Source organism: Coenobita brevimanus, chromosome 100 (assembly GCF_032717465.1).
Source record: "Coenobita brevimanus isolate Jiangsu-jjx chromosome 100, ASM3271746v2, whole genome shotgun sequence".
NCBI classification, from domain to species: Eukaryota; Metazoa; Arthropoda; class Malacostraca; order Decapoda; family Coenobitidae; genus Coenobita; species Coenobita brevimanus.
Genome location: NC_137053.1, coordinates 62,265,280 through 62,322,847, shown reverse-complemented (window position 1 = coordinate 62,322,847; position 57,568 = coordinate 62,265,280). Strand labels below are relative to the sequence as shown.

Below are 57,568 nucleotides of genomic sequence, written 5' to 3'. Positions count from 1 at the left end.
TTGCCCTTCAGTCTGGTGAAATCTTTTATGCTTACTACCTACAGGTGATTTATTTTTAACAAATGATAATACAGGTGTTTATCCTTCAGTGTGGTAACATCTTTTATGCTATGCTACCATTTAAATTCAAAAAGGTGTTTTGTATCAAAGGGTTACAGAAGGTAATTTCTGGCCCTTCCATTTCAAGTGTCCTGAGATAAATAAAACTGTGCAGATACTCCTGAGATAAATAAAACTGTGCAGATACTAAGTACATAATATACAACAACCCCTCTTAATGATTTATAATTGGGACAAGCAGTGCATTGGTACAATAAAAAGTTTGAAGTCTGATGTTTGAATATCTTAAACATATGTTCATTATATATATCTGTGTGTGTACATTAGGTACACCTGCAGCTGAAAGTCCCTGAATTATGAGGTGAAGTAAAACTATGACTGCTTCATTGGAGGGGAGGGAATCCATCACTGTGCATCAGTGTTGAGTCAAATGGTGAATCAACCCATCCAAGGGTTGTTTCACTGGGGGGAAGGAATCCATCACTGTGCATCAGTGTTGGGCCAAATGGTGGATCAACCCAGCCAAGGGTTGTTTCACTGGGGGGAGGGAATCCATCACTGTGCATCAGTGTTCAGTCAAATGGTGGATCAACCTAGCCAAGGGTTGTTTCACTTGGGGGTGGGGAAGGAATCCATCACTGTACATCAGTGTTGGGCCAAATGGAGGCTCAACCCATCCAAGGGTATACAGTACAAATCTTGTCACGATGGCTGTGGATTTGGATCTTCCTTACTCAAGACCTTTAAGCTACAAATGTACATTTCCATTACAACTTACTATTGCAAACATATGCAAGTGTACATTTCCATTACAACTTACTATTGCAAACATATACAGGTGGGCACTGATGTTACAAGTAATAATTATGCTTATGGAAATCTGCTTGTTGAATGTAAACTTGTAAAAAAAAAGTACATAGCTTATGGGAAAAAGGTTAGGTTAACTGACCACCACCAGCTGACATCCATTATAGTATGTAAAGGAACTATAAACAAGTTACCTTCAAAACACACATACAAATTCACGTATGACCTACAGTTGTTCTATTTTATGAAGGCAGTTTGGGTGGGGCGATCTGGGACCTCACGTTGTTAGCTCTGTTGCCACATCGCGCCCACACACGTGTAATTATTTGTGCTTACCTCTCTCTCTCTCTCTCACTCTCCTATTTTAAGCTAGTAACTACTTATAAATGAATTTTAAACACTCTGTATAGATGTAATTCAATAAAAAAGCTATAGTATAGTATAAATCTCATAAGACTTGTCAGTGTTGCTTTTGCGACGTCAGGTGGTGACACGAGGGACAGCCCTGCGTGAGCGGGTCAAACTCGGTCAGTCTCCCGCCATGGAAGCTATAAAAAAAAAAAATGCACCTATAGACTTTTACCTCAGGGGTGGTGTGGAAAAAAGTCGAAAACAAGAGAAAAAATAAAGAAAATAAAATTAGTAGTAGTTAAAATGCACCGATAGACTTTTACCTCAGGGGTGGTGTGGAAAAAAGTCGAAAACAAGAGAAAAAATAAAGAAAATAAAATTAGTTGTAGTTAATAAAAATATGAGAGAGAGAGAGAGAGAGAGAGAACACGTGTGTGGCGACAATGTGGCACCAGAGCTAACAGAGTGAGGTCCCAGAGCGCCCCACCCAAACTGCCTTCATAAAATAGGACTATATACTAATGCTCATCTGTTGTAATAGAAACATAAATATCCCAAGAAATGTCACTGATATTGCATCTAGTCCACAAACTTTTAAATCTGATTAGTGATTGCAAACAACTTGTAGGGCAATATGAATGAAGCATCCATCATCCAATCCTACATTGCCCCATAAGCAGCGTAGGAGCCCGGAGCTAGGCAGGTTGGTCCTGACATTTAAGATGAGAGTGTAGCAACCCTGAATAATAAACATGTCAACAAACAGTAAAATTTGTATCAAGACACTGTATCCATCCATCATCCAATCCTACGTTGCCCCATGAGCAGCGTAGGAGCCCAGGGCTAGGTAAGTTGGTCCTGACACTTTAGATGAGAGTGTAGCAACCCTAAATAATAAACATGTCAACAAGCAGTATAATTGTATCAAAACACTGTAAGAGGCAAATTTTCCTCTCATCTCCAAGCTTTCACTGATAACAGCAGATTGGCAAAGCTTGGAACCTTGGATGACCGAGAATGGATCTAAACTGCCCAGGCTTGTGTAACAGGACCTACCTGTATATTTTGAATGATTTTGTTATTAATAAATTACATTAATGAAGGATGACATTATCAAGGGCAAGAGGCAAAGCAGCAGGGTAAGTGTATATACTCAGGACAAAGCAGCAGTATGCTGGTAAGTCTGCCACATCTGACATACAGTAAACCCTCAATTTAGTGGATCACTGATGGCAAAACCCCGTACTTTGTAAAATATGGCCCCATACCTATGACATCAATTACAAAACTTCATACTGTACAGACATATTTCGCTAACATATAAATATACTGTATATGCATTCATAATAATCATGAAAGCTAAAGAAAAACAAAGAAATTAAGCATTACAATAATTAATAGTGCATAAAAGAATGCATAAATCTCTCCCACACATCCAGCTTTATCACAAACACAAAAAATGACATCATCCGATATTCTGGTCTTTTATTATCCAAATTTTTTTCTTTTTTAAATAATGAACAAAGACAATAAAAGATATTATAAAAAAGGAATGAGTGAATTTAGAAGAAAGAAACTTAGAATGTCATGGAAAGGGATTTACAAACCCAATTTTGGCAGTGTGGAGAGGTGAACAATGTAGTCCTGCTGTTGGTTGGATATCATCATCATTATCCAAACCTCCTTTCCCACCCAAAGGCAGGGTGAGGAGCAGCAATGTCCAGACAGCCCAAATTTGCCCAATCCGATAGGTCACGCTTCCATTCACTCATCATTCAGGCTCCCGGAATCCTGGCTCTATCTGATACGCCAAAAACATTCACGTTCTGTAGCTTTACACAAATGTTCCCAACAGGGTCAATACGGACACTGTCACATTAAAAAGGGGTGCCAAATCCCTGATCATGTGCTTCTCCTCACAACATTCATTCAGGCAGTTCGATCTCGTCAGTTCCCTAGCCTCACCAACTTCCAAGCCTCTCTTCCTCACACACTCATCCACCATATCCCTTCACCTTCTCCTTAGCCTACCTCGCCTCCCCCCTCCTTCAAATTCACTCAGATATACCATTTTCACCACTCTATTGTTATTCATTCTTTCCACATGACCAAACCATCTCAGTACACTCTTCGATTCTGGTGTCCCTAGACTTCCTCACGCCACATCTTTCACGAATCACATTATTTTGTATCCAATCCACTCTCTGTACTCCACATACATTCCTCATCAGTCCCACCTCCACTGCTCTTACTCCTGACTTTTCATTTCCATGCCACACCATAGTCTCACATCCATATGTTAAAGTTGGCACTAACACTCCTTCATGTAAGCCTCGTGCAGCCGCAACACTCAAGCCTCGTTTCTTATCAAGGCCCTCATTACACCAGCTACTTTTCTTCCTTGTGTCACTCGACTTTCAACTTCTTTTGCACATTTTCCTCCCTTTTTTATCACTGTACCCAGGTATCTGAACTCTCTCACCAACTCCAGTCTCTCTTCATTCACTGTTACATTGCACTTGGAGTCACCTTCTCTCTCAATAACCATCACTTTACTGTTTCATACATTTACTCTCAAGACATGACGCTCACAGACATCAGCAAAACTGCAATAGCCTACCAAGTTCTTGTCTGGTATTTGCAAGCAGTACTGCATCATCAGCATACAACAAATTTGAGATATTCCATCCATCACCATTCATTACGAACGCCATCCCTCTCTCCATTACTCGTGTTTTTACTTTTCTCATCACCCCATCCATGTATATATTGAACAACCATGGAGACATCACACAACCTTGTCGAACCCCACACCAATTGTGAACCATTCACTTAGATGCCCATTAACCCTTACACATGCATCACTACCATCATAAAAACTCTTGATGGCACCTAGCAGCTTACCATGTACACCATACATGCACAAAACGTTCCACAATCCTTCTCTTGTCTACTTTGTCATATGTTTTTTCCAGATCCATGAATGCCATAAATTCCTTATAGTCATTCTCACAAGCCTTCTCCACTATCTGTCACACTGCAAATATCTGATCCTCACATCCTCTGCCACTCCTAAAGCCACCCTGTTCATCACTCACTAGGACTTCTGATATCTCTCGTACTTTTTCTATAAAATTCTTCCATATACCTTCCCTACCACACTCAGTTTGAGGGGAAGAGCGGGGGAAGTCGTTGAGGCATTCAGTAGGAGGTGGGTGGATGTGGCGTGTTTGCAGGAAGTCCGGTACAGGGGTGGATCAGCCAGAAAGATTGTTGGGAAGGACTGTTGCTATAAGTTGTTTTGGCAGGAGGGAATGACGGATATGGAGGTGCTGGTGTGATGGTTGCAGAGAAATGGATGGAATATGTTATGAATGTTTTGAGAGTAAGCGATAGGATATTGGTAGTGAAAATTCTGTTGGGTAGAAAGATAGCTGCGATTATATTGGCATATGCTCCGCAGGCAGGATTGGATGAAGCAGAGAAAAATAGATTTTGGGATGATTTAATACGTGCAGTGGGTGGTATGCGGGATGATGAGATAGTGATTTTGGGAGGGGACTTAAATGGTCATGTAGGTGAAGCAGCACAAGGTTATGAAGGAGTGCATGGGGGATGTGCGTATGGTCTAAGGAATGCAGAAGGGGAAAGGATACTCAAGTTTGGGGAGGCAACGGACATGATTGTGTGCAACACATATTTTAGGAAAAAGAGACAGTAGGTTAATTACGTATAAGTCTGGGGGAAATAGCAGTCAGATAGATTATTTTCTGGTTTAGGAGGGCCGATAGGAGGTTAGTGAGGGATGTTAAAGTTATAGGAAGTGAGGAGTGTGTGCAGCAGCACAAACTATTGATTTGTGATATGGTGCTTAAAGAACAAGTGATGAAAAAGAGGACTTATGTACCTAGGAGGAAAATATGGAAGCTGAAAAATCAAGTAGTAAGGGATGCCTTCTATGGCGAGTTGAGGAGAGTGGTGGCTGGACAGGGAGCTGTAGGCAGAGGCGTTAATGAACAGTACAGAGCCCTCAAGAAGAATTTCTTCAGAGTTACTGATCTAACATGCAGTTGGACAAGAGGACCACCAAGACATAAAGTAACTTGGTGGTGGGATGAGGGTGTAGAAGCTGCAGTTAAGGAGAAAAGAAGGCTTTTTCGGGAATGGAAGAAGGGTGGTAGCAAAGAGGGATATTTGGCTGCCAAGCGTAGGGCTAGAAGAGAGGTATACAGGGCAAAGTCTGAGTCACAGAGACTATTACTTGATAACCTAAATCATGGGGAAAGGAAAAATATGATATTTACGGTGGCAGTTCAAGTGAAGAGGGATAATCGGGATATTATAGGTGAGCAGTGTGTGAAGAATGATGAAGGAAGGGTAGTGGTGAACAGTGAGGATATTAAAGATGCATGGAGAGAGCAATATAACCGGTTGTTGAATGAGGAGTTTGACTGGAAGGTTTGGAGCCAGCAGACCCAGTGTCTGGCCCTTGGCCTTTGATTGATACTGCTACTGTGGGTGAGGCAATAGGCAGGATGAAGGTGGGGAAGGCAGCAGGTGTGTCTGGGTTGACTGCCGAAATGTTGAAGGCCTCAGGCGATATAGGGGTGAGTTTAGTCACTGACCTGATAAATAGGATTATTTATGAGTGTGTTGTCCCAGATGATTGGCTGAAGAGTGTAATTGTAAATGTGTATAAAGGTAAGGGTGATGCCCTGGAAACAGAAAATTATAGAGGTATAAAGCTTTTAGATCAGATAATGAAGGTAATGGAGAGAGTTTTAGAAGATATGATTAGAGAAAGAGTGAATATTGATGAGATGCAGTTTGGGTTTATGCCAGGTAGGGGGACCACTGATAATATATTCATTGTTCGACAGCTTCAGGAAAAATATATTGGTAGGAGAAGGGATCTTTATTTTGTTTTTGTTGATTTGGAAAAGGCCTTTGACAGAGTCCCTAGAGAGGTGGTGAAGTGGGCAATGAGAAAGCTTGGCTTGGAGTGGCTGGTTAGGGTGGTTATGGCTATGTATGTGGGTGCTCACACCCAGGTAAGAGAGAATGGAGAATTGAGTGATGAGTTTTCCATGAATGCTGGTGTGCATCAGGGGTCAGTCTTGAGTCCCATGTTGTTTATCATGGTACTTGAAGCCCTTTCACGTGACTTTAGAAACGGACTCCTGTGGGAGTTATTTATGTTGATGATTTGGTGTTGATTGCAGAGAACGAAAGGGAGGTGGAGGAAAGGTTTAGGAAGTGGAGAGATGGTATGGGGCACAAGGGTTTAAGGGTAAATGCAGATAAAACAAAAGTGATGATATCTAGGGTTGGTGGTGGTACTGTCAAAAGACGAGGGAGAGTGGCCATGTGCAGTTTGCCACAAGGGCGTGGGAAGTAATTCCATCTTGTGCGGTGTGTGATAAATGGGTGCATAAGAGATGTAGTGGTATCAGAGGTAGACTGCGAGATAATGCTGATTTTATGTGTACGGCGTGTCGGGGTGAGCAAGTGGAGATTGTCAGACAGGAAAGGATTGAACTTGCTGGTGAATCTCTTGAGTGTGTGGAAGAGTTTTGTTATTTGGGAGACATGTTGTGTGCTGGAGGTGGGGCTAAAACTAGCTCTGTGGCTAGGGTAAGAAGTGGTTGGAAGAAGTTCAGGGAGCTCTTGCCTCTCCTGACACTGAGAGGACTCTCCCTACGTGCTAAGGGGTCTTTGTATGCGGCATGTGTTAGAAGTGTAATGCTGTATGGTAGTGAGACCTGGGCAGTGAAGGAGGAAGATATTCGCCTGCTCAGACGTACAGAAATGACAATGATTAGGTGGATGTGCAGTGCATCCCTGCGTCCAAGGCCTGGAGGGGCTGGGTTTACAATGGAAGAGTTGAGAGGTAGAATGAGACTGGAGTGTATTGGTGTTGTGATGAGGAGAGGTAGATTGAGATGGTTTGGACATGTGGAGAGGATGGGGGATGATGATTGGGTGAGGAAGGTGAGAAGTGTTAATATTGGGGGTGGGGTTATGAGGGGTAGACCGAGAAAGACATAGGAGGAGGTCATTAAGTGTGACCTCAGGGTTAAAGGACCGAACAGGGAGGCTGCAGTGGATCGTGCAGCGTGGAGAGCCGCCATTAGGTGACCAAGGCCGACACATGCAAGCGTGTTGGAGCCTTTAAAAAACGACACATAAAAAACGAAATGATTCGTTTTCCGGGAAATAAAACAAGTGCAAGGTATCCTCCTCCATTATATTTTTGTTATGAATCTTTTTCATTATTTCAGTGGCATATGATGGTATCGTGCCACACAGGTTCTCACATCAACAGACAAAAATCACGGTAATTGAACACGTACGCAGAGCAGAGAATCTATTCACAGATCATCATCTCAAGCTTCAGAAGTAACTGTCAAACACTATAAGCTTGTCCACACTTTCACACACTCAGTTTTAATATGACCCTAACACCTATGCTACTCAGGATCACGTTCTAAGTGCCTCTGAAGGTTTCATAAGATCTCTTCCTTAGTTATATATCCTGCATATTGTAAGATCTTTCATCCAAGTGACTGTAAATGAGAGTCAAAATCCAAGCAGTGACTCTCAAATTGTTATTTCAATTTTTTTTTTTTCCCCAACAGCATCCAGCAATTGTTGGGAAGTAATCAGCTGGTTTTGGCTCTTGGTTTAACTTCCAGTAGGCTACATTGAAAATATCAGCTGTACCATGGACAACCACAATACAGGAATTCTTTAGGTGGAAACATGGTGTCATTTTTATATTAGATTAGATTACATCTCAATATCCTCTTTTATGCTCCCATGCCTGGTTAAACAAACATTCCTTAATTTCCTCCATATTCCCAAATGGACAATGGTAGACAGTAGAGGAAGGGTTCATATTCAAATGAGCTTGGGGTTGCAAATACTATGTATACTGATGTTACTGAAGTCAAGGGCATGAATTGTGAGTGTGGCCCATTCAATTGGACAGACTTAGATATTTTCTCCTTATTTTTTATTATTTTTTTCTGACTCTCTACACCCTACCTCACCTCCACCATTCAAGGGTAGCAAAAGAGGTATGGTTGATAACAGTGGTGGGCATTAACGTGTTAATCGTTAATCCGTTATTAATGAAGCTAATGATTCTGTTAATGAGTTAAAGCGTTAAATTGTTTTTTAACTTAACGGATTTGCGATAACATCCGTTAACATTTCCGTTGATCCGTTAATTATGTCTGAAAACATTTCACTTTAGGTCAGAAACACTTCAAATCGACATTTATATCATCAAATTAATAGTCTCAAAGTTAGTGGTGAGTGACACCGTGACTCAGAAATCGATACGAATTTTCTGTGTGTGTGTGTGTGTGTGTGTGTGTGTGTGTGTGTGTGAGATCTAAGTTCATATAAGGTATATGAACTTAGATCTGAAGTTGTGAACCATCTGTTATATCATATAACAAATGGTTCACAACTTCACACAGGTTTCATAACAGCATACTTTGATCATGTTGATGGAGGAAAAAAAAAAAAAAAAAATAGAAGCTCATAAAACAGTGAAAAATCAAATAAATTCCCATAATGAATATTTCTACTACTAGTACAGCACTCATTATCAGAAAATTCCATACATACCATGCATGCACTGACACTGTACTCATTTATACTCGATACCCGAACATGGTATCGATACTGCGGGGTTTAAGCACAGTGTTAGTAGTATCAACTCTAAGCCAACAGAATTTTGGAGTTTGGACTATGGAGGGATCATACTCATAGACTCAGTTTCATAGTGGTGGGGTCTCAGTCCAGTATGTCTCAGTAGTATGTAGTCGGCCAGGAAAGAATGAATGGGCAGAAAAGTGAGGAAACTGTTGTGGCTGGTGATGGTTTCATGTGTAAAACTAGCGGATTAACGGTTAACTTCCGTTAATTTTTGACAGATTTAAGCCAGATTAACTGATTAACTTTAATGAAGCTACTTATTTGATTAACGGTTAACAAAGCTAACGTTTTTCATTAACTTGCCCACCACTGGTTGATAATGATGATTATGATAGTGATGCAGACTATGCTGATACAGTGTAATGGTGGTATAAACAGCATACATGAAAAATGTTATCATGCGGTATGCAAACAGTAAATCACTAAAGAAGAGATGCTACAAAAACTCCTGTGCCACCAAGAAAAATGATCTTAATTCTAATATCTATAGAAATACTAGACATGTGGGATTATATGCAGCTTTGCTAAACCTGTGAAGAATCTTATGCCTGAAAATACTTAGGGTGATAAACTGACATAGCTAACATATGGGTTCATGCTAGAGTGACATCTACTGTATCTAACCATCCATCAAATGTTGGACGCCTTAATCACAGAAGGGGTGGCCATAAACAAATCGCCTCCATGTCGCCCTGTCCACTGCCATTTCACTGTTCTGCTCCCAGCTCACACCCTCCTCTCATATACTTCTCCACTCCATCCCTCCATCCTATCCACGGCCTCCCCCTCCCTTTCCCCCCCCCTTCACCTCATTCATATACACTCTCCTTGTTAGTCTCTCACTCTCCATCCTCTCCACATGGCCAAACAACCTCAATGTATTTCTCCAAATGCTTTCTATTGCATCCACATCCACACCACAATGCTCCTTCACTTCCTCATTTGTCAGTCTGTCACTCTGTGTAATGCCACATGTTCCTCTCAAATAACTCATTTCCACTGCTTTCACTAATGATCTGTGTCCTTCTAACAAAGTCCAAGCTTCACTTCTATGTGTCAGAGTTGGTATTGCAATACTATCGCACACTGACTTTTTTACTTCCATGCTCACTTCCCTATGTCTTATCACTGCGTATAAAATTCTTGGGGTGTGGCTGACTGACCAGGTTTGCATCTACACAGGCTATGAAAAAGAAATCTAATTTACCTTCAACATCATCGCGAGATGAATAGATGCAGATGGTTGTTGTGCTGATGGATTTCTTGCAATTCCTTCTATCAGCAACAGCAGCCCATGTTAGTCCACTGCAGAATAAAGGATTCTCCTATATCTCCCATCTTTCCTGTCACTCCTTATTGCACTTCTTTCCTTTACAGGTGGCTTTACATTGAGTGACAAGCCAAATGGTTTCCTGTAACCCAAGAAACCATTTACAACGCTGGGTGGTAACCATATAACCAACCCATACGTGCTCCCTACGTGTCAAGTGGGTTGGTGCTGGGTTAGTGTCCCTCCCTGTAAAACCAATAACTCAAAGTCAAGTGGCCACCCCTTATGGGATTATGGTGTCTGGCAATAGATAGATAGATAGATCCTATCTTCTTCCACTCTGATGTACTTGTTAGCATGTTCCATCAAATCCCAGCCAATCTTGAAGTCAGAACAAATTGGCAAGATGAGATTTGGGATCCACTGCTCCATCTGCCAACAAAAATTATTATCAGTATCATCATCATCTTTAATTCTATTCTCACCATATACATGGAGTGGTTATGATCCACAAAAGGGAAAATACAGAAGTAACTATCATCAACATTTTCATTCATCAAGCCTTGCAATTCCACTCACTCACTCAGGGTAAATGCTGTTGGGTGTAAACTTCATTCACCTTCTGACTCCATCCACGAAGGTTCCCTAACATAAATGTCATGGCAACGACTCTTCCCCCATTCAGTATCTCCAGACAAAAATGACTGACACTGTTCTGCCAAGATTTGCAGCCTTCTTCTTAGTGCCATCCTTCCCGGGTTGATGCTTTCAGATATCAGCCTGTGAAAAGGATCAATTTAAGGAAAACGTGCCATGTGTCCATGTATCTAGTGTTACTGTTCACATTGGACTGGGCAAATTTGGGCTGTCTGGACACTGCTACTCCTCACCCCGCCCTTGGGTGGGAAAGGAGGTCCGGATGACGATGATGATGAAAAAAATAAATAAATAAATAAAGTGTAAAACTTTACCATTATGGTACTATTTACTAGGAGAGATTTGGTTAGATGGTGAACTCTCCTAGTCTGCTGGCAAGAATATCATATTTCACTCAGTAACCATTTTGGTGCACACTGTTTCTTGATTTTAATGATAAAATCAATATAACTACACCTTTTCCTAAAACTAATTTAGTTCTACTACCTTCATAAGTGTACAGTATATTCACCTGCTTTTCCACTTGCTAATCTTGTGATGCTTTGTTGGGTACAGCACACCCTCATTTTATAACTGCAACGCATTATTGAAAACCAATCGTTTTAAGAATTTTGTGTTGTAATCATGTAAGCAAGAAAAAGATCACATACTGGTAACGAGGAAACAAGCATCACTGTCACTGTACAAGAAGAAAAAAGTTAAATTCTTAATGATCTCATACCATAAGCAAATGACTATACACAATACTGATTGTATAATAAGGGTGTGAAGTATTTCTTATACTAACTGGCAAACCCAGGGCATACAGTTTTATGTTATCTATGGGTTCCTCCAATCAATAGCAACAATCTTTTCCTTTACCATTTTCTTAGTTTGATGAAGTTAGATTAATGATTTAAACTGCCAAGTTCACTGTCTCATTTTTCTTCTACGCCACCTGATTGGGTCAGATGAGGTTAAATTAACACTTTATGGGGTCTGCAGAGCAAACGCATCCAGTTAGGTTAAGTAATATGTGGTTAGGTTGGGGTACAACATAGGTTTTCTTATATGTTATGCAATTCGATATTAACCAGCATTTTCCAGTGAAAATGCTTCTTTTCTCTGCATGGGTTCCCTCGTTCAACAGAGGGATGGAGGAGGCAGGAAAAACTGGGAAACGAGGCAATTCCGAAAGAAATGAGTCAAAATCAAATGAACCACAAAAAATAATCAGAAAACCCCTCTTTTATTCACAATATTGTGTCTGCCTATGTAAATACTGTGTTTCCTTTATTGCCATTTTTTTTTTTTTTTTTTTCCATAATTATGATAGTTTTTTAGTTCATTTGAGTGTTTTGAGGCCTCATTTGTTGTGCAAATGAAAAATAACCTTAATATGACTATGACAAACTTAGTTACCTCCTAACCCTGTGGGAGCTCTTGACTGCCACCTAACCTAACCTAACAAAAGTAACCTAACCTATCCTAAATGACAGAAAATGAAGGCAAAATCACTCAAATTGCATCAAAAACCACCAGAAAACTATACTGCACAGCTGGTTAACCTAATCTAACCTAACTTAACCTAACCTAATGTAGCCTGCTGCAGCACAATGCTTACCTTAGAGACATGCTGGTCCAGGTTGTGCAGTATATTTTTCTGGTAGTTTTTAATGAGATTTGAGTGATTTTGACCTTCACTTTGGTCAGAAATGCTTCATTTTGCCTCCTTTCCAATCATAAATTTTGACTGCAAGAGGAGCTGAAATGAGGCATTTTCAACAGAAAACGAAGACAAAAATCACTCAAACTGCGTCAAAAACCACCGAGCGGAAAAGCTTAATAACACATAAATTATCAATATCACACCCGTGCACAGATCATGTCCTACTTCGTCAGAAGCCATAGAGAGAAGGATTTGAATTTTCTACCCAGAAATCAAAGAGTGCGTTTCAGACTGATTAGTAGAATACCATCACGTGAACAAAAGTATGCCTATGAGTGGCTGAAACAGACGTAGAAGACGCATGCGAAGTAGACGGAAGGAGAAACACATGTACGAATGCACTCATTTTTTTACACGGACTGGTCGAGTCAAGATTCAAGGTATGGTATTTGGGGAAATTAGAAATATTCATTTGCACACAAAAACACACATACACTATATGATAGCACAAATCCACTGGGTATGGTAAGATTGCCTGCTAAAGAAATGGTAGCCTAATATAGAAAATAAATACCTCTGCCTGAAAGTAAAAAATTTATTCTTTGGGGAATTAAAAATCTACAAAAATGGGGCCACAAGTTATGGCAGGTGACACCACTACAGTATGTAGCTAGCATTCAGATTTAAAAAAAAAAAAGCAGAAAAAGAAACTCCTTACCCATCTGAACAAGAAATGCACAGGCAATGCCATGCATTAAAGAGGTGATGAAAAATCCTTCACTACACTGCATGGCCCCTCTCAGTGAACAGTTTAGATTATCAGCCAGAGGTCTTCATAAGGGCCATTACTGGTTCACTGACTTCTGGCTTCTGAATCCTGCCAAAAAGGAAAAACTGTATTAGTTCTTTGTGAAAGGCTAACAGAATATGCGTATTGTATAGCCTGTTAGTATTCCTAGTTCCCACCAGCCTTTGGCACTCAATGGGTATCTTCCTCTTTTACACCACATTTATCTGATGTTCGATATTACTCATCGAACCGTAACAAGATTCTCTGGTGCAGTGCGCCCAAATAATGCGTTCATCGTACTACCAATAGGGATGGGAGCCTATGGGACCCCGGACAGACTCGGGATTGGGGGATACAGTTACTTCAAGTCATTCCCTGAGTCACACAATCACAATGCATGACGTACCTTAATGTAATGGTGTCTGCGTCTTCCACAATACGAAAAAGCAACCATCCACTGCATATCCACGTGAAATTCAACAGCATGACAGCACATGCCATCCTTGCTGTTTATTTTAATTATCTATACCTCCGCAGAAAAGACGATCACACTTGAGTCAAAGAAAGGATCGGAATCTCTTCTCTAATCCCTCCCTCATGCTAGGAATTTTGTTTTGAATGGAAATTACAGAGCGCTAATACAAAAAAAGAAGTGGTGAGTTTAAAAACTTTCAAAACCAAGGTTGGGATTTGTCTTACAATAAAAGGGCTAAGCCGATTAAGAAATGTTTCCACTTGTTTATCCGCTTTGATCGCCCCCCCAAATGTACACATCTATCTATCTGTCTATTGCCAGACGTACACATATTTCATAATATTCATGGTAAAAGTAAAACAAATAAAAAAAGTTAGTTTACCATGCTTATATCACTCTGCGTTTATCGATCGTTCACTTAAGGTTATATAAATGCTAATGTCTCGCATGTAGCCTAACGTTAAAATATAGTTCTATTTTTCCCGTTAATACCGACCATTTGATTCCACACTTTACATTTATTATAAAAACAATAAGCCACCATCACTTTTATAACCCATTTAACTCAAAAACTAGTATACTTGCTAAAAACAACTAATATGTAAATAAACGACGGGGAATCGTTCAGAAGTTTCCTGTAGTGCCAGACTTTTCCTCCTCCTTCCTCAATTCCAGCCTCTTCCTCCCTTCTCCTCTGCCTTGTCCCTCAGTGCCTCCCTCTTCACTGCCAGTCTCCTCCGCCTCTTCCTCCTCTCTCTGTGCCAGCCTCTTCCTCTTCCCTCAGTACCTCTTCTTACCTCTCCTCCCTGAGTGCCACCCTCTTCCTCCTCCAGAGTCAGTCTCTTCTCCAAGTGCCAGCCTTTTCCTCCTGCTCCCCCAGTACCATCCTTTTCCTCCTCCCTTGGTTCCAGCCTCTTCCCTCTTCTCCCACAGTGCCATCCCAGCCTCTTCCTCCTCCTCCCCAAGTGCCAGCCTCTTACCTACCCCTCCTCCTTCAGTGCCAGCTTCATTATCTTCCTCATACCAGCCTCCCCTAGTGCCAGCTTCTTCCTCTCCCACCTTTTCCCCCTGTGCCAACTGTGTGTGTGTGTGTTTGACTGTACATGTGTGCATTGCATCAATGTGTGTGTTTGTGAATATAGATGTGGAGAAAAAGGGAATAAAAATGCCTGTAAAATCTACAGCTCATCCTCTCCTGTTCCTATAAGATCTTGTATATTAAGTGTTTTCGGTCAAAATCATCTACGAAAACAAAAAACAAATATCTCCTACAATGCTGAGTGTGTTAATACAAAGCTCACTACCCATCAAGAAACTAATCCTACTCTCTGACTGCAGACTGACAAGGATAATATAACAGCACAATTTTCTGATTGCATGTATTCTTGGCACATTATAAAAAAAGAATCACAAAATTACATTATTATTCTTCGCAATGCCTTTGCTATTTATTATTACAACTGAGATAATGTACAAACTCTTTCCTCTGACAGATGGAAATCATATATAAAGACATGATGACAAATATCAAGAGAGTGTTAGTCCTGGTGTTCCATGGAGTGCATTAATAGAAAACCATCCAGAGTGAACTTATTGCTTGCTTGGTGGTGCTCCGCAAACATATGTACACATGAAATCCTAACATCTGCCTCATAAAATCACCCTAGGGTTGCCAATGTTAAAGGTTATAAACTTCGTGAAAGAGAAGAACCAGTGTCTGCTAAACACTTGATTTGCATGGAGTAATCCAAGTACAATATCTTGAAGTGACAGCACGAATGTAATGCTCATAGATCATATTTATGTTTGCTTGAAAAAAGAACAGTTTCCAGCAGCCACATGCACGCACCTGTTATGTGACTTATGATATGAATGGAGTGGGTGGGTAGTATTGTATTCCCCCTTCTTTCTTCTCAAAAATTAAATTCAGTTGTCACAATGTTGTAACAATAAACTGTCACATTGGAGCACCCACACAACCAATTTTATTTACACTTCCCCCCCCCCACAGAGATAAGGTGGGGGACACTTATTAAGAAAAAAAATAAAAATCATCCCTGTTAAACAATAAAGAAAGCTTTTCTCTTGTTTAGCTCAAAATGGCTGGATCTAAAAATGCATCAACCATGTTCTGTAAGGAATAACAGTATATTACTCTCTATCCTTTTCAGATGATGATGATGATGATACTCTCCATAATTTTTAACAGAAAATAAAATAGACTGGAATGAACACAATTTCTACTTTAAATCAGAACCATGCTACTACTATTTTCTCACCTTCAGTTGGTCTCCGCACAAAATTATGCATATGCAACTAATCCATCCACCCATCTACCATCATCCAATCCTTTGTTGCCCTATCAGAAGCACATGGCATAAGAAACATAATAAAAATCAACTTAATTCTTGCACTACTGTATCTGACTGGGCACAATGAATACTGAAAAGAACAAACAGTTCACAGTTCCCTAACTCATATTCACTTCAAACCTGGATAAAACACTGCACACTTGTATTATTAATTTTAACAGTACTGTACTGTAATATTAAAAAATTGTATCAAATTTAAACCAGAACAGCAGACAAACTTACAATTGCATGCACTAAGAATATGCAGGCTAGAGAGCTCACACTGGGAGGTGCACATAGTCCATTTCAAACTACACTTAATCTCAGCCACATATCACACCCTTCAACACCTGCTATACTCCCTCTTTCTAACTCCATTCCAAATCAGAGTTATGATTATGGGTTAGAGTGAGGAAGCTCAAGTAGGTGTAGAAGGGTGTAAGCCATTGTTGAGTGCAAATCTAATTTTAAATGGACTTAGTAAGAATATTTGTTTCTGTGTAGACTGATGAATTAGGCAAACACATGGAAACCTATTAACTGACAAATAAGAACAGTACTGGTAATATAATTACATTATACTATAATGTCCTAAGCTGTATAGATACTTCATTCAAAGCATTTTTACTTAAAAAGGTCTCAGTATTATGTTGATAATGAGTAGCCTACACACTGGTTTATCATCAATATCTACCTGTTTTACTGCTATAAAAATAATGTGTGGCTACAGGTTATCTTACTGGCCACACAGTTATCACTCCTTGGCACCAAATCAGCCATAAGCACCACAGATAATATCAAATCTAACTCTGGAAATTCATACTACAATACTTCAAGATTTATGATCATGTTTTTCCTTCTAACAGTTTCCAGCATCTGTTGGGAAATAATTAACTGGTGATGATGACTGGTTAAGCTTTCCCACTGAAAACCACCAGCTGTACAACGGCCAAACCCAGCATGGTGTAATTTTGAAGGCAAACTGTCTATTACTTACAAATGCTCAGGATTCATCAGTCAGTTGTTACAATGAATTCAGAAATATCTAGTTCTACTGCTTTTAATCATTCAGCCATGAGCAATACCATAGTTAAGTGTTATTTCCCTGATAACAGCAACTTCCCTGCACAAGTCTCAGAATTATAAAGTGAGGAGTGTGTGTACTGATCCTCTTAGAAACATAAACATTACAATCTTTTTGTTGTGTACCATAACAACGGCGGATATCTAATTTTCTCAGTGATTTTAACAGCAGAAAAGGCAATATACACCGTCTAATAATGATAAAATAATGGCTCATGGACCTCTACTTAGTTTACTGGTTTTTCTATGTGATATTCTGAGCCAAGGTAGCCAGTGTTAACTAAAGTGCAGACTGTAGACACTTTGTGGCTGCTAATGTTCCAGCAAGATAACAGCCCAATATCTGTACATAAGCATAACATTTGCCTACCTAGAACAGAGTATCAGAGACTAAATAGCAGATCCATATATGGGTTACTTACTTTCAAACTTGAAATTACTTACAGTTATACAACAATTGGTCTAGCAATAATATAAGATACTTGTACAGTTTCATCTCTAACTTTTGTGCAGTAAGAATCAGTTACAAAAATAAGGACTCACCCAAATACATGCACACACACAGGCATCCACATTTGCACATACTCACACACACTATAATAATCATGAATGATCTTTCCTTAAATTACAAAATGTATGGTAAACATGAAAATCAATGAGGAACATAATGATTTCTTGCCCAAAATGAAGTTCACTCCTCAATTGCCCTAAAAACTAAGAACACATTGGACACTTCATATCAAAGAAAAGACTGCGCTAACAATACATATGTCATAACCTAATAGAAAGCAAATGTATCAACTGTGTTAAATATATCACAGTTTTTGGACTGGAAAAATCTTTATGACTAGTAAAATAAATATAATGTTACAAAAATATAAGTAGCAAGCTAGATACAAAACACTCCTACTGGCATTTCAACTGTCCTGTAATTAGTTTCCATATATTTACAAAAAAAAAAAAAAAAAGTAATAACATTACAAAAAAGATAGAACAGCAAGAGGAGAGCATGGATATAGGTCCCTGCATCTGTAAGTACATACCAAGTGCACTCCTTGTAAATTATAGGAACTAATACTCAAATATTAAAGGAGGAGATGGTAATGAAAAGTGCTATGTAATCTAATTTGTTCCATACTTCTTTTTAGAGAAAGGCTTAGGCACTTGTTATCACATGTGGGGCTTGTGGATTCCCGGTAGAATTTTTTAAAAGTATGACAGATTTCTGAACAGCTCTTCCTTCCAGCTGTGACTGGTTTTACTGACACAGACACAGACTGAAATTCACTGTTCAGAAAGTTCATGGCAATTTGAGCCAAAGATCACAGAAACAAGCTTCAGCAACATAATCTGGGGAGATAATTTGGCTCACTGTACTTCACTGCTTATCACTGCTTGCAACTTCTTTGTGGGACTCCCGTGTGGTCTTCCATTGCACCTGGCTCTCAGTGGCCAGCAATCTGAGGAGACAAATACAATGGCTCATTTAATGAGTACAGTACTACATAACATACATAAAAATTACATAAAGCTTCCTCATAAGGAATCCCCATACTGAGGTTTGCCGTGATACAGCTGTTTTCTATTGACTGCAAGGTAGACCAAGTGCCAAAAACCAGCTGATTACAGCAGCTGTTGGGGAAAAAAAAAAGAGTCAAGATGTGTAATAAGATTTGTAATAGTGTGGGATTCTCAGCTTGGACTCCGACCCTTATGTACAGTCATTTAGAGTACTGTGCCTCTTGAACTGATACAAAAGCAGGAGACATTTGATTGCTGATTGTGCATAACATTTGTAAAATGGTTCAGAGCTCTAAGAAGTCTGTGAGTGGCAAAGTCTGAAAGCAAATGGAGATAAATATATGGTGATGGATGTAGAGAGAGAACTTGGTGTGCTGTGCTGATGAATGGTGAGAAACTGCATGTCATGGAAATATTTTAAGTACAGATGCTAATAAAACACAGGTAAATGTATGAAAGAATTGAAGAGCAGAAAGGCTACGAAAAAGTGGATGCTGCTAAGAAGACTGACATAGAATAAGGGTCTAAGTAGAAATGCTTCTGATTTTTGTTTGTTTTTGTGTGTGTGTGTGGCACAGAAAGTATGAAAACTCAACTGGGAGGATAGTAGATATGAAACTATTAAGGAATGCACATGATCAGTGTAGGGTGGATAGGAAAAGAAGAGATTCAGACTAGTTACAGACTTAAGTAAGGAAATCTGTTTATCAAGGTGCAGAAGAGAGAGTCCTTGGATGGTATGATAATGGAAAATCTATCTGTCTACAGTCTGATGCCTTACCATCATGTTGTGCTGTCCCCTGCTGTTTAGCTGCCCTCCCTCCAATTCACATCCTAAATCTCTCGTATGTCTCTCCACTCCATCCCTCCACATCATCCTTAGTCTTCCCCTCCCCCTCACTCACATACACTCCTAGTCAGTCTCTCATTCTCTATCCTCTCTACATGGCCAAACCATTTCTTATTATTTGTCTTACCACCTGCAACTGCATCCACATCAATACCACACATTGCTTTACTTCCTCCTCCTTTCAAGTATCCCATTTCCACTGCTGTCACTCTTGACTTGTCTTCCAACAGGATCCAAGTTTTGCTTGTGTGTGTTAGAGTGGGGATCATAATACTGTCAAGCAGCAACTTTATTACTTCTGTTCGCCCTTCCCTATTGCTTATCACTGCCTTCAGTGTGCCAGCAGCCTTTCTTCCTTGTTGTACCCTCTCAAGCACTTTCATCCTCTAAACTTCCATACTAGCTAATCACATTGCCTAAGTACGGTACTTGCTTGCACTGATATTTTCCATTTCCTCATCATCCAGCCTCACTGTGCATTCTGTGACTTTATTTCTCTCAAAGACAATAATTTATGTTTCTTACATAACTGAAGAAAGCTAGAAACAGCCAGGCTAGCAGAAAAGAACTGTTATACTGTCCAGGCATCTATACTGTCTTTTGTTAGCACTGCTCCCCTAGCAATTGTTGAACTGAGATAGGAAACAAAGACAGGAAAACACAGAAAAGACCAGAGAAAAATATACAAATACAGAAATAACAGGGAATGACATTCTTCATTTACATGTTTTATGAAAGAGAATAATGGATAAAAAAGGAACATAGGAGACAGAAAAGTTTTAAATGACACGTACCACCTGCAGCTTGCCCTCCTTATTCTTATTGATGGTGGTAACAGAACTGCCAGTGTCGAGCATGATGGTCCCTTGCTTCCCATTCTTCATTGTATGTCCAATGCTGATGAACAAGAAGTAAAATCATAACAGTGAACTGTACAGTACAGTAAAGGGTAAAAGTATTAACATGCACATTACCGAGAATCATTCAATGTAGTGCTGCTTTGAGTGTCTGCCCTTTCCTCTTGTCCTTCTTTCCTCTTCTGTCTTTCTTTCCTTCATTCCTTTCTCTTCCTTCTGCCTACCGGAGACATTACACTCCCTCTTCTGTCTTTCTTTCCTTCATTCCTTCCTCTTTCTTCTGCCTATGGATGATTCTACACTGAGTGACGAGCCAAATGGTTTCCTGTACAGCAGGAAGCCCTTTACCACACTGGGTGGTAACCATTTAACCATACTATGGCACCTGGTGGTACAGTAGGTAATTAACGCTCACCAGTCAGATTGAGCCTGTGTAGGTTTATATCCAAGGAGTGGTTGGGGTTTATTGCCCACGTAATGCCACTCAGGGATGAGCAAGGCTGGTCACTTTCATCGTAAACATCAGGACCAAAACGCACAGCCCTGGGCTCCTACGTTCCACATGGGGCAATATAGGATTGGATGATGGATGGATGAATGGATAAAACACAACCTTAGTTACTGCTATCATAACACAGTGCTGGGTGACATGCACATACACACAAAAAGGGGAAAGGGGGGAGCCCTCAAAGAAAATTCTGTAATAATGAAATTCAGACGACACTAAATGCAGAACAGTACTTAACCTCTCCCCCCAGGGGTCTCTCCTGGCACAATGAAATCACTTGGGATTATCCTGAATAGGGTAAAATACAATGTACATTCCTTGGCTGAACAGACTAAGAAAATCTACAGTAACAGAATGAACCTGAAACACTGGGAGATTAAAAAAAGATGTCTGAAGTAATGGTACTGAGCTATAAAATTCAAATATTAAAAGATGAAGTAACCTAACACAGGGTACAATGCCCCTTGATCTTACCAATCTGACTCAGCAATCTTGAGAATTTCACTGTTGTCACTGACTGATATGATCTTGCTCACAGCCTCAATCACATTTGGGACACTGAGGATCAAGTCCCCCTGCAAGGAACATAAATGCAGTTATAAGCCAGCAAAACAGTGTAAAGTAACATGTACAGTATACAGCATTTTTACAACCTCATCAATATTTGAAATGATAACTGTAACTGTGACACAAATATTTCAGTGCTGGAACATCAGACTTACACAAACACTACTGTGTGCATATGGTGGTTCAGATTACATGTGACAAAATTCACTCAAATTTTCCAGTGCAGAAATGAAGGTACAATCAAGGACAAAATTTTGTTTTATATAATTTTCACCTAATCTACATCTCACTTCCTTCTGTCAACTAATATTTCTAAGCTGAGAGAAGCCTGGTATGTTTCTTCACACTAGATGATTCTCTCTGATATGATGCTTCACAAAGGTAGGTGATGGACATGCCCTAAGTGTGAAGCAGATGCAGTGGAACAGTAAGCCAACTTTGTCCCTGACTGTACACAAGGAACTCTAGCATGCACTGTGCCAAAAAAAACAATTGTTTGCATGAACCAGGAAAAAAAAAAAAATGTATAAAGAAAAATGCTCACACTGGGGGTTCTTACTACTAATACTAAACCAATATTATTAGTAGCATGACATAAAACTAATACTGCAAAAAAGGTCAGTGGCTCCTACTCTGTAAACCACACCTATAATTCTCAAAACCAATTTAAGGATGTACTAGTTTTATTTACTCAATAGCCAAATAAGTGTTGCCAGATGTGTCTGAAGTGAGTAGAGGGGATTTATTAAATGGGTGATACCATCTTTGCTGAGGAAGCTGAAACTAGTTCCACTGCTTGGGACTCAAGTGGATGGAAGAAGTTCAGGGAACTGTTACCTCTCTTGACATCAATAGGACTCTACAAAAATATTTTATGCTGCATGTTTCAAAAGTGTGATACTTTGTGATAGAGAACTCTGGGATTTAACTGGGGATGGACATGTATACATCTGAGCATACAGGGATGAGGATGACCAGATGGATGTGTAGTGGTTTCCCGAATAATGCAGCTGCAAGTGGCAGAATTGTAAACGAGCAAGTGATGGACTGGTTGGAAACTGAAGGCATTAATGATGTGATACATAGAGGGAGACTGAACTGGTTTGGACATGTGGAGAGAACTGATGAAAACTGGGTGTAAAAAATCTGAAGAGTGTGAATGTGGAAGGTAGAGCAACAAAACCCAGACTAACAAGACACGGAAAGAGATCTTACAAAATGACCTCTGGGTTAAGGGACTGACTGATGTTGCCAGAAATCACGTATAATGGACAGCCATCGTTAGATGTGCAAGGCTGACACATGCAAGCATGTACAAAGCCTTTCAGGGTGAAATAAGCTGCATAAATATAGATGAAATGGCTGTGCTGAAAAAAATGAAATCCATCACCAAAATCAGTTACTGGTGTGCTGGAAAGCATGCAATAATATTAACCAGTAATTCTTACCTTAGGATTAGTGTCACAAGCTTCTTCATTCTACAGCATGCAAGAAATTAAAAAAATTATTTTTAGAGGAATACTTAATGGTAACAACCTGTCATAAATTAAGGAAGTAAGAAAGCTAGTGAACAAATTATATTTCCGGAAAATGTAAACATAGACTGGGCAATACAGTAGTTGTAAGCTACCCATACGTATGATTTGCTTCTCTTCACTGGTGGTTATCAATGCTAATTGTTTCATGGGACAATCCATGCAAAAGTCAAGCAGTGACACAGCACTCTATTCCCACCTTACGACTGACTGGTAGATGCAGAGAGAGGCAGATTGAGTTTGACAGATAAGAGGGAGAAATGATGGAATCAGAGGTAGTAAGTATAGACTGACATAACTTACTAAACTTTTTTTTTAATATAATATTGCGATATTTATCATCTTCGCAAGCATATTTAAAACCACATCAATGGAAGGCAACTTAGTTATCTTGAGTGTGTCCTTTGCATCTAATTGGGTCCAGTCAGACTGTCGGAGCCATTTGCATCAATTCAGGTCAGTTATATTCCCTACTTATTCTAGACCATTTCACCCATGTTCAAGATAGGATGGCTTATGGAGAAAAAAAATAAAAAAAAGTACTGCCAATATGCTTTTGAAAAAATCATTTATCATATACCTTGGGAAAAACAGAACATGGATAAATTAGGTACAATACAGTGCTTGGGTACTTCAAACTTGATAGTAATAATATAAAATGGTTAACCCCTTGACTCCCAATGCCACCAACAGTTGTGATTACTTGTGATGGGTTCAGGCTGCTGCTGGCACTGAAAGACAAGGCACTACCAAAGAACTGCATGATAAATTGTGAGGACGTTATTACTGAATACTTTCACCATAATATACAACTCTTTATTCAGACTTTATCTTTTTTCTATATATACCAGTATTTCAGCATACCTGAACAAGTACGAACACATCAAAAGCAATTTTTCAAGACTCTGAAATATCCATGACAACTTAATATAGGGTGCATAAGATTTCAAAAGGAGCCAGGGAGTGAAGGGGTTAGCAAAAAGTGAAGACTGACAAACCCAGATTCAGTTCAAATGAACCTTCTACCATGTACGGTATATATAACTGTGCACAGTACATGGCTCACCTTATCCTTCTTGGCATTCTCCACTGGTATCTGAATCAGCACGAGGTTGTCTGTGTTTGGTGAGACATGGAGTCCCTGCACCTCTTTCAGTGAGAACCGGTGCTTCTGTTTCACCTTCTTCTCTTTCACCTCTAGCAGATACAGCGCACCTGAGGTCAGCATCAGTAACCGCTCCCTGGGCTTGTACCCATGCCGATCATATTTGGTGCAGGGAACAGAGTACTAGGAGGGGGAAAACCAAATCATTACTGTGCCACTACAAAAAGAATTACTCCTTTAAAGTATCCAATTTAACTTCTGATATGATAACTGAGGATGGAGAGTGACAAATGGGAGTGGAGGGCCAGAGATGTGAACGGTGGGGATAGAGTTGCAAGAAGCAGACTGAAAAAGATTTGGGACCTATGAGTTATGGGACTGAACAGAGAGGCTGCTAGAGACTGTGTAGCATGAAGGGCTGCCATTAGGTGAGGAAGGCCAATTCACAAAAGTATATTGGAACCTTTATAATCAATGAACAATGGAACAGACTACTATGAAGGAAAAAATACTGTGCTACATCAAAAAGTTACTGCTGCTTAGTATCAGACATAAGAACCCTATAAAACATTTGCTGCTATAGTAACTGAAACCGTAAGCCATAGGGTTTATACATACGGTGACTGAAGTGCATGTAAAAACTTTGGAACAATAAATCTGTTGAGTGCTTCAAGGGTACAGGAAAGTAGTGATTGAAAAGGTACATTAGATATCAGACTGTCTGATGAATTATGAGAAGGGTGGTTTCTGGAGTGGCAAGGAATAAATGAATCAGATATCAGCATTGGTTCCTTCAATCAAATGATGTATTTTTTAATTTTCTTGTTACCTGACAACTGTAATCTGCTTAAATGCAATTTTTCATAAAGAAAGGGTTAATTAAGGCTTAATCTAACTTCCCCAGTTCGAAAAGTCTCTCTTAAGCTGAATATTACCATCTGGGAGAAACAAGAACAAAATTAAAAATACATCCACACAGTGAAACGGAATTACAGCAGACAGTACAGAAAGCATATAAGAAATAAATGGTATTGGTAACATTCATTTCCAAAAATAAAAGTTTCATATTTCAGAAAATATTCTGAAAGCAGCCTTTGTTAAAACAACCATGGATGTAATATTACCTTGGTTTTCTCACCAGCTGCCTTGATCTGGTTCTCAAAGGCATTCTTGGTGAGGCTCTCAGAGACTGGGTCCAGGCGGGATGCAACAAACCAGTGTGGCAAACTCTGTGGGTAGCTCGCCTTCTTACCTGAGTCACAACAACAAAATTATCTGCATCAATTCGAATAACAAAATACAAACTCAGTATTCATCTAATAGTATCTTAGTAAATGAATTACTAGTATGTAATGTTAAATACTGCAGTCCACATGTAAAACTAACTAAAAAACATTTTAACAGCCATCTGGGTGTAGGGGTCTGTGGCTAGGTTACCATACCCCATGACACTGAAAAGACAGATAGCCAGGCTACTTCCTTTAGTGGCATTACTGTACTGAAACATCTAATATCTCCAGTCGAATCAAACTCACACTGACTGAGACATGCCATAGCTACACAATCAAGTGCCAGGGGGGGGAGGGGGGAATCCAACTTGCCAACCCACCCTTCTATTCTTCTAACACCATAATCTTTCTCGAATTTCACCAACAAGCAAACAGATCAAACTTACGATATTTTGCAACATGGATTAGCACACCTATGAAAGAAAACTTAACCATCATTCCATTGTATATGAGATTCATTGAGCAGTGCTCACCTTTGAAGAGCTGCTCTGCCAAGACCTTCTCCTCAAACATGACACGGCGCTCTGGGGTGAGGGCTCGTACATACCTGCGAGCCATGTAGGTACGGTGCATGGACTGGCAGGATAGAGGGAAGCACCAATGTAAATACTGTATTTTGACCTAGCACTACACTGCTTTTTACCGCAGTATATAAGATAATATTCAGTACTTCCAAGATTCAGTTCCTCCATAGAAACATTTTAAATTATAACTTACAAAACCAGAATATCTAGCCTGATATGGAACGGGACATGATTTACTACCTCTTTACTATAATAGTGCCATAAATTCTTGTTTACTTACAAAAACAATTGTCTACTTGTAAAAATTTGGTGTTATTAACAGCTTTTGAAATGTTTTCTCCACCCTACTGACTTGATCAGTATAGCAGTACCCACAGGTAACCTCAACTGCTTCACTTCTTCCTTGTCAGAGATGATTTCACAGCAAATCATTCTCCCCTATATTGCTTCATTCCAATTTATTTTGTTCCATGCATGGTTTGTGTTAAGAGAACATACATACATAAAGGATAGCAGATGTCTCAGTGCAGGAGGAAGGAGCATTAGGCCAGCGTGTGTCTAGCAAGTTGGAGGGCAGGGAGCGGGACAGCCTTAGTAGGAACTCGCACTTCACCAGCTGCTGGAATCGAGCGTTGGTCTCATTCACTGGCTCATTCCGTGTGATGAAGCCCTTTATGAACCTGGAGAATGTAATACCAACTAAGAATGTAATTCTGTACTATACTCTGTCACCTTTAACACCTTCACTCTGAAAACATAAAAAAATTTGACTCTTGTTACCTGTACAAGGTTTTATTTACCTCTGAAGAGACTTTCTAACTGGAAAGGTCAGATTAACCCCTTCACCACAGGAGATCCGATTTAAGTGATTCATAACATCTGGAGGTAACCAGAATAAAGTTAAATATATGCTGATCAGACAGAAGGGATTAACTTGGCTCAAAATTGTTCTCTCTCTCCATCTTGAACACTAAGCTTTAATGAGGTAAACATTAGGTGATACTGCTGATACTGCTACTCACAAAGAAATGCTATGGAATGGATGCAGAGCTGAGATAATGTCACTGAACAATAATAAATGGGCTGCAAAAGGACAAATATCTGTCAAGTTGAAGTGGACAAATTTTCATACACAACCAATAAATGCTAGCTTCAAGTATCAACTTAACTTCCAAAACTGTTTTACATGGTTATTTAACTATCATATTAGAGCATTTTGACAACTGGACTACTGTATTCAGATCTTTCAATTTTGGCCCAAAAAGAGCCAATATTGTTCTACAGCATCTTCTCAGCAATCAGCTTTTCTAAATGTGAGAATAATTCACCCATTCTAAGAAAACTGCAATGTGCCGTATGCGTGCATGACTCAATGGCCGATTCCAACAGACTATTCTAAGAGGGTAATCCAATATCCTATAGAAAAACAACTGTAATGTGGCTTACATTCGCGTTCTAAGAGGTTAATCCAATATCCTATTGAAAAACAACTGTAATGTGGCTTACGCTCGCACAACACCAACAGCCCATTTCCTGCGGGCATAGACCCGGCGTGCAGCAATCCTCCTCCAGTGCTTGGCAAAGACAATGGCGGCGACTCGCAGTTTTTGGTATCGCTTCTGGTACAGGATCGCCTTCCACTTGGCCTGGATTAGGGTAGCCAACTCTCCCTTGCGGCGCTGGAAGGCATCCTCGGTCTGGAAGAGTGTCCTTGGCAGTCGGATGAACAGCTTCGTCCTGATAAAAAAAAAAAAAAGACATCAGAAGTACCAAATTAATACCTGTAACACAATATGTGAAAGTGTGAAGGATGTAAATGGTAGAGTATTAACCCATGGGGAGGAAGTAAGGACCAGATGGAAAGAATATTTTGAAAGCCTGATGAATGGGAATAGAGAGAGCAGAACTGCTGTAAACATGCTTGGTTTTGGGAGTGTGCAGAGAAGGAATGCAGTGCCAGAAAACATGACACCTGAACAGGTGAAAAACGCTGTGAAGCGGCTGAAAAATGGGAAAGCAGCTGGGGTTGATAATGCGTATGTAGAGGCAGTTATGTGTAGTGGAGAGTGTGGCAGAGATATGTAAGAAGGCATGGATGAGTGAAACTGTGTCAGCAGAGTAGAAGACTGTGATTGTAACCCTGTACAAAAATAAAAGTGAGAGAAGTGAATGCAAGAATTATTGTGGCTTAAGTTTACTGAGTGGGGTAGGGAAGGTATATGGAAGAATTATTATAGAAAAAGTACGAGTGATATCAGAAGTCCTAGTGAGTGATGAACAGGGTGGCTTTAGGAGTGGCAGAGGATGTGTGGATCAAATATTTGCAGTAAGACAGCAAGTGGAGAAGGCTTGTGAGAAGGACTATAAGGTGTTTATGGCATTCATGGATCTGGGAAAGCATATGACAAAGTGGAGAGAGAAGGATTATGAAAGGTTTTGCGCATGTGTGGTGTAGATGGTGAGATGCTAGGTGCCGTCAAGAGTTTTTATGATGGTAGTGAGGCATGTGTATGGGTAAATGGGCATCTAAGTGAATGGTTCATGATCAGTGTGGGCATGTGACAAGGTTGTGTGAAGTCCCCATGGTTGTTCAATATATATATGGATGGGGTGATGAGAGAAGCAAAAACACGAGTAATGGAGAGAGGGATGGCGCTGGTAATGAATGGTGATGGATGGAATATCTCAAACTTGTTGTATGCTGATGATGCAGTACTACTTGCAAATACCGGACAAGAATGTGGTAGTCTAGTGCAGAGTTTTGCTGATGTCTGTGAGCATCATGCCTTAAGGGTAAATGCAGAAAAGAGTAAAGTGATGGTTATCGAAGGTGAAGGTGACTCCCAGTGTCATATTACAGTGAATGGAGAGAGACTGGAATTGGTGAGAGAGTTCAAATACCTGGGTACAATGACAGAAGAGAGAGGAAAATGTGCAAAGGAAGTGGAAAGTGGAGTGACACAAGGAAGGAGAGTAGCTGGTGCTATGAAGGCCTTGATAAGAAACAGGCTTGAGTGTTGTAGTTGCACGAGGCTTATATGAAGGAGTGTTAACATATGGATGTGAGACTATGGCATGGCATGAAAATGAAAAGTCAAGAGTGAGAGCAGTGGAGATGGGACTGCTGAGGAATGTATGTGGAGTACAGAGAGTTGAAAGGATATGAAATAATGTGATTCGTGAAAGATGCGGAGTGAGGAAGTCTGTGGACACCAGAACCGAAGAGAGTATACTGAGATGGTATGGTCATGTGGAGAGAATGGATAACAAGAGAGTGGTGAAAAAGGTATATCTAAGTGAATCTGAAGGAGGGAGGAGGTGAGGTAGGCCAAGGAGAAGGTGGAGAGATGTGGTGGATGAGAGTGTGAGGAAAAGAGGTATGGAGGTCAGTGAGGCTAGGAGAGTGACAAGAGATCGACCTGGCTGGATGAACGTTGTGAGAAGAAGTGCATGACCAAGGATTTGGCACCCCTTTTAATGTGACAGTGCCTGGACTAACTCCATTGGATACGTTTATGTGAAGCTACAGAATGTGGTGAATGTTTTTTGGCATATCAGATACAGCCTGGATTCCGGGGGCTTGAATGATGAGTGAATAGAAGCGTGGCCCATTGGATTGGGCAAACTTAGGCTGTCTAGACGTTGCTATTCCTCACCCTGCCCTAGAGTGGGAAAGGGGGTCCAGATGATGATGATGATGAACACCATATGCATGTCACAATTTACATGTCCAATTTGTTAAAGTATCTTTCCCATTTTGTCTGAAGAGTACAACCAATAGCACCATCTGTATACATCAGATGTGAGATACTCCACCCTTCACCATTTATCACCACCCCATTGCTTCTTTTCATACCTACAGTACTCCACCCTTCACCACTCATCACCACCCCAATACTTGTTTTCGTAACTTGAATTTTAACTAACCCACCTCAAAAGCCCATCCATGTATATATATAATGAACAGTCATGGGGAAATCACACGTCAGTCACTCTTACATATACCGTACTTCACAATAATCACAAAACTCTGAGCACAAAGGAGTTTCTGTCCATACCATACATATGTAAAGCCGTCCATAATCCTTCGCTTCATTTTGTCATGTGATTCTTCCACAATCATAAATGCCCTAAATACCTTGCATTTCTTCTCACATTGATTGCTGATGAAGACATGCAACAAAACTGACTACCCCTTGTACTGATATACCACAGTACTATAACAGACTTACGCTCCCATACGATAGTCATCTGGATGGTACTTGAGATGGTCCACTATGGCCCTAACACCATCTTTGGCTGGCCCTCTGTAGCTAGGCCAGGTGGCAGGACACAGGCTCTTGTAGCGCTCCAGGAAGATCTCATATAAGCGCCGGTATGCAAAGCCAGCACGACGCACTCGTAGATTCTCCATCAAACCCAAGTACTTCACCTGGTGGCCTACACGTTCCACATCAAAGTTGTCTGTGGAGTAAGAGACAGCATTAAACTCTCATATCGTTTATATCGTTCATATCATTCATAGGAGGCGCCAACTCTAATCATATGAATTTAGAAAAGCACTGAAACACAAATCCTGAATAAAAAAAAGTACTGAGTGAACGTACAGTACCATATATTTGATAATTCTCAACATACCTATAACATTTGATCAATATTAATCTCAGGTTCTAACTCACCTGTATCATGACTGGAACAACTCTAGTATTCTTTTTCCACTAATGCCAAACTATTTCATTTAGCTGAGGGTAAGCACAGGAGCCTGAGTGTATTAATACCATCACCATTAACGTTATGGCAGGGCAGCTCTTGTAATCTGTATCAGGTAACTTCAGATTATTTTATTCATCAGTATGTGGGTTATAGATATTTGATACTGCAACACTACAGTTAACCTGGTAAAATGTCTAGTGGGTACAGTACTTACAGGATCGTTTCTCATCATTGGGCTTGATGCAACGGATGTAGGAGGGTTCCTTGCTCATGAGGATGGTCATAAGGCCTCCCAAGCTGTTCTTGAACTGAGTAGCAGCTGTGTCTGGCCTCTTCTTCCTTGTCAGCTCCTCCTGAAACACATACAGCAAGTTATCATTACCTTTTTGCCATAAACTGAACTTTAAAATACAGAAAAATTACTGATTAAAGCTCATTTTCTACCTACAGATCTGATATGACAGTTTCCCCTAATATACACTACCAATCAACACATACAGTTGTGATGTAATAAATGGGAAACTTATGATTATGCTTGCACTCACTCTGGCAGCCTTTACTTCTGTACAAAAGAACAACTACAACCTTCTTCCTCTACACTCACCCCTGCCATCCAGCACATTATCCCACAATAATGTGTGACCTACATTCTCAAAAAAAAAAAAAAAAAAAAAAAAAAAAAAAAAAAATCCAGCAAGTGCTGACCCCAAGTTCATTATAACAGAATCCTTTTCATAAAAAAATAATGAGTGAAAAAAAAAAAGGGCAATAAGAAAATGAACAGAAATGATAATGCATTACCTTCGGAAAGACTGCCATGACAATTAAGTTACTGGACTGCGTCATGGTCTCTTTCAAATCACGGAACAGCAAGTCATTGTTCTTGTCCATGAATCCATCAACTCTGTAGGCCACATCACCAGCATAGTGGCGCAGTCTGAACTCATCCTTCATCAGCGTCTTTTTTACCTGGGGGAGGGGGGGGGGAACAAAAGAATATTGGCATCCCTTGTGCTGTGCAGGAATTTTTCCTTAATGATATGACATATAGGTTCCTAAAAAGGGGGCTTTCTGTCCTAAGCACACATGGATTGGAAGGCTAATTCAATGTTATATGGCATATTTATTCCAGTTTTTCATATAACTAGTACTGTACTGTAAACTGAAGGAACTGGCAAATCAGATTTAAAGTCAGCATATTTCCCATCTCTCTTGACACTTATTGCTTTTCTTTCCTTTACAGGTGGCTTTACATTGAGTGACAAGCCAAATGGTTTCCTGTAAGCCAAGAAACCATTTACAACGCTGGGTGGTAACCATATAACCAACTCATACGTGCTCCCTACGTGTCAGCAAGTGGGTTGGTGGAGGGTTAGTGCCCCTCCCCATAAAACAAATAACTCAAAGTCAAATGGCCATCCCTTACGGGATTATGGCGTCTGGCAATAGGTAGATAGATAGATATTTCTTTGAACTGATATGGATTTATTAGTGTCTTCATGTAAATGTGTGTGTAAATATGCATGAAAAAATAAGTGTAAATATGGGTGTAAAATTGTGAGTGCATAACAATGCCAGACTGTAAAACTGCTAGAGTAAAAAAATTATGGTGCATAAAAATGTGCAGCTGAGGAGCCGACCTTGTTGTTGGAGGCGGTCTCATAGCTGAAGTAGTGATTGTGGCTGGCGAGGTGCTCATTCATCTTGGCCAGGAAGGTGAGGTCGGTGGCCTGGCCAGGACGCAGACACTCTTCGTCCAGCAGTGAAATAATACCTACAGGAACACTGTACTTTAATACAGTCACTCAGAGGGTCTGAACTGATGGGTCTCCTCAGCCAGAGAAACCAGGGTTAGAACAACAGACAACAAAAACAATCATTCATCCAAAAAAATCTGTCAAGCAAGCATGAATGCACGCACACATGCATGCATGCACATGCACGCGCGCACACACACACACACACACACACACACACACACACACACACACACACACACACACACACACACACACACTTGATGAAAGGGTATATCTACCTATCACTCAACACTTTACTCAACTCTGTACATATTAAAAACTGTATAGTAATTAGAAAATGAGGAAAAACATGTCTTACTTAAACTTAGAATTAGAGGATGACAGGATGAAAAAAAGAGCCACTAACAAAGTCAGGATGGAAACGGACAAATAACGTTACAGAAATAAAAGAACTAAAAGCAAAACTGGGCAACTAAGGGAAAAACAAAAAAAAATGGAAAACCAGTGATGAGATCAAGAAAAACAAACCATAATATATCATACCCACCAGTCCTTGAGACAGAAAGCTAGTCAAAACATGCTACAGTATTTCATCAGCAAATTTAATGAAAAAAAGAAGAGTCCGGTATGTGGAAATTAGATAGACAGATAGACAGGTTGGTATACAGAGAGATACATATATAGATAGGTGGAAGATCTACTACAGGATAGGCACAAAGAAAAAGATAACACAAATCTTGCATAAGAAATTAAAAAAGTGACTTGGAAAAGTGTGAACCTACCGAAAAAAGGGTGTTGACTGTGCTTCAAAGTGGCTGGATTTGGTCTATATATGCCCTAGACATTCAGTGGTGAGTGGATGTAGCATTTGTATTTCATCATATAAACAAAGGGTGGTTCATATATAGCACTCCTCTTCTATTTTGCTGTGAAATTTCTCGAGTGTTGCTGGGAAACTCAGTCAACACAACCAATGTCTACCCTGCACTGTTTATATATTTCCAATTCCCCCTGTATTATTTATTTATATATTTCCTACTCCCCTGGATTATTTATTTATCCCCTACTCCCATTGCTACTTCCATGCCCACACCAGCCAACTGAGCCATTTTTGCATATGATAAAATACCATTATGTGAGTTTCTAGTGTAGTGCTATTTACTGATTACCCTATACACAATTGAAGATTTACACTCACCCTTGTGCTTCTCCTCAACAAGGTCACAGATGATCTTATTGTCAAAATACTGAACTGGAGTCCATTCAATTCCCTCCCGCCGATACTCCTCCTGCTCACTCTTCAAGGTCAGCTCAATGAAGACCTGTTGTAGCTTCTCATTGCAGTAGTTAATGCAGAACTGCTCAAACCTGCATGCAAGTTCACATATATTTATATAGAGCTGTTGTTATCATCATCATCACAACCATCATCAATCATCATCATAACCCTAACTGCTCAGCTGAAACACAAAGCTAATCACTGTTATGTTGTCAAAGTGTTGGCTGAAAAGGGGAAATGTTCCCCTGAGCTAGACCTTATTAGATCATATAGCCCAGCCAGGTGGCAGGAGGACACAACCCCTCCCAGCACGGCAGCTACTAGGCGTGGTTCGAACTCACGACCCTCATGTCCTGAGTCCGACGCTCTACCACTGAGCCACCCTGCCCCCTAAGGGTTGGTTGAGAGATGGTACTGATTTCCTGAGTGGGCTAAGTGCTGACCAAAGACATGATATACCAGTAATCACAAAGAATAATGCAAGCTCTATGAAATGCTATGATGATTTATTACAGTAGCAACAGTTAAGGATTATATCTTACTTTAATCCTTCCATAATCCTCAGTATCTCTTGTGTTCGCTTCATTTCCATTTTTGGACTGAAATCAGTTTAGGGACTGTGACACACTAAAATGTTATCTGCTGACAAACAATAAGCAATGGGGAAGATGAAGCTCAACAATGTCATGATACTGTATTGTACTCATACCAGTGTCAACATCACTCCATAAACACAATGCTTACTCCAATATATCTTCCACTGAAGTCTGATCCACTTCAAATATATCTTCTCAAGTGGTGCTTCTCAGTGTAACCTCCTAGTGTCTTTTCCCAGAATAATTTTTTTACCTCTTCACTCAGATGATGTCTTTTTTTTTTTTCTTTTCTTTCTTTTTTTTCCCATAAAGCACCCTAGTGAATGAAGACTATCTAACTCCATCAATCAAAAAAGTTTTCTGAGTTGCATAAACTATTTGGTGGTTAAGAAAAAAAAAGTACATCATCAGACTGAAGGGTTAAAGCTGGGACCTAAGGAGTTCCATGCAATTCTCTCTCTCTCCCTTTCTCTCTTCTCCCTCATGAATAAGAAATCTGTTAAGTTACCTTACCCATTCTTGTCAAAAATCTCAAATCCATAAATGTCCAGGATACCCAGGAGTGTCTTGCGGCCGGCCTCTGGCGTCTCCAGGGAGTGGTTGAGGCGCTTCACCAGCCAGTCAAACACACGTTCATATATGGACTTGGCCAGTGCATCTCGGGCAGATCCAGCCTGGCAAACAGTACACTGGTTTAATGCAAGTGTCCTTCAACTCCTTCCCTGTCTCTCAAAAGGAGGGTGGAGGACTGCAGGAGTATACTTTCATCCTGCAGTCCTGTGGTGCAGCAACAGGGGACCTATTGGAACCTGGTGGAGCCCATCCCCCACCACACCTCTTTTGCTCTTTGGCTTCCCTACTGATCCCCTCATTTGAAATTTTGTTTTATTTAATGTGTGTACATTATGTAGCAATGAGATCCCCAGATAAAGACTTGGCTCCACCCTAGTCCCCCCATTTGTGAAAACCTGGCTACATGACTGCTACAGTCTACCAAGTTCACCTTCAGATGAGCCTGGAGCTACAACAACAACAGCAACAAAAACAACAATTAAGCTATTAACTGATGAACATGTTACACAGATAATAATGCACAGAACCTGCCATATGATTATAACGCACAGAACCTGCCATACACACACATGCTTAATATAACATAAAACAGCATGTTTGTTCTATCCTAACAAACATCCATAACCCTATTTCAACTCAGTTGATCTCAAGTATAGTCAGATTAAGAGGGTGCTTTGAATGACCAAAGACTCATTCCTACTTTATAACTAAGACATCAAATTTCATGCAACCATAATTTTGTATTCATTTTCAGGAAGTGGCCCACTTCCATCAAATTAATACAAATCCACTGTATGTACTACACTCTTCTTTCAGTAACTGACTAACAGGCAGATCAACTTCATGTCAAGCACATGAAAGACAGACTACTAAAGTATTTTACAACCTGCACAGCAGGGGAGCTGAACACATGACAACAGTGACATTTTAATGACTGCTTAGCCCAAAGCAAATCTGCTGGGCGAGTTGTTAGTTGTTGATCTGTACATTCCAGATCCATGTCAGATGTACAGGTACTAAATATTATTTCTTTGTCCTTGGCCAGGCACAGATAGTGCAGTACAGTACATACATAGTCATGGATGGATATCTTGCAATCTGGAACCTAGCCTATACTTGAAGAATTTTTGCTGGTCAGCAGTTTCTTGGAACACATCTGCAGTGTTAAGTGAGTAATTACTGTCTTCCACAAGAGGCCATTAAAAATAAAGTTTCTTAACTACCAACTCTCACACCGAATTTAGCCACTGTTGTTACTGTACCTGGTCTGGGGTAAGAGGTGAGGTGACAACATCATCACGTGCCTCAATGGTCCTGTGGGTCAGTGCCTTCACCAGCTGTAAACTTGGACATCCAAGCAGCTGTCAATGATTACATACGGTGAATGGACATTTAGAGTGGACCTAACGAGTACAGTATATAACTTAATGATAATCATCAGTCACTGCCAGGCAGTGATTAAAAAAAAGAAAAATTATTTAAGAAAATAATTATAAAGGTGGCTGAGGTGAAAGAGAATACAAAAACATTTTTGTAACAGCTTATTTTACAAAACCTGAAGAACTGTTAACTTATGCTGAACCTCCTCCTGGACAACAACCATTAATAGAATTCTAGCAAAATAAAAAAAATATCACAGTGTAGCAGTAAATCATATGGCATCCATGCCTGTTTTTACTCCACTGGCACTACCTCACTCATCCAGGCATTCTGGCATACATTTATAACAATTGTACTTTTGCTGCACACACCTCGCTGCAATGTTCTACAGGGGTGAGGTCCTTGATGGCTGCATGGCCATCATCCGTGGTTCTGAAGGTAACGTTGCCTAGATGAAGGACTGCTGCCACCACACCCCACACTGCCTTGCGCTCCTCCTCAGTGAAGTTTAATGTCTCTAGTGCTTGGCTCACAGCATTGAAGTCTGCATAATCACTGATGGAGTCCACATGGCAGCATTTACCCTGTCCGATGAAACCATATTACCATAACTACACGAATTTGTGTTGCTCTAAGGCATGAGATGGCCCAGTGATTTGAAAGCCCCAGGTTCATCACCCAAAAGGTGACTGAAGGTTTTCCATTCATGTAATGCCACCAAAAGAAGAAGACTGGTCATCTACACTTCAGTATTCAGGACACTGACTGCCTAGCCTTGCTCTGATGCCAAATTCTGTGCTGGGTGACCCTGACAAAAGGAACTCTATGAATATCTGTTCTTATTCTGCTTAAATTCCTCTCATGATTCTCATGATATATCTTTCCTCATATATATTATCTCTCCACCTTCTCTCCTTCCAATCACCCAATTTTCACATACTGTATTCTCTAGCCACTCACTCTCCATTCACTCCATATGGCTGGACCACCACAAAGAAGTTCTTTCATACTTCCCACCACATCCACCTCCATATCACATTCTTCATGAATCCATTTATGCAGGACAGATTCCAAGGAGGTATACAGAGGACTGAGCAAAAGAAACTACATACTACTACCAGTACGTTAAATGGATCACTTTTTATTAAGCATCATCATCCAGTAATCACATCAGTGACAGAAATGTATACAAGATGTGAAGAGTATACTGGCTCAAGAATGAAAGGCGACAAATGATGTCAAGGACTTATACAAGTCTAAAGACTAAGCAGAGAAGCTGTGTTGCTGACCTTAAAATGAATGGGTGCGAGACAAGGTATGGCATAGGTATGAAAAGTCAAGAGGGAACACAATGGAAATACGGCTGCTAATGAATACTCGTATGTGTGGGATGCATACGGTGAATAGAATAACAGCAATCTGTGCAAGATGTAGATGCAGTCAGGAAATCTGATGATAAAATGGTATAAGACTGTAGAATGTCATGATGAAAGAGTTGGTATAGTGGGTCATGAAAAGTGTAAACACAAGCAAGTTTTAAGGAGCAAGGAAGCTTGGTAGGTCAAGAAGGTTGATGGATATGGTAAATGAGGTAAAAAATGGTATGGAAGCTGAGGTTAAAGAAATGACTATAGATAAAAACAAATGACCAAAGTCTATACCAAGCTGCAAATGACAAGGGTTTGGAACTCTTTTTAAATTTGATAGTTGAAAGAATAAGTATCTAACATGCGCAGTTGAACCCTAACTATAGGCAAACACATGCCTTGCAAAGAGTGAAGAAGACAGTTTAATAAACAACTGGGCTTACCTGCTTGAGATAAAAGTAGGTGTCAGGATCTCGTTGAAGGTGCAGCTTGGTCAGGAAGTCATCAGGGCCGCCTGACAGCAGCTGGTAAAAGACATGGAAATTTCTCTCACCGATCTCCTGGTGCACCACACGGGACTTCTCCAGCAAGTAGTTTAGAATGTGGCCTCCAACTGGTTCACCCTGGTTGAGAAAATTTGTTACTCATCACACAAAACCTGCAACTCACATACTGATAATATATTTTAAATACCATAAAGTATGTAGGAACATCTTCAAAAGAACATTGCCTTGCCACTGCAAAAAAGTTTGTGTATTCCAGCGATCAGTGGATCAATACCAGTCAAATACAACCATACTAAGTGCATTCACTATAATCATCAATGCTATCACTTCCCAATATTGTTTCTTTCATTACTGATATATCCAACACTCCCAACACAATCCTCTTCATGCTATTCTCTCCTGTTCTTAATCTCCATACTGTAATTCTAACTCCTCCAATCCAATTTGTTCCTCTTGCTGTCACCAGCAAATTATTACTGTTAAGGAAAGATTTTTGGTTCTGCAATCATCAGTTATGGCCTTTAATAACCCTCTCTATTGTAGGGCTCTCTTTAAGATATAAATGACACAGTAATCAGACTGAAGGAGTTAAATTTACGCCACTGAGAAAGATTATAAGGTCTATAACTCTGTACAACTAACCTTGAAATTGAACTCGATGTCCATGTACTTGCCGAAGCGGGAAGAGTTATCATTTCTGTTGGTCTTTGCATTGCCAAAGGCCTCAAGGAGGGGGTTGCTGTGAAGGAGTTTGTCCCTCACCCTGTCCACCTCACGTCGGTGGAGTGAGGTGGCAGCTAAGAACCTCAACACATGCTTGCTGGCTTCAGTTTTCCCAGCACCAGACTCTCCTGCAGCAAATAAAAATCACATTACAACAATATGCAAAACTTTGTACAGTGCACATTCCCCAATCCAATTCCCAAAAACTTCCACTTTCCAGAATACCTTTTCATACTATAAAAGGGAAGTGATATAACATGTCCTCACACAAGCAATGCATATTTAAAGGCAAATTTCTTTCACAGACATGTACGGTATAAGGCCCACTTTTTTTTTTTTCTTTTTTTTTGCCACGCAGGAAAACTACTGTGTGGAAGACTGTCTACGAGGCATGCCACCACATGAGCAGTTTTGGCATGCTCTGTCTGCCAGTATCTGCTACTGATGGAGGACAAACAAATGTTTGCAGTAATTGTGTTCAGTATGTATCTGCCTATTTAATGATCCATCAGTGTGTGTGTGTGTGTGTGTGTGTGTGTGTGTGTGTGTGTGTGTGTGTACATATATTTCTGTACAGGATGGGGGATGATAATTGGGTGAGGAAGGTGAGAAGTGTTAATATTGGGGGTGGGGTTATGAGGGGTAGACCGAGAAAGACATGGGACGAGGTCATTAAGTGTGACCTTAGGGTTAAGGGACTGAACAGGGAGGCTGCAATGGATCGTGCAGCGTGGAGAGCCGCCATTAGGTGACCAAGGCCGACACATGCAAGCATGTTGGAGCCTTTAAAAACGAAACGAAACGAAAACGAAACGAAACGAAGTACGTATATTTCCCCATCTTTTTGCCCTCTCCTCCTTTTTCTCCATCTCCCCTTCTTTCTCATGCCCTCGTCGTTTCCTTTCTCTCGCCCCCTTCCCGCCGCCAAGTCATGAAGCACACTAGGTCAGGGGTCAGAGATCAACCACTGGAATAGAAAGTGGACCTCTCAACTGGTAGAGAGAGAGAGAGAGAGAGAGAGAGAGAGAGAGAGAGAGAGAGAGAGAGAGAGGCAAGCACGGATGGTGGGGCGTGGGGGGGTACGTCCTTCCTATTTTCGGCAGACTAATGATTACTAGCAATAACACAACAAAGTTTTTTACCAACTTATACGCAATAAATATCTTACATTAATGATATAAATAAATTTCAGTAAAAAGATCTGGTAATAAATTGAGGACTATGGTAATGAATCAAATTCGAAATTATGGTCTATCTATCTATTAACTGTATATACCTAGGCTGCTTCCCCCAAGGAAAGGGAGGTACTTCCACTATAAATCGCAACTTCCCCCCTCCTCTCCTAAGTGTTGGATTCGGCAATTGCAATGGAAGATGGGCAGTAAAGAGGTGGAGGGAAGGAGGAAAAGCGATAAAAGGTGAGAGAAGAGAGGGGGGCGAAAGGAAAAGGGGAGGACGACAAGAGGGTATGAGAAGAGGGAGGGGCAGATGGGAAAAGGAGGGAGGGGGAGAAGGGCAAGGGGGGAGAAGGGGGGAGAAGAGGGAGGGGGAGAAGGGCAAGGGGGAGAAGAGAGAGAGAGAGAGAGAGAGAGAGAGAGAGAGAGGGTTAGAAGAGGTATATGTAATAGTGTGGGGGGGAATGGGTGAAGTAGAGGTGAAGGCTACTGAATATAGTCTAAAACACACACACACACACACACACACACACACACACACACACACACACACACACACACAGCGAGGTTGAGGAAGGGAGCCATGAACTTGACCTCTATTGTGTACACTTTCTTGCGACCATGGTTTGTTTTGCGTGCCTGGGTGTGTATGTATGTATATATGTACATATGTGCGTATGTATGTATGTATGATATGTAGTTGTGTAAGGCTTTCTCTATCCTCTCCAGCTCCAAAATCGTCTCCTGAGCCGACCAAAATAATCTAGAGAGCGAAAATTAAAGTAACCCACGAATGGTAAAGGATGAGGTTTGGTTAAGTAGGGTTAGGTTTTGTTTGGTTTATTTGGTCTGGCTTAGTTTGGTTTGACTGATTAGGTTAGGTCTGGTTAGGTTAGGTTAGGTTAGATCGGCTCAGGTCAAGTTAGGTTAGATTAGGTAAGGTAAGGTAAGGAAAGGAAAGGAAAGGTAAGGAAAGGAAAGGAAAGGTAAGGTAAGGAAAGGTAAGGTAAGGTTAGGTACTGTATCACTAACCTGAGATCAAGATGCAGTGGTCTGTTACCTCAGCTGTCATGGATTTGTAAGCGTTCTCCGTGATGGCGAACCTGGCGGGAAAACACAATAAATTAGAACAGAAAAATAACAAAGAAAAAAAAAAGCATAGGGAAGAACGGCATTAAGAACGTGTTAATGAACAATAAAACAACAAAGGTATAACAAAAATAATTATGTAAGTGCAATCTGTTTATTTAAAGGGGGCACCACAAAAAAAAAAAAAAAAGTAAAGAATGGGGCACAGTATTAAACATGAGAAAAGGTACATTCATAGATATAAAAGAAACTATAGAATTGTACTTAACAGAATGAGGCAAAGAAACATCTAAAAGAAAGAGGTAGGATAAGAATAATTTAAAACTACACAAAGGCAACAAAAAAATCAAACCTACAAGAATGGAAATACATAAGTTACAGAAATACATGAAAATAAAAGAACGAGATACAGAAGATATAAACATACATAAAAATAAGGCATATGTGAAGAATATCGCACTGGGCCAATAGTGTGAAAAGATTTGAATGCCACAGGCTTAACACGTCACATTCGTTAATTGTTGCGAGGTGTTGGGAGTGGTTGGTATTATTTTCACCACTCTCACTTTCACCCACTTATCCAGGCACACGTGCGCATGCATATACGCGAGCGCACGCATACACGCACGCACGCACGCAAGCAAGCACACACACACACACACACACACACACCACACTCTCTCCCTCTCTCTCTCTCCTATCCCATCCTTTCACCCTATCCCCCATCCTAACACATCACGCTCTCAACACCCTAACCCCACCCATATCTCATTCTAACCTCCTAACCTCACCCACACCTCATTCTAACCTCCTAACCTCACCCACACCTCATTCTAACCTCCTAACCTCACCCCACATCCCTCTTAAACCTCCTAACCTCACCCAAACAACTCTTTCTAACGTCCTAACTCATCTAAACTCAATCCGCACCTCATTCCATCATCCTATCCTCACCCCACATCCCTCTTTAACCTCCTAACCTCAACCAAACAACTCTTTCTAACGTCCTAACTCATCTAAACTCAATCCGCACCTCATTCCATCATCCTAACCTCACCCCACATCCCTCTTTAACCTCCTAACCTCAACCAAACAACTCTTTCTAACGTCCTAACTCAACCTCACATCTTATCCTAACATCTTAACCAAACTTGCACCTCGTTCCATCATCCTAACCTCACTCACACCTCATTCTAACATCTAAATCCCACTCACACCTCTTTCAAATATCAAATCTTCACCCACCCCTCTTCCTAATCTCCTAACTCAACCCCACACCCCATTTTAACTTCCCAGCCCCACCCCATCCCCCAAGACAGCAGACGTAAGGCAAGCCGCCACCAGCCTTGTAACATTTAATGGTTTCGAAATTAGGGTTCAAGAAACAAGGGGATCATTATAGACGTTTTGGGGGGTTTCATTGTGTTTTCTTGTGGCCAAAATTGATGGGAAAGACTTGGAGTAATTAGGTCTTGTATAACTCTCTCTCTCTCTCTCTCTCTCGTGGAGTGTGTGTGTGTGTGTGTGTGTGTGTGTGTGTGTGTGTGTGTGTGTGTGTGTGTGTGTGTGTGTGTGTGTGTGTGTGTGTGTGTGTGTGTGTGTGTGTGTGTGTGTGTGTGTGTGTGTGTGTGTGTGTGTGTGTGTGTGTGTGTGTGTGTGTGTGTGTGTGTGTGTGTGTGTGTGTGTGTGTGTGTGTGTGTGTGAGAGAGAGAGAGAGAGAGAGGGAGAGAGAAATTGCCACACCATCCTTGGCTTCAGGCTTTTTCTTAATTTCAAGTCCTCCTTCACATAGATATTATCTCTCTCTCTCTCTCAACCAGACTCGATTTTTTTTTTCTCGCAATTTTCTTTCTTTGATTATATAGTACACCTGACATCATCTTCAGGTAGCTAAAAACGGGGTAGTGATGATGATGATGATACCAGCGTTTACATGGTACTCTCTCAACCATTTACCCCGTCCCCTCTTCCTGCACACTGATTCTCTCTCTCTCCCTCCCTCTCTCTCTCTCTCTCTCTCTCTCTCTCTCAACACGCTATAAATGTTACCCTTAATGTTGTTCACTTTGCAACATCATCAGTCAGTGTCAGCAACAGAACATTTATCATTCAGTGTTCTCTCTCTCTCTCTCTCTCTCCGCACAGCACCACACCACACCACATGGCCATCAGTAACAATAACAACAACACACAACAGGACACCACCCTAACAAGTCCGCTTTTAGACTGAAACACACACACACACACACACACACACACACACACACACACACACACACACACACACACACACAGGTACTCCGCAACTCCCTCCATTCCATCTCCGCCACCCACCTTTCATAATTGTCTCCCTTCCTTTCCATTTCTTTGTTCTTTTCCTCTTATGGGTATTTTTCTTCTTGCTATCGCTTTCTATTCACATGTTCCCTACTGACAGCCTCTTCCACTCTTTAACCCTTGTCGTATATCGGGTACACATTATCCATCCACCGAGGGAGGAGAGAGAGAGAGCAACAGCTGTGGACACACCTGTACACAGTTTTTACTGAGAACCAGGTGTGGGTGTTTAAGTTACAAGGGGGGGGGAGGTGAAAAGGGGGAGAGAGAGGAAGAAGAATGAAAGCGGTGGAAGAGAGGGGAGGAGGGGGAAAGGTAGTTGGGAAGAAGAAAGGTGTAGAAAGAGGAGGGAAGGGGAGGTGAGGGAGGGAAGAGGGTGAGGGAGGGAAGAGGGTGAGGGAGGGAAGAGGGTGAGGGAAGGCAAAGGGAGATGAAGCAAAGGGAAGGGGTAGGGAAGTGAAGCGAAGGGAAGAAGAAGGGAGGGGAAGAGAGAGGAGATGAGGAAATGGGGAGGGGAGGGGATAGGAGGGAAAGAGAGGGTAAACATGGGTAGAGGGAAACAACTAAATCATGGGAGAGAGGGGGAGTAACTGGAGGGGAAAGGGGAGACGACAAGCGAATAAGAGAAAGAGGGTGGAGGAGGAGGAAATAAGGGGAAGAGGAAAACCAGGCAGGGAGGGAGAGGTAACAAAAAGATGAGATGAGGGGAGAGGAGAGAGAGGATAAATGGGAACGCTGGAAGAGGAAGGGAAGTAGAAGGGGGAAGGAAGAGGTCGTGAGAGGAGAGGAATGAGGGGAAGGGCAATAGGCAATACATCCTAACACACACACACACACACACCATGCGAAGATACCCCCTCAACATCAGTACGTAGGTATAAATTCTTCCACTGAACACCTATACCTTTAAACTTCCAAGTCCAAATTTTCACTCAGCAAAGATACGTCATTAACATAACCTCCCGAGAGCGTTCTGTGAGCACCCCTGGGCCGTGGTTGGTTAATTTCAAGGAAGAAGATATGGGGTAAAAAAAAAAAAAAAAAAAAAAAAAGTAGGTAAATTCTTCTCAGTCCTCATTACATCACCTCACTGTACCTTAACGTGTAGGGGCACCTCGTGGATGCAGACGGTGGGGTACTTATGGAGGGAAGTAAGTGGCAGTCTTATTTCGCAGTACTTATTGTGTCACCTTCCCTTCACTTACAAATGTGGGGGCCACCTCGCAGAAGCTGACACTGAGGTATTTCTCGAGTAAAGTAAAGTAAATAAAGAAGCAGAGTACCGGTAAATAAAGCCGTATTCTCTGTACTTATTGCGTGCCTCCTTTACTTACACGTGTGGGGGCACCTCGTAGAAGTTGACATTGCGGTATTTCTCGAGGTAGTGCTCCGTGTAGATGCCCAGGTCCTTGTAGGGGTTGACAGACACCAGAACCTGCCCGATGTACGTCTGCAGGGGGAGGGAGAGAGGGGGAGTTAGGTAAGCTGGGAGAGTGAAGCAACTTTACCAACACAAAGTACTCTTTCAGTCATTCTACTGGGCGTTGGAAATCAATGTAGTATTAGGTATTAACTCCCCAAACATGTATTCAACTTCACAATGACACACACATTCATACACACCTCACACATACGCGCATATCAAACATATACACTCCTCTCACGGTCACACAGTCATACACCAAACTGTCACACTTAAATTCACATCTCACACTGCCACACATGTAACCTCCTATAACTTAAGCATTTTTATGTGTCTGGTGCATGTACTGTGCCCAAGGATTTCACATAACATACGGCTCCTTCAATTTTAAAAAGGAGAGGGAGAGAGTGCACGTCGGTCATTTACTAATTAAGGGCAACTGCCAAGGAAGGGGATGAGATGCACGAAAAACTACCCAACTCCACACGCCACTCCCATTACCAGTATCATCTAAGTCACTGGGTACGTAACGCTCCCACCCAAGACCAATTCTATTTCATTTAACTCTTATTTGAAATTTTCACCACCCTGGACCAAGGAATAAATATAAATACCCGGTACGTAAAAAAAGTCAACATATACCTGATAGAGGCTACTTTTAAGCGGTGTTATGGACTCTGCTACTCCGATGGTGCCAGTAATTAGCGGTGTTATTGCGGCGTATTTAGGGAAAGGATTGTCAAGGCCTCCCGCGTAATAATGCTATGTTTAGCGTGGAAATCCGGCTCTACCTGACGTAATGCCATGACGTAGTGCTAACATTGTACAACTCACACCTAATTTCCCGTTGTTACATTATTAGCTAACATTCTAAGCATCCCGACTAATAATGTACAAATTACAACCTGTCTCTAACATTCAAACATAAATCAAGAGTTTCTCAGTAAGAATATTGGCTAACATCTAACACAAATTAAGTCTTTCTCAGTAAAATTATTAGCTAACATTCTAAACATCTAACACAATTTTTGGATTTTTTCTCAGTACAAAAATCACGTGCCCTCAAAAGCAAATGGACCGCTGTTTCTAAGGTCCTGAGTTCGAATCCCGGCTGTTTCACAGTGGTTTGAGAGAGAGAGAGAGAGAGAGAGAGAGAGAGAGAGAGAGAGAGAGAGAAAGAAAGAACGTCTTTGTATGTGTATATTTGTGCAACAGGCCATACTAACCAATTTTCTGGCATCCTAACCCTCATAACAGAGTCCCTCCTTACATACAGTGACGTCACAAGGCTCCCCCCCCATGCCTTCCTACGTCACCCTTCTTACACTACGCCTCGCCTCACCTCAACATAGATAAGACGGTCTGGAGGTAGCAAGACCGAGAATTTCATCGTCTTGAAAGGGATAATGAAGTCTGGTATAATCTCTTCAGTACACGTCCATAAGATTTGTTTTTTTACGACTCAGGGAGGATTTAACACACCGTTCTCCATGTTCCAGCAATCCTCTTATGTCTTACACTCACCACATTGGCGCTAAAACCTACTGACCATACTGAATACATGCTAGGAGTGCCCCATTCAGGACGGGTGAAATTAAATTAGCGGTGATGCTTTTACGACATGATGGATCTAGTGGAAGGCAAGTAAAAATCGTCTTATCAAAATTCAGATAATTAAACTGCTCCCTTGCCCAGCCTGTGATCAAACCAGCATCTTCTCCCACAGCAGACATTACTTTAAAACCTGACCACCGCCTCTTGGCTGAAGAATAAATCTGAAATGTCGTCAGCGCAGAGAAAAAAAGACACTAAGATCACAGTTCATTCTATAGGTCAACAGGAAACACGTGAACTACATACTGTGTGTAGGTGGGGTTAAGAAAGATGAAGGTTTGGAACTGGGTTATTAGGAAACTTTGTGCGCACACGAGCACACACGAGTGCATACACACACGCCCGCGCACACGCATACACGCAGATACACACATACATGCACGTGCGCTCCCGCCTTACACACACACACACACACACACACACACACAGGACCCAACTTACCCACTCAAGGCAGTACTCAACCAAAGGGCCAAATGAACACTGCTTTGCCCACTCACCCCCTCCCTACCTTCCTTTACCACCACCTTCACCACCCACCCACCCACTCACCCTTATCTATCACTCTCGTCCTCACCAGTCACTTTTGCCTAACCCAATCCTCATCCCTCCCTTACCCCCTCATCCTCACAGCATCCTCACCCTTCATCTCAACCTCATCTCTATCAATCTCGCTCATCCTCAGAGCCTGTGTCTATCTCATATTCTTTAACTCGTCTCCCAGTATGCTAGATCTTTATTCCACGTGGTATACTCCGCAAAAGTGTATTATATCTACAGCTTTCAAGGTATGCTTTTGATAGGTGCGATTTTGTTTAGCATATGGGAGATTTCTGGTGTGTGTGTGTGTGTGTGTGTGTGTGTGTGTGTGTGTGTGTGTGTGTGTGTGTGTGTGTGTGTTTGTGTGTGTGTGTGTGTGTGTGTACCGGATGTGACGTCATAGGGTAAACGGTGCCATTACCACCCTCCGGAAACACAGCACCAGGGGGGGGGGGTGAAAAGGAGAAGGGAGGGGGAAGGGAGGAGAGGAAAGGAAAGGGAAGAAAGGGGAGAGAGGAAGGAGAGAAGAAGGAGGACGAGGGAAGAGAGGAAGAAAGGGATGGAGGGGATGAGGGTGGGGGGGGGTAACCTTGAACTTTGTAAGCTTATTGAACAACACGTGGCAGCAACAGACCACTTGGCACGTGCACTATATAAGCTGGCAATCAAGGTCAAAGTGGGTCATATGGGGGTCAAGGTCAAGAGTAGTAGCAGTAGTAGTTGTAGTAGTAGTAGTAAAATAATATCAATTCTTTACTTCTCCACTCCATGTCCATTTTCCAGACCATATCACACATCCCAAACTCCTGTCACCAAAAAACCTAGTTACATAAGTGAAGTGGGGGGGTGGGGGATGTGTACAGGTGTAGCTGGTGTTACAGGTGCTGTACAATGTTACAGGTGGTAGTACAGGTGTTTGTGGTCTTCCTTCCTGGTTTATTACTCACCCACACTGCTTGTAACCCACCCTGTCCACTTTACATATATGGACAGATGAGAAGGCGGATATGGAAAGAGAATGATAAAATGTGAGTAGGAGGCATGGAGGGAAGGAAGGAAGGAAGAAAGGAAGAAAAAGAAAGAAGGAAAAAAGATAGGAAGACAAAAAGGAAGTAAGGAAGGATGGAAAGCAGAAACGAAGGAAGGAAAGAAGAGAGGAGGGAAGAAAAGAGGGTAGGAAGGAAAGAAGAAAATGAACGAAAAGAAGAAAGGCAGGAAGGAAGGAAAGAAGAGAGGAAGGCAGAAAAAGAATGAAAGAAAGGAAGGAAGAAAGACAGAAACCGAAGGAAGGAACTACAACTCACGTAGATAATATTCTGGTTGTATCTCTTCTTCAGGTTCTCTATAAATGCATCTTCACTGAGATAATCCTCCAACAAGATGGCGTCTGGCACTCCCGTCCTCTCTCTCTCATCCAGCACGCTCTCCATCCTCGACAAGTCCGGGTGCCTGGAAGCAATAATAATAATAATATAAACAAATTAAGAAACATGCACCCACTAATAAATTTACCTATAACTACTACGGTAATACAGTACCGATAATGAGAGATAAGCAGTCAGTATAATTCACCTTTATCTTGAAGTTGCTAACATCCTTAACTCAAGAGGGAGGTGCAGGTTACATCACTGTGTCTAAAAATTTCCATCTCTCTATTTTACGTACTGGGATGTAGCAATATATGAACACAAGAATATCATGCTACTCGCGAAGAAGTGCTATGGAAAGGATGTAGAGTCATAGTACGTTTTCTGCCACTTAGCTAGGGAAATAAGCTACAAAAGAACGAAAATCTGGGCCAAGTTAAGGTGAAAGAGCTATAGCAGGCACTACACAGATACCTTATCACACACCCGATACCATACGGCCTTACCACCTTACACAACACTTTATATCATCCATTCTTATCCATTACTACATCCACATCAATGCCACGTCTCAGCAGTCATTTAATTCTTAAAATACACCTCCCAAGAAATGAATCCAACGTTTTCGTCAACGTTTCATCTGAGTAACGTTTCCCATAAAAAAAAAAAAAAAAAAAAAAAAAGTATTGCTCTCATCTGGCCAAAGATAAAAAGTAACAGAATTAACTTCATCATCATCATCATCATCATCGCCATCATCATCATCATCACCACCATCATCACCACCATCATCATCACCATCCAGACCTCGTTTCCCACATAAGGATAGTGAGAGTCAAAGGCCAGGAAAAAAAAAAAAAAACTAATACAAAGACAAGCTAACCGGCCACTTGAATGGGCCACATATTCATTCACTCACCATTCAAGCTCCAGGAATCCTGACCCCATCCAGCAGACATAAACAGCCACACAGAGATATATAAAAAAAAAATAAATAAAAACAGTAAATTTATTGAAAGCGTCTATAACAAGAGGCAATGAACTGTTCGTGAAGGTGAGAGAGAGAGAGAGAGAGAGAAACACTATCGCTCGTTTGGTAAGAAGTCCAGCCAATTAATAAAGGTAAATAAAACAGAGATAATTAAGAATAAATCTGTCAAAGCGTCCATAACAGGCGGCAATAAATTTCGTGAAGGTGAGAAGAGAAACACAGTATTGCTCTAGTTTGGCAAGAAAAGCCCTTGATCTTTGCTGCCCCTGACGTCCTAAATTGGCTCCCACCTGTCACTCCCCACAGCCAATACGCAGGTGAAACGTTGAGTGAATCTAGGAACACCAAATACATTGTTAAAGAGAGTAATGTTACCTGGTGTGTGTGTGTGTGTGTGTGTGTGTGTGTGTGTGTGTGTGTGTGTGTGTGTGTGTGTGTGTGTGTGTGTGTGTGTGTGTGTGTATTGTGTATGGATGGTGGTGGTGGTGGTGGTGGTAAGAGGAAGGAGGAGGGAGATTGTGGGTGAGATCCAGATACACCAGGATATATTCTCTACAGTGGTGGTGGTGCAGATGAGGAGAGGCCTTCGTTAATGAATAGGGACAGAAATACTCGACCATTTTTTATATATATAAGGGAAAATATAGTGGGTTGTGGGAGAAAGGAGGTGGTAGAGGAGAGAGAAAGGAGGCAAGGACTGAACTGGGACATAATTAAACACTCCTTTTATCTAGTCGACAAAATGAACGAGATAATTTTTTGCTAAGTCTCCATCTTCCCCTAGAATACGACCCCAACAGTCCACGTTCCATCCAGGTCCCTAATTATACTGCTTAGTGAAGATGAACAAAAGATAATTTAGGTTGTAGGGCGATGAGCAGAAGTTCGCTGACACTTTCTCTGCTGGCTGAGACAAGGATAGGTGTTGCATGACTTTGCGCGCGCACACACACACACACACACACACACACACACACACACACACACACACACACACACACACACACACACACACAATAAATATAAAAATGAAGAACATTTTCGTTGCATAGAGGGATAAAAAAAAATTAAGGAAGGTAGGACACAGATCTGACAAAAGAGTGTTGAAGATTTGTGCACAAGGCTGTATTCGTACCGTGCATGTTCCTGACACACCATCGTACTGATATGCGGATAAGATAGTAGAAAAATCCCCACTGATAAAAGAACGAGTATAACTGATTACCTAACACTGCCCATCACCAGCCACGGAGATAAGGCTGGGAATCTTATCAGGCACGGCAGAAAAAGTCTAAATTGTGCCGTTTTTGTGTGCATCTCAAAATTCTCTCTCACGGCACATACACTGTCCTTCGGTGCGGTTTTTACGTTGTCTCAAATTCACGGAAAATCGTCTTGAAGAATCATCTCATTGCTGATTTTTCTCAATACACAAAACTCGTCTTTGGGGGTTTCTTTCAGTAATTATCGTATAAAATCGCCCTGAAAAATCGTCTTACATCGAATTTTCTCTCACTAAAAAAAAAAAAAAAAAACGTCTTTTGGTGGGGTTCTTAGGTGGTCTCAGAAATTATCACGGAAAATCGTCCTGAAAAACTGTCTTGAAAAATCGTCTTCTATAGTGTATTTCTTGTGCTCGTATCTCTCCTCCAGAAAATAATCCTAAAAACAGTCTTGAAATCGTCTCAGTGTGGTTCCTAAGTAACTGTATCTCTTCTCCACAAACACCTCTCAGAAAATCGTCATGGAGTGCGGTTTTTTGCGGTGTGCGTTTTTTTGCGTAGCGCGTTTGTTTTGCAGAATGCGTCTCTCTCTCTCTCTCTCTCTCCACACATCGTTATTTTCTTGGTAATTGCGGCGGTGCGTCTTAAGTGCGGGGATATAAATAACACCTTGGCATCTCATTGTTACTGATAAGAGGAGAGTATTGTATTGTGTCCCTCTCTCTCTCTCTCTCAATGTCTTGTATAGAATTATTTTTGTTATTCATTTTGTTTTTCCTTTCTATGTTCATCTTGTTAAAAAAAAAAAAACTGTTACCTTTAGAGATGTTATTCCGTAACTCCTTCCAGTCAGCGATTCATTCCACGTACTGCCATTACTCCAAAAATATACAGGGCAGTTAATCTAATCACTTCTAACAACGCTCTAATTACAAACACGGTATTATTTTTTTTTATCTGGGTTTTAAAATATCAAGAGTAATATTTTCCACTCTGTTAAACCTAATAATCTTTACGTAGCTTTTATAACATCTAGATTAAGGCTGTCAAGCCTATTCAAACACCTTATTTTTTTCCAATTAAGTTGTAAAATTTTGAGATTAACGCTTTCTGTTGATTTTTTCTTACATCTTCTTCCCACCTGGCTTTTAAAATATCTATATAAACGTTTTGGTTTTTAGGACTGCGCTCAGGCACTCATAATCATGTATTTATTTATTTATTCAGTCAAGAGCAATAATAGAACTCAAAAGGTTGGTTTAATTTGATCTGACAAACCTGCTTCCAGATATAACGTAACACTGCTTCAGGCTAAATTTAACACTCCCTTTCTCAGATTTATTTTTTTCCTCCTCCCTTTATCCGAAGATTTATTTTTTTTTCTCCTCCCTTTATCCTTTAATTCATTATCATTTAACCCTCCCATTATATGATATGAAAAATCCCTCTCTTTATCCGATGGAGGTTTTGAATTTAAACCTCCCTTTATGCGATTACCCTATGCAAATGTGGCCCACCTTTTATCAGACATTTTTATTTAACCTTCCCTTTATCCGATGACTTGAACTGCAAATTAAACCCCCTCTTTATCCAATGACGTTGTTTTCCCACTTAATTCCTGATAATTACTCATCAATTTATTCAGCTTCGGAGACAATTTCCTACCTACCAGGGTTACATATAAGTCAGTAAACCCTATATCACAAGAAGTATCCTTTAACCACATAAAATCGAATTGTTGGAGCAAAAAAAAAAAAAGAAAGAAAGAAAGAAAGAAAAAGAAAAAAGAAAAGAAAAAGAAAAGAAAGAAAAAAAAAGGACGTCCTCAGTCTGAAGGGGCACCTGATTGGAATGACAGGTTTCTACACTTGTCATCCCCCCCCCCTGCATGACGTCACACCCGCCTGACCTTTGCAATAATGATGGGTTGTGTTGTGGAGAATGACGAGTGATGATACGGTCACGCTGGGTCAGGGAGACGGCATCATTAACTCAATGAGACTTCAGTAAGGTTATTCCGCAGGGCATGGTATGGTAGAGCTGGCCAGGACGTGAAAGGGATGGGAAAGGCAAGGCAACAGAGGACCGATCATGGCAAGGCAGGGCAGGGGAAAGCAGGGCAGGGCTTGTGAAATGAGAGGTTCATAGGGAAGTGAAATTGTGAGGGTTTACTGAATCTGTGGTGATGGGCACAACGGGGCATAACAGAGTATGACAAAGCAGGTAAAGGTAAGGTAAGGTAAGACAAGGTAAGTTAAAGCAACGTAAGGTAAGGTAAGGTAAGGTAAGGTAAGGTAAGGTAAAACAAAGCAAGGTAGAGTAGGAATCCTGATATAATCAAGGAAGACAGTAGTGAACATGAAGAAGATAAATGAACAACAACAAAGATAAAAGGTGGCCAAGGCAGAAGACGTATATGAAGGTGGCTGAATATCTAGCAGGGAAAAGTGAAGGCATTGATAAGTAGGGCAAAGAGAGAGAGAGAGAGAGAGAGAGAGAGAGAGAGAAATACAATCATTTCCTGTTGCAACGAGGATTTGGATTCACGGGATGGAATGGATAAAAGTAGATTTATTTATTTATTTATTTATTTAGAATCGCGGGATTTTTTTTTTTTTTTTTTTTTGAGGACAGGAGGCTAACGATGTATTTTGAATTTTGTAGCTAATTTTTCTCTCCACTATTAATATCGTTCTTACATCGACATGAACTGCATAAATAACCTACGAGAATACCTTAAGCTACCGTATAGAGGAATAAATCGGTGAGAAAGAGGTGTTACGGAGCCTCCTAAGACTAATGGCCTTGTTCTACAAAATTACTCTTTATTAGGAGAGGCATTATGGGGGGGGGGTCACGGAGGGGGGGAGTAGGCTGGGTAGGTCACGGAGATCAAGCACTGCTCTCTCTCTCTCTCTCTCTTCCTGTGTGTGTGTGTGTGTGTGTGTGTGTGTGTGTGTGTGTGTGTGTGAGAGAGAGAGAGAGAGAGAGAGAGAGAGAGACAGACAGACAGACAGAGAAAGAGAGAGAGAGAGAGAGAGAGAGAGACAGACAGACAGACAGAGAAAGAGAGAGAGAGAGAGAGAGAGAGAGAGAGAGGGAGAGGGAGAGAGAATGACTATATACAGTATGTGTCAACTGTGTCCATGCACTAGTAATGGAGAGGTGATAGAGGTTAGTGGCCTTATCACTGATACCAGAGATAGGGAGTCCCACACAGATAGCCCACACCACCCTTACACCAACACCACTACACCACCACCAACACCACCATCATCATCACACCGCCTTTACACCACCGCACCATCCTGTACTTCATCATTATTATTATTATCATCATCATCATCATCATCATTCAGACCTCATTTCCCACCTAAGGGCAGGGTGAAGTAAGGGGCCAGAGAGAGAGAGAAAAAAAAAAACTAAACTAATCACAACACACACACACACACACACACACAATAATAGTAGCTGGCAATCTGAATCGTCTAATTTTGGATCTTACGGGGGACTTAGGAGAAATTTTACGATCGCGGAACAAGGTCAAGGCGAAATAAATGACCTACCTTTTCAACCCTTTAAGTATGGTGACGTAATTTGCTAAAGGAAAAAACTTGTGGATGTGAAAAGACGAATTTATTTAAAGAGGATAAAGCTGTACTCCACTACCGGTATTGGAGGTCTAGTAAATAATATTAATAATAATAATAATAAGAAGAAGAAGAAGAAGAAGAAGAACAGGAACAAGAAGAAGAACAAGAAGAATATAAGCTTCACATTTTTCCTGCGTATCGGCAAAGTGTGTGTGTGTGTGTGTGTGTGTGTGTGTGTGTGTGTGTGTGTGTGTGTTGTGTGTTTAAGAGTAAGAAAGACTAAAACAACCAATTCAGTCATACAGCCTGATTCTTCATGTGTGCTTATCTAGAGTTTGACTGATGAATGCGTGTTATCTAATCTTATCTCGGGCCTCCTCCTGCATCTCAAGCCATCACCTGCAAACACAGACACAACCCTTCTCTACCATCCTCAAGAATTCCACCGTCTTCAAGAAATATCTGAACATTCTATTATGGTAAAATTCTTGGTGGGTCATAAATCCTTCCAAGTTACGTTTGAACAATAGGAACTTACTTGAGGATCCGAAATAAGGAAGCTCCATAACTCCTTTTCCTAGGCGATTTATTTTGCTTATTACACCTTACTGTCCCTGTCGGTGTTAAATAATTATCGTCATCCTCTGCCTTCATAACGGGCAAAAGGATATTAACCAGCCATATCCAAAAATAAATCGCTAATGAAGTGGTGTTAGGGAATCTCCATACCCGACGAGAATACGGACTTTAGTTTGACGGAGATGAAATACAGACAGGTGAATTAATACACATACTTAAGGCTTACAATTTATACAGTTCCAGGTGATGACAAGGAAACGAAGCGAAGAATAAGAATGATACGGAGGGTTTGGGAAGAGAGGAAGAGTTGGAGAAAGGAAGGAAAGAAAGGAGGAAGGGAAGAAGGGATAAAGGAAGGAATGTGAGGAAGGGGAATGAAATACGAGTAAATACGAAAGGAAGGAGGAAGGAATATGAATAAATACGAGAGGAAGAAGGAAGAAATACGAATAAATAAGAGAGAAAAGTGGAAGAAATATGAATAAATAAGAGAGGACGGAGGAAGGAGGAAGGGAAGAAGGGATAAAGTAAGGAATGTGAGGAAGGAGGAAGGCATACGAATAAATGAGAGGAGATAGATAAAAATAATGAGTAATGAATGAGGGAAAGGAGGAAGGAATCAGAAAGGAAATGAGAAAGTATGAAACGAATAAGAATGAAAAAAGAATGGGCGAAGAAAGGAAGAAAAGAGAGCTGAGAATTGACTGAGGGACAAAGGCACAGGGGAAGAAAGAAATGGGGGAAGAAAGAAATGAGGAAAGAAAGAATCAAGAAAAAAGGAGAGAGTGTAAGAAAGGAAATGGGCAAGGCTAAGAAGTCTTTATGAAGGAGTGATGTTGGAAGAAAAAGAGATGAAGAGGGGTTGTTGTATTTAAGAAACTGGAGCAAGAATAGATGGGTGAGGGATGGAGAGGAGAGGGGAGTGGTGAGGCACGTAGGGGGAGGGGTAAAGCAAAGAGGGAGAGGGGTAAAGCAAAGAGGGAGAGGGGTAAGGCAAGGAGGGAGAGGGGTAAGGCAAGGAGGGAGAGGGGTAAGGCAGGAAGAGGGAGGGGTAAGGTAGGTAAGGGGTTAGGAGTGAGAGAGGGTTGGGTGAGGGATGAATGAAAGCAAAGGAAGAGGGGGTAAGGGAAGGGTGTGGAAAGGACAAGGGATCAGTAAGAGGTGAAAGAGAAATGAAAGAGAGATGAGCCAGTATGGGAAAAATGAGGCACAAGATAGAGAAGGGAGGGGTGAGGGATGTGAGGGGAGTGAAGGGTGAGGGATGTGAGGGGAGTGAAGGGTGAGGGATGTGAGGGGAGTGAAGGGTGAGGGAGATGCGTGAATGAGGGATGAGGGGGAAGTAAGGGTGGGTCAGGGAGGGGGTAGGTGAGTAAGGTACAGACATACACCACTGCCCCTGACCTTTTCCTTCTACATATATATTGCCCCCACAAACAAGGCGTCCTGTCCTTACCAACACCCACCACGCCCTTTAAATACTCTCTCTCTCTCTCTCTCTCTCTCCCCCTCTCTGTGCACCTACATCAGTGATCCTGCTCTACACAAACACCTTTAGTGCTACGTCAATAAATCTGCTTGAGGTGCTAAGTCATAACACCAACTTAAAACGGAGAAGTGATGAATACCCTCCCCCATCACCACAGTATCAAATAACACATTTAAATTAGCATACAAGAGCCGTCGTATCATCATCGTTATTGCTATTACTACAACTACTAATAATAATGTTGCTGGAAACTCATCATCATCATCATCATTACTGATAATATTTCTGCTGCTGCTACTACTATTACTACTGTTGTTGGCATCATCATCATCATCATCAATGCCGCTTCACCCCACACGGTCTCCCCTTGAAGGACGCCACTTCGACCGGGTACAAGAGGCAAGGCATTATCTGACCACCGATAGGGGAGATAAGGAAGCAGGTACAGCGGCATACAAAAGTTGACTATTATTTCACCTCTCTTACCTCTCACTTTCCTCTGCTGGCTAATATTCCTAAGCTGGGAGAGGCTTGGTATGTTTTCCTTCCCTAATATTTCACCTCTTCTGCATCTCACTTTCCTCTGCTGGCTAATATTCCTAAGCTGAGAGCCTCGTATATTTCTCTGCCCTAATATTTCACCTCTTCTGCTTCTGCCTTTCCTCTGCTGGCTAATATTCCTAACCTGAGAGGCTTGGTATATATCTCTGCCCTAACATTTCACCTCTTCTGCATCTCACATTCCACTGCTGGCTAATATTCTTACGCTGAGGCCTGGTATGTTTCTCTGCCCTAATATTTCACCTCTTCTGCTTCTCACTTTCCACTTTTGGCTAATATTCCTAAGCTGAGAGAGGCATAGTATATTTCCCTTATTTCTCAACCCAAGGGTAACTTTTGAAGCAGACGTAGTGGCATATAGTTTTTGTCCCCGCCTGTGCAGTGAGTTTGTATCTGGTGGTTAAAGCCGGCAGTATGTGGGACACTGATATCAGTTTACGTCACCACACAACCACTTCATCTATCTACCTCTATCTGTCTATCTGCTTACCTGTCCATCTACCTGTCTGTGTTTATCTGGCTATATATCTATCTGTCCGTCTGTTTGTATGTAGGTATGTACGCCTATCAGTTTATCTATGTCTGTCTATCTGTAGGTATGCAAGCTCATCTATCTATTTGTCTATCTATCTATAGCCAGACATCCTTAAACCGGGGAGGGGAGGAAGGCCACAAATAAATCCCCTCCATTGCTTACGAGATCAGGCTGCCAGCCCTCCA

The 57,568-nt window shown here is 41.1% G+C and overlaps 1 protein-coding gene across 2 annotated transcripts; it reads right to left on the bottom strand.

Annotated features, from left to right (window-relative positions):
* Positions 1-17,691: 17,691 nt before the first annotated feature.
* On the bottom strand, positions 17,692-48,502 carry Myo61F (unconventional myosin 61F). Of its 2 annotated transcripts, XM_080284210.1 has the most exons (22): positions 48,353-48,502; positions 44,809-44,924; positions 41,081-41,151; positions 38,793-39,001; positions 38,088-38,267; positions 36,649-36,861; positions 36,160-36,258; positions 34,838-34,998; positions 33,648-33,817; positions 32,330-32,463; positions 31,491-31,658; positions 30,904-31,042; positions 30,209-30,440; positions 27,483-27,713; positions 26,479-26,656; positions 25,926-26,028; positions 25,288-25,415; positions 24,125-24,346; positions 22,972-23,001; positions 21,431-21,531; positions 20,386-20,488; positions 17,692-18,680 (listed from the first exon to the last, which is right to left on the bottom strand). In XM_080284210.1, exons 1-22 carry the CDS (start codon positions 48,476-48,478, stop codon positions 18,666-18,668), a joined length of 3,129 nt encoding a protein of 1,042 aa, XP_080140336.1. In that variant the 5' UTR covers positions 48,479-48,502; the 3' UTR covers positions 17,692-18,665. The 2 variants fall into 2 exon arrangements, with proteins under 2 accessions (XP_080140336.1, XP_080140335.1); XM_080284209.1 differs by lacking the exon at positions 22,972-23,001 and having other exon boundaries at positions 48,353-48,493.
* Positions 48,503-57,568: the final 9,066 nt, after the last annotated feature.

Coding starts and splice junctions, on each gene's coding strand:
- Myo61F (XM_080284210.1), bottom strand. CDS start 48,478: ATGGAGAGCGTGCTGGATGAGAGAGAGAGGACGGGAGTGCCAGACGCC. Junction 36,259..36,648: donor CTGTAGAACATTGCAGCGAG/GTGTGTGCAGCA, acceptor AATCATTGACAG/CTGCTTGGATGTCCAAGTTT. Junction 27,714..30,208: donor GATGACTATCGTATGGGAGC/GTAAGTCTGTTA, acceptor TTTTTTTATCAG/GACGAAGCTGTTCATCCGAC.